The 52,428-nt window shown below is 36.5% G+C and overlaps 1 protein-coding gene across 3 annotated transcripts; it reads left to right on the forward strand.

Moving 5' to 3' along the window:
• Positions 1 to 2,809: 2,809 nt before the first annotated feature.
• Positions 2,810 to 36,238, forward strand: LOC102595437 (general negative regulator of transcription subunit 3). 3 transcript variants are annotated; one of them, XM_006347968.2, is made up of 17 exons: positions 2,810 to 3,100; positions 3,176 to 3,307; positions 5,616 to 5,753; positions 7,492 to 7,542; positions 10,579 to 10,668; positions 10,753 to 10,899; positions 11,144 to 11,254; positions 14,086 to 14,154; positions 20,685 to 20,853; positions 20,950 to 21,428; positions 21,987 to 22,157; positions 23,796 to 23,904; positions 27,963 to 28,108; positions 34,329 to 34,607; positions 34,684 to 34,818; positions 34,905 to 35,083; positions 35,946 to 36,238. In XM_006347968.2, exons 1-17 carry the CDS (start codon positions 3,008 to 3,010, stop codon positions 36,010 to 36,012), a joined length of 2,565 nt encoding a protein of 854 aa, XP_006348030.1. In that variant the 5' UTR covers positions 2,810 to 3,007; the 3' UTR covers positions 36,013 to 36,238. The 3 variants fall into 3 exon arrangements, with proteins under 3 accessions (XP_006348030.1, XP_006348029.1, XP_015164528.1); XM_006347967.1 differs by having other exon boundaries at positions 34,323 to 34,607; positions 35,946 to 36,209; XM_015309042.1 differs by lacking the exon at positions 14,086 to 14,154 and having other exon boundaries at positions 34,323 to 34,607; positions 35,946 to 36,209.
• The last annotated feature ends 16,190 nt before the right edge of the window (positions 36,239 to 52,428 follow it).

Below are 52,428 nucleotides of genomic sequence, written 5' to 3' on the forward strand. Positions count from 1 at the left end.
TCAGTTCCAGCCCTGAAATCGAAAGATTTCTCCGTGGAATTCGTCACCAGGTATGTAGGATTTCATTAGTGGGTTCCTTTCGCCCATTAGGTCCCTAGAATTCAGTCAGATTCTTGATTCCATGATTATGAATAGACCTAGGGTTTCTAGAATTACAGCAGATCATCATGAATTTGTTATTAACATGTTCCAAATCAGATTATCATGTTATTTCTCAGTTTCTCGCATGAATTTCAGAACCCTAGCTATGTATTTCTTTAGTTCTTGAATTACACATGCTAGGTCAGATATTTCAGTATTCAGTTATACATGCCTCAGTTTATGAATGCATCATTATCAGATTAATTGTTGCATTCTCAGTTTGCATATTTAGTTTGAGCTATCCAGTATTCACATAAATTTAGTCATAACCAGTTAACTACTTAATTCATTGGGAGTAGCATAATACCGAGTTGGACTAGGGTTTCAGCGTACCCATATAGTCCCAGAACTACGAGCCACGTAGGTGTAAGTCCCCTCTGTGGGCAACATCAGTTTAGTGATCACGCCAGCATGCCTCTATACCTCTGGCAGGGTATATTGGGTCCTCTCGATGGGGCGTATACATCGGACTCCACATTTAGCTCATGTGGTTTTATGTCGGTTATTAGTAGCTCCCACAGTTCAGTCAGACTCTATTGCATTGACCATATTTCAGTACAGTCAGTATTCAGTCTCAGCATGTTATAAATTTGGTCATTGCATCAGTTAGCTCAGTATTCAGTATTTTCAGTATCTATATCATGTTCAGATTATTTCATTGCTTTATTGCTTTGTTCAGTTATATGTTATTTCAGCTTTACTCTATCCTGCATGCTCAGTACCTTTCAAAAACTGACGCATACGTGCGCTACATCTTCTCGCGATGTAGGTTCAGGTTCTCAGCATCCAGATCACGCTTAGATCGATTCCCGATCTTCAGTTCAACAACATCAGTGGTGAGTCCTCATTCTTCGAGGACTAGTGACATGTTTATCTTTATCGCTTTTAGTCTTCAGTTTCAGTTTTGCTAGATCTAGTTGGGTCATGTCCCAACATTTCTAGTCAGTTTAGAGGCTTATTTCAGACATAGTTAGATTCAGCTTAGTATTGAGTTAATATCTTCTTTGTATTAAACTCCTCAGTTTTCATTTATCTCAGTTATAGTATATGGGTATTCCCCATCCTTTCATGTTATTTATGATTTAGCTTCCGCATCATTTTATTATCTTTAGTATGCTCATGATCATGCCAGCAGGGTTAGCTTGGGATCACTTGTGGTCCTAGGTCCCGTGTCCGCGTCTTGGGGGTAGCTCGGGGGGTGACACCGGCAATGGTTGTCGATTATAGAGCTCGTATGAGTAAGTTTGTTTTGGGTATTTCCAAAATGGTGGTCAAGAAGTGTAGAACCACTATGTTGATAAAGGAGATGGACATCTCAAGGTTGATGACTCATGCTCAACAAATCAAGGAGGAAATATTTAAGGAGAGGGCTAGAGAGACCAAGAGGGTAAGAATAGATAGTTGTGATTTCTCTCACACTTGAGGTCCGATGGAAGTGGTCATTCTCAGTTTCGACAGAAGTTCTTTGATCCAAATTCATCTAGTGCTCCTGTTCAGAGGTTCAACAGGGATAGGGTGTCTAACCCTAAGCCTCAAGGAGGTGTTTCTAATGTATCTACATTCTCCACTTGTCAAAAGTGTGGCAAGAGTCATCCGGGAGATGCTTAGCTGGTACCGATGGACATCTCAAGGTTGGTGAGTCATGCTCAACAAATCGAGAAGGAAAAATTTAAGGAGAGGGCTAGAGAGACCAAGAGGGTAAGAATAAATAGTTGTGATTTCTCTGACTCGAGGTCCGATGGAAGTGGTTATTCTTAGTTTCGACAGAAGTTCTCTGATCCAACTTCATCTAGTGCTCCGGTTCAGAGGTTCAACAAGGATATGGTGTCTAACCCTAAGCCTCAATGAGGTGGTTCTAGTGGATCTATATTCTCCACTTGTAAAAAATATAGCAAGAGTCATCCGGGAGATGCTTAGCCAGTACCGATGGTTGTTATGTTTGTGGTAAGACTGGCAAATTGAGGGACTGCCCTTCGCTTGCTAGAAATGGTAGATATGGTCGTCAGGCTCAACCTAGTGCTTCTTCTGGTCGCCCGACTCAACAAGCTGCTTCTTCTGGTTCTGGTGTTATTCAGCGTCAGGACAAGTTTTATGCTCTTCAGACTCGTCAGGATCATGAAGGTTTTCCAGATGTGGTCATTGGTATGTTATGCATCTTTCAATTTGATGTTTATGCATTGCTTGATCCAGGTGCTTGATATACATTGTCTTTTGTGACTCCTTATGTGGCTATAAAGTTTGATGTCAGTCTCGAAATCCTTTAGAACCTTTCTCAGTCTCTACACCTATCGGTGATTTGATTGTTGCTAAACGTGTCTATAGAATGTGCCCGGTCTCAATTTCTCATAAAGTCATCCCAGTTATTCCGCCTTTCCCAAAGTCTCTATATTAACGGTCTGTCACAATTTAAAATATTTTACCCTATAATTACATTTTGTTTAATATAGTGAAGAATTGAAAATGTTTTTCATAATTTTTATCAATTTAAGTATTAACTTTAATGTCCTGGCTTATAAAATTAATTAAAAAATACAGTAGCAAGGATAAATTAATTAAAACAATAAATAAATTAAAAGTTTTGTTAAAAAAAATCAAAATAAAAAAGGTAAAAATAATATCACAAACCACACTAGGCTAAATACGGAGGTATCTGAAATTATACTTGCTTATTTAAAATGAGAAATATATAAGTGAAAAAAGGAATTTTATTTCTGCAATGAGCATGAATCCCCAAATCTAAAGCCCTAAAAACCAAAAACGAGATATAACTAATCGAATTACTTTACTCATCTCTAGTGTTTGATTAAACGAAAACCCTACTGGGTTTTATCTGATCAATCATCGGTGTCTTCTTCACTGAGTTGCAATGGGAGCGAGTCGAAAGCTACAGGGTGAAATAGATCGAGTTCTGAAGAAAGTTCAGGAAGGCGTTGATGTCTTCGATAGCATATGGAACAAGGTTCCTTTTTCCGTTCAGTAGCCTACATTTGAAGGATTTTTCTTTTATTGACTATTCGTTTCCCTGTTTCTTCAGGTTTATGATACGGATAATGCCAACCAGAAGGAAAAATTTGAAGCGGATTTGAAAAAGGAGATAAAAAAGCTTCAGAGGTATAGAGACCAAATCAAAACATGGATTCAATCGAGCGAAATCAAAGATAAAAAGGTAAAAGTTTACTTGTTTTAAATTATGCTGTTTTGGTGACAATTCAATTTTTTTCTTGTAGTACACTATACTAGAATGTTCTGTATTCATTTCTTATTGCATGACACCGGGTTGTAAGACTTACTATCATATTAATAGAATCGCCAGTCAGTGATTCACGTTCTCTCAATTTTCACATAGCATGCCATTATAACGTGTGCAGTTCCAGATCAACAAAGTGTTTCGTCTAGAAATGTTTAGATTACTTTTACTCATTAAAAAACCAATTCTCTGCATGTATGGTGTCAAGCATTTAGCCCGTCATTGATAAGAGTACTTAGTAACAACACATCCAATTACTTCTCAAAAAAAAAACAACACATCCAATTCACTGAAGTAAGGTGAGAACCATGAGCTCTTCAGGTTCAAATCCAGAACGGAGCAAAAATATTAGGTGATTCTTTTGAATCTGTCCAAGTTTTGGTGGAGAGAATTACGGCTACCTGTGCTAGTGGAGGTACCTCATTGAATTAGTGGAGGTGCGCATAAACTGGACCGCGCTCCATGGTTATAGAAAAATGATAACTTAGTCACAACCAATCGAGATCTGCAAGTGTCTACAAATTTCTTAATTTAAGTTGATTGACATCAAAATAATAGAATGACCCGTAGTGCGGGTTACCTCTCCTATGTGGTTTGCGAGCTATTGCATAGGAGCGGGGGTTTTATCTTGTGCGCACCCAAAGGGTAGCGGCTGCGGGTCTCCCTTGTCATAAAAAAAATTAAATAATAGAATGATCCGGACTTATTTATTGTTCTAAGGAAAAGAAATACATGAACTATAATGAAAGAAAAAAATGTATAGAAGTCTCCAGATAAGATTACAAAAGTCTAGGAGAACCAAGTTAAAGCTAAAACGTTCAGCAAGTATAAGCTACTTGAGAAACCTAGACTGTTGTGATCATTCAGTTTTGCTGTTCTTGATCTTAGTAAAAGAATAAGGTCTGACTGCATGTGAGAAGATACTGTCCACAGGCTGGCCTGTATGAAAAGCTTGGTCATAGCCTACTACTGTATATCGTGTCAGCTGTTCTAGAAATAGTGCCGATTATGATCCTATTTGTCAGCCTCTGAAGTTTGAGTGATCCTCTTTATAGTTTCCAAGTTTAGGTGATCTTTAAACTTGTTTTTACTTGAAAATTTCAAGGACTGCATCACAGGGTCAACCTTTAGTTTCTACCTTGGCATGGGATCTTCTGGCCCACTACTCTTTCCTACCAACTGGAATTGCTTCCCATTTAATTGAGACCCCTGTTAGACATTAGGTGTTTATTTCTGTTTTATTACCATATTTGAGCGATACATGAGATTTTTATGTTGGTAGAGATGGTTTTAGAGAGAGCACGTCGCATGTAATTGTTGATTGTTCTACAGGCGTTTGTTTAATCAAATTCATGGGCAAATTAAATCTACCTAATATATGCTGCCTCTTTAGAAGGATAGGGGAAGTGGTGCAGTTGTCTGGGTGGGAAGGAAGTGGCAAGAGGTATGTAGTACAGTAGTAGGGAGAATTGATGGAGAAAGGGGAAGGACAAGAAGAGAAAATGCTACCACTGAAGGGAACTAGATTGACTTAGGAGAAAGCAAGAAAGTAAAAATGTTTCATCCTTGTTGCAGACAAAAGCATGGTATTTAAGTGGAGAAGGTAGAGGGGCAGCCCCATTATCTGCCTAGTTCCGAATCATGGGCCACAGACCCTCGTAGATTCCCCTCTCTTTTTTTTTTTTACCAAAAGTGAAAATGTTCTGTATAGACAATTGAAATGGAATCATTACTAATTTTCTGGGACATGTTGGCATAATTAGTATGTGAATGACTCTTAGAGAGGTTTTAGCTGTGTGTTTATTTTTCAAGTTGTACTGCCTCTCCATATTAGATGCCTTAAATGATTGAGTATGGATCTTAAGATTAGAGTTGAACTGTTGAAGTTATATATGAAGAAGATGGATTCATATTTTGAACAAAGTTTTATTTGATGATATGAACTTCTACTGATACACTATCGTATAGACTATAGTATATAGCTATGCCTTTTTTTTTGTAGGTTAGTAATGACTTATTGGCATTAGTTTGAATAAAGTAATGGCTTTCCGCCAGACAATAGAAAGTGGTTGAATTTTCTTAGTTCTGACTTTTGAGTTGGTGGCTACCCTTTTTGCATCAATGCATTCATTTGCCTTTTGTGTGATCATAGATTTTTCTTTTTGTTTTTCGTCAACAGAACCATGGAAATTTATTTGACCTCTTCTGATTTTACTTATTGACATAGGTAAGTGCGTCATATGAGCAAGCATTGATGGATGCTCGTAAGCTTATTGAGCGTGAAATGGAACGATTCAAAATCTGTGAGAAAGAAACTAAGACCAAAGCATTTTCAAAAGAAGGCTTGGGCCAACAGCCTAAGACGGTAAGCATTGCTCTGCAATTTTGAGGTCACCAGTTTCTAGATCTGGATATTTTATTTTGGTTTGTGTTTTTTTGTTTCCTTGCTAGAAGTTAATAGTTACCATCTGAAAGAAATTCTTAGGAAGTGGCTAACTATTTCGAGTATTGTCCACATTCCTAGATATGCACATTTTAAAGCCTAATACTAATTTTTTCTTAGAGAAAGATCTTTAGAAATGGTATTTTCTCAGTGAAAGGATTAATCATTAAAGAGGAAATTTGAGGACTAAGGCCTCATTTGTTGGAACATAATGAAAGTCCGAATGTTAATCATTCAGGCCTCAGTTGATAAGTTTTTTTAAATTTTTTTTACAACCACTAATCAGTCTGAAGATCCAAATAATTAAGATCTATTACAAAGTTTAATATCATTAAGATGTTTATTCAAGAATTTCTACAAAGATGACAATTCAACTCTATTCACTATCAGAACTAACTGTCACCGCTGACCTCCATTTTCAACTACCACTTCCCACCACCCACGACTGCCATCCTTAGTCACAACCATCACTGCCCCCAATTACCATAGTCGTCCTTCACTACCATTAGCCACTGTTTAAAATCATCACAAGTAACCACCATTACAACCACCAATCACTACCAAGAGTCATCACCATCAACAACCACTATGCGTCGCCAACCACCGTCATCATTCACCACCACCATTAGCTATCACTATCATTCACTTTAATTATTAGTTGCCACCACCAACTACCATTGTTGATAATCACTAATGTCAGCCACCATCACCACTAGCTACCACCCACAACCATCGCCATCACCTAACACAATCCCCAATTAACACCCACAGCAATTCACAAGGAAAGGAATGGTAGATGTTTTGAAAATAGATCCAATTCCATTCACAAGGTCAAATGGAATTGTATAGTATCCTTACTTTTTTGGTGTAAACAGTTGTGTATAGTAGATACAGACCAGATTGTAGATTTGATAGGAAGCTTGTAACTGACACTTTTTGGTGGTGACCAGCATGCCCTTAATGCTGAAGAATACAATCTTACCAGTTTCAAAAAAAAAATTAACACCCACAGCCATAACCACCTCCAACTGCCATATAATTTTTTTTAAAAATATTTTATTGATATAGTATTAAATTAATTTAGTAATTTGTTTGAATTATATATTTAGATATTGAGAAAACAAACAATCTTAATTATTTAGTGTTCAAATCTTAATTTTCAGATCTGTATTCTGATTCAAACATCTAAAGTATTCTGATTCAAACGTCTAAATCTTACTGTACATCTTGATATTTAGATGTGTATTCAGATTCAAAGAACAAATGAGGCCTAATACTTCCACCTAACATAAACAGTACTATTGTCAAAAAAAATAAATACTTCCACCTAACATTACTGCTTTTTCTGGACTAGGCTTGTACTATTCTCACAATAGTTCATCAATTTTTCTATTATTCTCAAGAACAGTTAATCAATTTTTCCATCTAACATCAATGATGTCTTTTATCATCCATTAATGAGAGCTTAGTGAAACGGAGGTCAAACTGATGCTTCTTCTTGCAATTTTAGTTCTACCATATGCTTTGTTCCAATATATTTTAGTCCATGTATGGGTCCAGTGTCAGGCTGTCAGCTTCTCATTTGATGGCATTGGACCATTTTGGTTGTAAATGTATTGTTCTGACTTTTTGTTTCAATTTGTTGTTCCAAATTTATCAGGATCCAAAGGAGAAGGCTAAGTCAGAGACAAGAGATTGGTTGAATAATGTGGTATGAGTAATCATTTTTTTTCCAAAGATTCTATTGGTCAAAATTTTTCCTTACATGTATCATTGTGAGATATTTACACCTAATTGGGTCTCTTTCCATGTGTTTATCTTCCAAGGGTAGACGTAGAGCAACTTCTCTTTTCATCTGTTTGTCTTCCAAGGGTAAAGACTCATAATTTAATAAGTAAGATTTTTTATTAAAAAATAGCCCCAGGGTGCAATGGGTGAGTAGTAGTGAGTACAACCCCAACAATATGCATCTTCGTATAGTAGCTACATGTCAAAAGAATTGAGGAAATTAACCATCCTATCTACTTCCGTGCGTTTTTATTTGATGCCAAAAGGCTAACTGGCTAGGAGAGTTAACCATCTATGCTGTGAGGTACAAATAATATCTCTTTTGCCTTCCAAGTATCTCTGATTTCTTTCTTCCACACAGTCAACCATATAGGCGCTAGTAAAGTGTTCCACAACATTTTGTCACCTTTTTGAAGCCCTCCTCTATTCCAACATTGTGATAGGCCTTTTGGAGATTCTGGCATGCACTATTTGACTTCAAGCAAAATAAAAAATGTACCAGATCTGGGTTGAATTTCACATCTTCATAATCTTCACACATTACACTTCTGTTGCAAAAAGTCGTACCTCTTCTTTATAAACTGTGATGGATCAAGCAAGCTTTTCTTGCCCACTAGCCATATAAACACTTTTACTTTATAAGGTGCTTTGTTTCTCCATACAATTTTCATGGCCATATTTGTTCATGTTGTCTACTTTGAGACAAAACTTGATACTCATACTTCACTGGGATAAGACCATCCTTACGTACCCTTCGTACTATCCTATTTGGTTCTAATTGGTATCTTTGGAAGCTATCTGTCATCTTTAGGAAACTCCTCATTTCCTCCATTCCGGATCATTACATCTTCTTGTAAGGGGAATGTTCCATCCTTGAGTTGACGAATAATCTTTCACTGAGGCATCATGATTATTTACTGTGCTGAAAATGGTATGGAACTGATCTTTAAGGGGTGTATGCACTAAGCATCTTTATTTTAAAAAAATAAAGTTTTAGTATCACCTATTTTGGTGTAAATGTGTTCTCCTAACATAATCCATAAGTTTCTGGTTTATTTCCAATTGTCAACTCTGTACAGCTGCCTTGGGTTGCTACTTCAAAACATTGAATGCCTTCTATCTGTACTTCCCTCAATCACTTACCTCGTAGTGCCTTTTCCTTGCAAAATCTTCATAACTACTTCATAAGGAAACTGGTGCTGTGTGCCCTTAGATTTCAGACTCCCAATCCATCTTCCTTCTTACTGGTAATCGCCATTTCCCACTTAACCTGTTTGAACAACCATATCATTGTTCCTTGTTACAAAAGATCCCTCCTTAGTTTATCAGTTCTCTTCTCTGTAAAGAATTATATTGATGTGAAGCAAGCCAGCATTAAGGTAATGCTGGGGCAAAAGTACATCTCTAGGAGAACTTTACAATGTGTAAAGAACTAAGAAAGTCAATAATAGCTTCCGGCTCTAAAACATATGCGGTAGTATTGTTGCACCAGAGGCTAGGCAAACTATACACTTGATCTTTAGATTAGTAACTTGTCCTTGTAGTTTTCAAAAACTCTTCACATTTCTTTCTCTCCATACGACCCACCATTACCACCCTAGGAATGATTTTGCAGACATATTTGGAAGATTTTGTAAGGTCCAATCTATGCCAGGATAGCAAAAATTCCACTCTATCTTTAGGCATGCACCATTGGATACCCAGAACATTAAAACAGAAATGCCAAATCTGTTGAGAGAAGCTGCAATGGAGAAATAAATGGTTGACATCTTCTGCCTCCTCTTCACATAGAGCACATCTGTTGCAAAGAGTAATGCCTCTCTTTTTAAGATTATCCAGAGAGACATTTTCTATGTGCCAGGAAAATATTTAACTTTGTAAGGAGCTTTATTCTTCCAAATTGATTTCCATGGCCAAAAGATAAGAGCGGGAGTACTGGTTGTCAGGATTGTAGAATAATTTTTCACATAAAAGATTCCACTATTTTTGTGTTTCCGAGATAGGGAATCTTGAAGAGAGTTCAATGACGATAGAGAGTTAAGAAGACCCAACAGGTTCAAGATATCTCCAATTTCACAATCACCGAGATTTCTCCTAAAGGGAATGAACCATCCTTGGTTAGACCACTTTGTTTGGTATAGTTAACTGATACATAATTTAGGCATGACATATTGTTTAGAACCTGCCTTCCTCCCAAAAGCAAGTAATTTCCAATAGGCCCGTCTCTTTTCACACATATCTGTTACCCCTTCCCAAATACTGTATTCATGGTGATAGACACCTAAGGTGAATATTTAGTTGGCGATTGGCCTACTTCCATCCTGGCGAATCTGAAAACTATTGAATGTTGTACGCCTCGTTTGCAGAAAAATCTAAGTCCATAATTTATGTTTAGACTTGATATTGCCTCAAAGAGCAATAAGATTGTTTTTAGTTGTAACCATTGCATCTCTTTGATGCCTTTCTAATACAATTAAATTACTTCACCAAAAAAATAAAGTAAAATAAAAAAAATGTAGTATTTGTCCAACACCGCAACCATAATGAGAGTGGCATAAAGCAAGAGATAGATCATCACTGCTCCTTGTCCTTTAACTTCTACATTGAAGCCCTTTACCCAATCCAGTTGCGAAGTCTGAACCATCCTATTAAGACATTCCATGACTAAGAATTCTCAATTCATGTGATCATATGTTGCTTAGAGATAATCTTGAAAATGTTTCCTACCAGACTAATAGGTCTAGAATTCTTTATATTCGTTGCTCCTTCCTTCATTGGCATAGCAGTAATAACGAGGCATTATGACTTTTCTCGAACTCTTATTTCTTGGAATTTCTCAATGGTCTCCATCAACTAACATTTAACTATCCTCCAGCACTTTTCTCGAACTCCTAGTTTCTTGGAATTCTGATAGTTTTGTCTTGGTGCTCTAATAACTTTCGAAATTGTTTTGGGGTAGGTTGGGGAGCTTGAAAGTCAAATTGACAATTTCGAGGCTGAATTGGAAGGACTCTCAGTTAAAAAAGGGAAGCAGAGGCCCCCAAGATTGGTAAGAGGATGTAAAATTAAGTGTGTATTGTGCATTTGGCTTATCGTGATTGATTAAAGGTCACTTCTTTTATGTTTTCTCTAGGTACATTTGGAAACATCCATTACTCGGCACAAGGCTCATATAATGAAGTTAGAGTTAATTTTAAGATTACTGGATAATGATGAATTGAGTCCTGAGCAAGTTAACGATGTCAAGGATTTCCTCGACGATTACGTGGAAAGAAATCAGGTATACTATTCTGTACAATTTATTCCTCATGTGTCTGGTGTAGGTTATTGTGAAGAAATTAAATATAATTATCACTCTAACCTCTTAATTTAAATGGAATTCTGAAGCTGCTAGGTTGCTATCTCTTTCTCTTCACTTGTTTCTGTTTATTCACTTCTGATGTGTTCTTAGGATTGTTCTTGAAGTAATGATATCTTTTTGGCATGTAATATTACCATTTGCTTGGACTGCTGTATTTTTGCAGGAGGATTTTGATGAATTCAGTGATGTTGATGAGCTCTACAGCACTTTGCCACTAGATAAGGTGGAGTCTCTTGAAGATCTGGTTACCGTCGTTCCACCTGCTCTTGTCAAGGTAATATACATCCAAATCATCATTTCTTCTAATTTCTTTTTCTACTTAAATTATTCATTTATTGTTCATCTTTTATGTTTTGACTGATATATTTGTCTCTTTCGCTATACCAAAATAAATTTGTGGTCATTTTCTTAATTCTAATGTATGGGTGTAGGAACCTTTTGATCTTTAATGCATACCATTCCTGAACACAATTCTTCTTAATAGTTAGGCCAAAACCCTAAAACTAAAGGAAACCACAAAAGAGATGTTACCTGTTATGGTGAAAAAAGCAAAACAAATGTAAGAAGCACTCAAATTAGCCTGATAGAGAGAAGTGAGAAACAGAGAACTCTGTATCATTGCTAGCATTTTAGCCCCTTAATCAGTCCAAAGTCAGGCGATTTACCATTGTTGTGCTTGGTTATCAAAGATGTTGATCAGCTGTGCATATACTGTTCGTGTGAGTTTTCTTGATTTGCTGGATTTTTGTTTTGAAGATTGGGTGTTTACTTCTAGGGTGAGCATGAGATTTCCAATCTGCTAAATTCTGGGAAACATGGAATGTGAATTGATAGGTATAAGAAGCGGATATGATGTGATCCTACTCATGAATTGCTTTGAATCTGTTAACCTGAAGATTTTTGCTGTCTTTTTAATTGGCAGTTCCCAATTGAATTAGGCATTGGTTGGTCCTAAGGGTGGCAAAATCAAGCCGTTTATTAGCTCAACCCATTTCAACCCATTAAAAATTGGGTTGATTTGTAACCCAAATTGACTCATTTTAAAAATTTGATATGTTATATATGGCCATAATAAATATTTTTTTTATTAGGTACTAAAATATTTAAAAGAACAAATAAAATAATTAAAACTTAGTAAAAATTGGGTTGAGTTGGGTCTTGACCCATTTTGACCGAAACAAATTTGCGTTGGGTTTGGTCTTGACCCGTTTATTGCCTTGACCCATTATGATCCGTCCAAATTTTAACCAACTTGCCCAATTGCCACCGTTTGTCACTATGAGGCCCAATGCCTTTTCCGTGCATGTAAATTTACTATTTGTGTGGACGTATATTAGGAATTTCTACTGGCTCAAGTGAAGATTTTGCATATAGGGTTTTTGTTTGTGATATGTAGATCTACATGGGTTGAGGGTTTTGTGGTTGATAGCAAGCTGAGGATTTCAACGGAACAATAATGCTTTTTATTTCTCACGTGATCAATTCGTCAAGCTTAACTAGACTTCAACATCTTCTATCATATTTATAGATTTGGAATAAAATTGTCCACTTTTTATAAATATAAATATTACAATACACCAAAATTTTGTATCTGATACGAGTGGATCAGAAGTTCGGATTCTCCATCGGGTGAATTTTGAGATTTGAGGATATGGATTCGAGTGTGGATACCAGTGCTAAGATACTATTAATTATTTAAAAATGTTGAAAAGCAACTTTTTTTTCCTATTAAAAGGTGATTTAAAAATCCATTTCTATTAATTGAGTTAAATGAAAAATGTCTACGTAATTGCAAATTGCTAATATAATAGTTTGAATTATTTCTCAAAAAAAAATTTGAATTGAGAAAAATAATTGTTTTCTGTTTAAAAAATTGGTTATCATTCTCTATTTATGCTTCTTGAGCTTTGTAAGTGACTCGAAAGCAAAAAGTATTTGTCGTAGAAATAATTGTGTTTTTACTAACTAGAGCACAAAAAGTATCAAGTATTTGTGGTAAAATTTAAATTCGGTGTAAACACTTAAATATTTTATTTATAAGGTATCTTGTACAAAAGCAAAGTGTTCTAGTACTTTATGTGCTATATATGATATAAACCAAATTCAAACCAAATACACAATTATTCTATATTTCTTGGGAATGGGTTTAGTCAAAAGCACCCAAGATAGGTTGACTAAATCCAGTGCAGATCCCACACCATACCTAAATTGTGTTGGATGACATGAGTTCAGAAAAGATTTTGAAGGATCTGGCAACATAGATCAAAACTCTTAAGAGCCCGTTTGGATTGGCTTAAAAAAGTAGCTTTTAAGTCAAAAAATAATAAAGTCAAACTGAAATGACTTTTAAGTCAAAAAATAAAATGTAGGGGGAGACCTAACTTTTGGTTTCTGACTTATTTTAAGTCATTTTTTAGCTTGCCAAACACTTCACAACTTATTTTAAGTCATTTTTTACTTATTTTAAGTTATTTTTTATATTTGCCAAACACTTCCAGTAGTCAAAAAACTGACTTAAAAGTAGGTTTGACCAACTTTTAAGCCAATCCAAACACCCTCTAAGACTAAGTTGGAGCTCTAAATCCCTAAAGCTTGCCTTTTCTATTATTAAAAAGGGAAGTGACTAGGTTCTTCAGACACTTTACCTTTAATAAAAAAAAATGAGGGAAGTGACGAGGTAGGCCTAAATTACATGGATGGAAGTTGTCTCCTTAAATCTCTTGAAATAAATAGGAACTTAACTAAGAACATTACACAATATAAGCAAAGGTTCTATATAAGCTATTCCGACTACCTGGGATTTTGGCTTAGTTGTTGTTATTAGGTCTGAGTATAGATAAGTGTGAGGTTTGGATAACCTTCAAGACAAATATTTTACCACTACTGGAATGAGTTGAGACCGAATAGAGTTAAATAGATATAGGTGATTCACCTTGGCAGCCACGAGTTATTTGGCTAGAGACGTAATTGTGGTTTATGCAAGTAGCAGTTCCTTTTACTAGTATCTTTTGGTATTCAAGTAGAGGAAAGAAACTCTTTGCCCATCTATGTAGGGATGGGCCATACAGCCTTTGCAGAAGCTGTAACTTCTTTTTGGTTTTCCAGGGTGTCACTGTTCCCAGTGCGGTTTTGAGTGTGAAAACTTCCCTGGCCTCTCCACCTGCTCAAGCATCGGTATGGTTCACTTCTCTTTCCATAGTCTGTTGCACATCTTTTCTTCCAATGCTACTAAGGCTGGCCGGTGTTTATTTGGAATGATAGAAATATAGTTCTGACTTGTTGCTATTTTCTTAAAGCTTGATACAATAATTTTTTTCGTGTAGAGTAGTGTACTTGGTACTCATTGTTTTGTCTTTGTATGCATTTTTGAATTGATATTGCTCTTCTGCATTTGTTCCAATTTTGTCATTCACTGCTTGGAAGTGTTGTTTCGTTAGATGCTTAGGGCAATGGATATCCTTTGGAAAATTTTCCAATATAATTGGTGGATTATGAGCACAATTCTTCTATTAATCTTTGAATCGTAAGTGGAGAACAGATTTTTCAAAAATAATTCGTATTCTATCTGTCTCTGTTCGTTTAATTAAAATATGATGAGTCATTTATTTATCATGAAAAAGGGTTCGAAAAAAAATGATGCATCTGTTGAAGAGCTTATTTCAGACTAATACAACGTGAAAGAAAAGCTGCTTAACCACTTCCCATTGTTAAGAGATATGGCGTCCTTTTTTCATTAAAGTTTCTTGCATCATCTAGGCTTTCTCCACCGAGTAGCTACTGGAAAAGTAGTTACTGACAACATTAGATGTATCAATTTGTACAACTTGTTGCTTGTTTCTGTCACCACAAATCTTAGTTAATGCGGTGTTTTGGACAGCGAAAGGCGACAAGGGCCTGCCTCGCCTTTTTGAAATGCGATACCAATTAATACGAGAAAGTTAAAATATTTAATTGCATATGTAAATAATCAGATTCTCAATAGCAATAACATATTAGCAAAATATTTCAATTCAAAAACTGAAAATAGATGGTACATACTGTTAATGCATTGAACTTTTCAGGAGCTCAACAATTGATGTACCTTCTCTTATAGAGTTTTCTTTCCTGGTCAAAGAACTTATATAGAGTTTTTAAAAGTTTGATCTCTTTCATCTAAAGGGAGGATCATTTTGAGAAAGCAATAATTTTATTGATTAGAATTCCATGTACAAGTAGTATAAAACTAAGTTGCCTGGATTCTTCACTTTTGGTGCTGCATCCATGTCGACACAACATAGGTGTGGGATCCGTACCGGATATGGTCAAACAACTTTGGATAATTGGACCAAAATTGATCGACTAATTCGAGAAAAATACAATGATTCCTAAAATCAAAACAAAGGCTAGGGTGAAATCATAATTTAGCCTTGTTTTTTTATCGTCAAAACATATTTGTACTAAACAGTATGCAACTAGAAGGTGCTTTAAAGTAGTGTTATCAAAGACGCGCTTAAAGTGCACTTAAGCCTTGGAAGGGAGGCGCAACACATGTTGAGCTCTTCACGTCGTTCTATGTGTGCTTCAATATCGTCATCAAGGTTCTAAGGCATACTTTTCCTTGCCAATGAACCTTTTCTGAAGAGACAACAATAAACAATTGATATTTCACTTTATCCTAATTATATTTCAATTTCTTTGTTCATATATTTGACAACATTCATGATTATAAACTATTAGTGTTCAACTATAAACATATATATTTGTACTTTTTTTTCTCCCTTTGGCCTTTTTCCATTAAAGCTCACACTTTATTTGAGCTTTGCGCTTAAAACCTCAATAGACCTTAGAACTTTTTTGCGCTTTTTGCTTTTGATAATACTACTTTAAAGATATTTACATGTCTATATCATTGCTGAATGTGCAATGAACTCAAAAAGTCTATCATGACTTCTCTGTATCATTTGCCATAGCCATGTTACACCAAAAAATATTAGGAGATGCATTTGTACTGAATAATAAATACATACTCAGCGTCTTGCTCTCAAAGATTCGTGCATTCTTTTCCTCTCAAATAGCCCATCATAATTTAGGCATATTTTATAACTCTATGTTTAGCTGAATCCATACTTTGATTTGTAAACCCGAATTTTGTAATTCAAATCACGAAGGATCCAACCTGTAGCTCAGCAGGACCCGCACATGTATTGTACACCCGCACCCGAGTTCAAGCAACTTAGGTAAATTAACTAAAAATAGGAAGTTAACTTCAAATGTATGAAATATTTTCCACCCCTTCAAAAGCTTTTCTATTCCTTACCAAAAAAGGTCCCGTTGCTCTCCTTCCAAAGAACCCATACGTGAGAAAATATATCTACATTCCATGTCCTGTGTTTCCTCTCCTCCTTCTAGTGGCCCAGCTGTTTAGCATCTATATTCCTGACATTCACATTGTTCACATTGTGCACCTGTATGCCTAATCAGCTCCAAACTTTACACAACTGGGTAGCAGCTTGACAATGCAGTGTGAAATGGTGAATGTCTTCTCTCGAGTGTCTCCACATGATATTCATCTCCTTCATCTGGGTTGTTCTTTAGTTTCAGTTTCTTTTATCGCTTATTATAAAACTCCATGATTTCTAAATTATGTGATTTAAATATTATTACTTTTGTACCATGAGAAGGGTTGCAAATATTTTCAAAGAAGTGGCTCCTTTGTCGTTCGTTTTATATTTTTATTTGAGAAGGTTAACTGGTATTATAAACAAAAGGAGTACAACAATAGTGTGCTCCTATGTAGTTACATCAAAAGTATGAAGGGACAGCCGAAACAAGAACTATCACCTATGTCCCTTATAAACTATCTAAAAATAGGGTAATATCCCCTATATCCTTGGGTACATTGTGGATACACCTAAAGTAAAAGCTTGCTAAAAAGTTCATCCTTCTATAATAATGTGATGAACAAGAGATGTTTTGATGGAGAGTCAACTGCTTTAGGCATTTTGAAGACTAGGTGCACCGAAAATTTGTTTAGTTGGACCAACTTGTATCCTGCTGTTAATGCAGAACAACTTCAGGATTTTACTAACTCATTAGCTCTGGCTTAGATAGTTTGTATAGTTAGCTAGAGATTTTTTTGTAAGCTCAAATGCCATATCTTGTAAATTTTGCATCTTCCTGATGTTGTTATTAATACCACTTATCTTATCAAAAAAATAAAATATTGTGATGATATTCTTCCAACCATTCACATTTGAAGAAAAACTGAAGCCTAAAGACAAATATTCTCGCGTAGGTACAGAAGATATATGCTCTTATCTTGTTTTATACTATTGTAGTTAATGATATGCATCCTACTACCTTATGAAAGAGAATGATATGCATCCTACATCTTACTATTTATGGTTGAAGTGACTCTTAAGTCTAACAACAAATATTTTTCCCTTTTGTACTTTTGAGAATAGACAAACGTTTCAAGGAAATATAATGCCTGTCTTTTTATATCATGAAGATGTGTGTCCTCCAATTCATTGCTGAAGACACTAAAACCCAATGTAAAAAGTTCATGTTTTTTGGAAAATTGATATATTTATAACTGTGATGTTCGGGTTAGCTAACGCGCACCTCGACTAATTCCACGGGATACCTGACACCTCCCACTGACAACGAGTACCAGTTAACTGTCCACCAAGGCTAGTATAGATGGAAAAATTTATATGGTTTTAAGTATGGGAATGTATTAAGAGACAATTTCCCAGGGAGGAACATCAACTTCTCAAATGTTTTGTGAGAAGGTGTAGCATGTGTATGTTGCTTCTTATGATGCCGATTCCTTGAATGGACCCTTTTTTTTGTTGAAACTGGTTTTAACGATTCCTCACCGACCATTCAAAACCCCCAATACACAAATATTTTAGCTCTAGGATCTCTAGCCCTCTTTCCCTTTCTCACAATAGCTCTTTGATGCAACTGTTAAATTGTCTTCAAAATTATTCACCTTTCTCATGTTAACACACAATACACTTTATTTTCTTGGTTTGGCAGTAAAGTTCGAGACCCGTTCTTTCCAAATTTATAGGGTTCCTTTTGCTTACCTGCATTATCAATATAGAGAACTAATTGATTATTTGCTTTCCTAGTGTTTGTAACATCTTCTACCTAGGTTACTCGGACAAGGGGTGGATGTCTGAAAAGGGTGTGAATTTAGAGGTCGAATTCTTGATGATCTAAATTTAAGATTCGGGGTATGGATTTAGGTAGGGATATGAGTGCGGGGATTCGACTAAAAGTAATTCAAGCATCTAAAAATTGAGCTTATATTTAAATTATGAGACATTATGTGGAAACTAACAAGGTATTACAACAACAACAACAACAACATACCCAGGGGAGGGTAGTAGGATGTACATAGACCTTAACCCTATCTTTGAAAACTAACAAGGTATTCTGAGGAGAATCCCAAAAGGAGATATAAGGAAAAGGACTGAGATAAATATTTCTGTTAGAACATGGATAGGTTTATACAATCCTATTAGAATAGGAATTGGTTTATACAATCTTATTAGAATATGAATAGGTTTATATAATCCTATTTAGAATAGAAATAGGAATACTAAATAGTATCCTACTTAGTAAAGGATTGTACTCTAGTGTCTATAAATAGGGTCTCAATGTAATAATGTAGACACAACAACAATTCAATAATATTCTTTTCCTATATTTCTCACATGGTCTTTTCCTATATTTCTCATATGGTATCAGAGCCTCTACGATCTTGGTAGAAAATCAAAGAGTTTCCGCTGCCGGCGGGGGGCTATTACCCATATATGTCACTCGTCTGACCAACAATTATGCTATCAAAATTTGTAGCACCGTGTCATCTTTTTGGTGACTATTTTTCATGTTTAATTTGTGTAGCACCGTGCCATCTTTCTGGTGACTACTTTTTCATAATTAATTTGTGTAGCACCGTGCCATCATTTCAGTGACTACTTAGGATTGTGCCATCATTCCGGTGACTACTTTCTCATATCTGATTTGTGTAGCACTGTGCCATCATTCCCGTGACTACTTTTTAATATCTTATATGTGTAGCACCGTGCCATCCTTTCGGTGACTACCTTTTTTTTGCAAATCTTATTTGCGTAGCACCGTGCATCTCTCCGGACTACTTTTCATATTTAATTTGTGTAGTACCGTGGATTTTTCCGAACTACTTCTCATATCTGAGTTGCATAGCACCGTGTCTTTTTGGTGACTCCTCAGATTTGATTTGCATAGTTCCATTCGTCTTTCCGGTGACTCCTCAAATCTAATTTACGTACGGTTGTGCCATCATTCCGACCCTACCCATATTATTTCTCTTTTTCAATAGGGTTGTGCCATCAATCTGACTTTTCCTGTATAATTTCTATTTTCTAGTTGGGTCGTGCCATCATTCCAACCCTACCCGTATAATTTTATTTCTTAGATTGTGACCACTTTCAGCCATCAAATCTAATACTCCGGCGTATGAGCATGTTCTGGCCAATATTTCCGTGACTTTCTTGTTTAATATCGACTCATCTATTGATTCCAACATGATCCATATACTTTATACTAGATTTTGAGCGCTTTATTGCTCAGGGGGAGTTTAGTAGCCTTTCATGTCAATTATGTGAGTCACTCTATGGTCATGTCGATTATGTGAGTCACTCTATGGTCTGAAACAGTCTTTGCAAGTTTGGTTTGGGAAGTTCAACACTGTAATTTTATCACTCGTTTGGTTTAGGAAGTTTAACACTGTAATTTTATCACTCTATGTTTTATCGGCAATATGCATCAAATCCAGTATTTAATGAGAAGAAAATCACATTGAGATTGACTGTCAATTTTGTGAAGTCGACTGATCAACTTGCAGATATATCACCAAGCCCCTCATCAGTCCTCGCATTAATTACATTTGTAACAAGCTAGATACATGAATTGTATGCACTAGCTTGAGGGGGAGTGTTAGAACATGAATATGTTTATACAATCCTATTAGAATAGGAATAGGTTTATACAATCCTATTTAGAATAGGAATAGAAATACAAATAGAAATAGGAATACTAAATAGTATCCTGCTTAGTAAAGGATTGTATTCTAGTGTCTATAAATAGGGTCTCAATGTAATAATGTAGACACAACAACAATTCAATAATATTCTTTTCCTATATTTCTCACAATTTCTATATGCTAGGTATTCCATTTTCTTCCATTTCACCTTTAGCTTTTATCCTGATTTTCTCAGTCAATTTCGGTCTAAGTACCCAAAATCAGTTGACCAGATCCGATTCTGATCCCATACTCACACCCACGTCGTGTTGATGGGGGTGCGGCACCGAAAGTGAAGAGCGTGAGCAACTCAGTCTTCTACTTCTCAAAGTTTTGCGGGGAGGTGTAGCATGTGTAAATTGATTCTTATGATGCCAATTCCTCAAACTGACCATCTAAACCACCAACACAAATATTATCCTCTAGGATCTCTTTCCCTCTTTCCCTTGCTCACCATAGCTCTTTGACGCAACTGTTGAATTCCTTGAAAACACTATTATTCACCTTTTCCAACATTTCTGTTGTCAACTCAATACAGTTTATTTTCTTGTTTAATTAGTAGGCAGCAAGTTTAAGACCCATTCTTGCCAAGTTTGCAGGGTTCCTTTGCTTACCAATGTAGAGAACTAATTGATGGTTTGCTTTCCAGGTGGCTGTAACATCTTTAGCACAGCAAGCTGCTAGTGTTCAGGATCAGTCTGATGAAGTAGCATCACAGGACAGTAGCTCCGAAACAGTTGTTAGGACCCCACCTCCTAAAAGTAGTGCAGTTGCTACTTCTTCTCCGACAACGCCTGCTGGGAGTCATGCAACCCAGGGTACTAACCATGCTTCTACTCAAAAGATTCTGATACATCAACTAGTTTGTTTATTTGTGTGCTGAACTTCTGGATGTGGTTTCTTGGAACATGCAGGTGCTGCTGCTGCTGCTGCTTTATCTCCAACTAGTATGTCAAATGCAATAAAAGAAGACGATTTGACAAGTTTCCCAGCTCGAAAGCCTTCCCCTGCCCTTAGTGAAACTGCTTTAAGGGGTGTTAGTAGAGGTGCTCTATCTAACCAACCCGTGGCTAGTATTGCACTTGGTTCTACTGGTTCAGTTACTGGCAATGGAGGTCTAGGAGCTATTCCTTCTGCTTCTGAAGTTACAAAGAGAAATATCTTAGTTTCAGAGGAGAGGCTTGGAAGTAGCGGCATGGGACAGCCTTTGGTATCGCCTCTGTCTAACAGAATGATGATGTCACAAGCAGCTAAGGCTACAGATGGAATTGGTGTTGCTGATGGGGCAACTCTCGGTGATGCTACGGTCATGACTGGTAGAGTTTTCTCTCCTTCTGTTGGTCCTGGTATGCAATGGAGGCCTGGTAGTTCCTTTCAGAATCAAAATGAAGCGGTATGTTTTCCATGCTATCATTTATGCGAGCTCTGTGATCACCACTTAAATGTGTACCTGTATGTACTATCACATGCTGCAAGTTTAAAATAAAAGTAATTAGCCTCTCAAATATGTTTTTAAATGCTCACATATCCTTAAAAACTGTTCGACCTTGCTATCTTCTTTACTAGTTGAAACATGCTTTCATTCTATATCTTTATTCTTATGCAATTGGAGTGTTATATACTTATATTTTAAAAACTATGAGCACCTCATCCATATTGAAATATAATTCTTTTTGCCTAAATTGATGCGGGGTGGTGGCAGCCTGTCACGAAGACAATCTGTCTCAATATATGGACTGCTTTAAGAATTCAGAAGGATATGTCATGGCATGATCTCAAACGTGTTTAAAGTTTTTATTTCCTTTTTGTTTTGATAACATACTTTGGGGTGTGTGTGCTATTACTGTGATTTAATCTTTTCCCAAGGTTTCTACCTTTTTTCCTAGACTATTATGTATTCAACTGCTTCAACAGGTATCGTTTCATTTCAATTTGTTTCTTGGGATTTCAGGGACAATTCCGTGGAAGAACTGAAATTGCACCTGACCAGAGGGAGAAGTTTTTGCAAAAATTTCAGCAAGTACAGCAGCAAGGTCAGAGTAATCTTCTTGGCGTACCTCCATTTAGTGGTGGAAACCTTAAGCAGTTCTCGTCCCAGCAACAGAATCCACTTTTGCCACAGGTGTTGTTTAATGGTTGTGCATGATATTTGTTTCTTTTGAGTTAGTTGGATTACCTTGTTTCCCTTCATTACATAATCTTTTGTTACTTCAATGCCATATTTTCCTTAAAACTTTTAGCACACCCTTTTTCACTGTGCACCTCTGTTGTCGTCGATTCCCTTGTCTTTTTTGTGAACTTTTCCTTTGTTAAAGGGTCGTTAGTTTTAATTAAGATAATGACGTCTGAATCTGAATGCATATTAGTAAGATGTGTGTTTGGATTTGTATGCGGAATGAGTGGGACTGTTTGTTTTCTCAATAACTACATGTTTGTAATTTATTTTTGTCAAAACAATAATAATTATAAAATTCAAATAAATATTTTATATATTATATCTAAAATTATTAATTTATTATGCCGCAAGGTGATAGTTGTATGTCAGTCTGTCACTGGGTATGTTGTTGTAAGGTGACAGTTGTCTGGTCAAGTGGTGGCGGTTGACAATGGTATTGGTGGTTGCGGTGGAGCTGGTTGGTATGGTAGTGATCAGTTGTGGTAGGCGGTGGCTGTGGTTGGCAGTGATGGTGGAAGTGGTTGGTACTGGCAGCTGGTTGGCAGTGTCTGTGGCTGCCTGAGGGTGGTTGTGGATAGATTTGTGGTGAATACTCATCTCTGTAAAAAATCTTTAAATGACCTCTTCATAATATTAAGACTACGTTCAGAATTTGAATGATTCCGATACATTCAGACCCCTAAAGTGGTTAAATCTAAATAAAACAAATGCACTTATTGGTTTAAGGTCTTAATCGTTTTGATTCAGACCTCCATTATGTGAAAACAATTGGGGCGTAAGTATTGCTTTTAGATTCAGTGGACTTGTTAATATATGACAAAAAATCTTTAATGTTGAAAACAGAAGTACTGTTACTGTCATACCCCTTGTATACATGAAAAAGGTATCTTCTAGATTTCATTCCATAGGTTCTACATCAGTTGAGAATATCAATGTTATTGCATTGTTTAACACTGTAAGAATTTTCTAGTCTGGTACAGTGTTATCAAAGGCGAAAAGCGCAAAAAAGCTCTAAGGTCTGTGGGGGCTTTAAGCGCAAAGCGCAAATAAAGTGTGGGCTTTAATGAAAAAAGACGCAAAGGGAGAAAAAAATACAAAAATATATGTTTAGTCCAAGACTAATAATTATAAACATGAATGACACATTTATGACCAAAGAAATTGAATTTTTTTAATGATAAAGTGAAATATCAATTGTTTAGTGTCACTTCTTCATAAGAGGCTCATTGGCAAGGAAAAGTTTGCCTTAGAACCTTGATGACAACACTGAAGCGCACATAAAGCGAGGCAAAGCGCTTAACATGTTTTGAGCCTCACTTCAGGGCTTAAGCGCGCCTTTGATAACACTGGTCTGGTACCGTAAGAGGATGATAAAATCCATTTAACCAGAAAGAGGAAATATAGTGAGTTTTTTTTTTTTTTTTTGAGAATTAAAGGGAATATAGTGAGTTGGGTACGAACTCGAGAGTCTGCTTCTGTTTTTGGGCTTATCACACTTTATTTCATGTTGCATCGGTTTCCTTCATACTTGTATGCTGGATGCTTGGTTTTTTTATGTGCTCTTACCTGATTCTATTGTTTCAGTTCAACTCTCAAAGCTCCTCTGTCGCTCCTCAACTTGGACTGGGAGTTGGGGCCCAAGCAGTTGGTATTAACAACATTGCCTCATCTGCATCTTTGCAGCAACAACCAGGTTTGAGTGCACAACTTTTGGCGTCAATTTCTGTCATATGATTGCCTTCTGTATTGAGCCCGTTTGGTCTGGGCTAAGTTGTAACAAAATTTAATTTGCGAGGCTTGTCCGGTTTGTTGGTTTCATTCGTTTCCTGCTTCTTTATAAAAAACAAGAGGCTTTCCTTTTTTTTATGTGTAAATTTAAATTGATCTATTCTTTAATTGGTTTTAGATAAGTAATCTTTTATCTTGTATTTGTTTTAGTTGTCTCAAAGATGATGAAAGTCATGCAGGAAGTCCATCTTTGTACCTACTGTTTCTTTTCTCTGCCTTCCATTTTGAATTATTTATTTTGTTCTTTTCTTCTTCCAGTTTGATATTTGCTGTTATCTTTTCCTACCTTCTTTATAATAAGAAACACACTAGTATTAGTTTATCAAGTAACCATATTTCTTTGTTTAAACCTCTTAATTATGTTCCTTGGAGAAAGGGAAGTGAGCCGATGATAGTAATGTGGAGAATACATGTGAAGATTGCTTTTAATCTGATTTTCCTGAAGGTTCTTATTTATAGAGATTTGACACGTCTTTGGATAGTAACCATATTTCTTTGTTTAAACCTCTTAATTATGTTCCTTGGAGAAAGGGAAAGTGAGCCGATGATAGTAATGTGGAGAATACATGTGAAGATTGCTTTTAGTCTGATTTTCCTGAAGGTTCTTATTTATAGAGTTTGACACGTCTTTGGATTTTCATTATATTGTTAGTTGCCAAGAGTTGATATATGAATATAAATAGTTGTGTCGTTACTTACTATCAATACTAGAAAATCTGTCAAAGTTGATGCATGCGCATATTCGTATGTTAAAAAGCCAATGTTCACGTTGAATAAATTGCTGAAATTTAATTTAAAGTGAATGAAATGTCTTTTTGGGGGATACTGATATAAACTTAAGAGATATCAGCAGGTTGTTAACTTCCCTTATTTGAGAGTGTGAGGTTGTTATCTTTCCATATATGGTTTAGGGAATTTCTCACCTCATGAGCTAGCTAACCTTTGGGGTTGAGTTAGGCCCATGACCCATTTTTTGATCATGGTATAGTATCAGTGTGAGACTTAACTCAATTTTTAGTTTATCCAACACTGGGATACCATGATATGTTGTTCACGATCCAAATTTTCAGTCCTCAGCTTTGGCGCGGTGTTAAGTGTCCCACATTGGTTGAGGGATGATAATGAAATAATTTTTTGATCGTAAATAAAATGAAACCTACCCTTCTGGAGTGAGATGAGCGGATTCTGAGAGAAGAGGTTTTGTTGGTATGGAACCTACCCTTCTGGAGTGGAGGTTTGCCATCCTAGACCAGAGTGTTTTAGTGCCCCTCTTGATGGTGAATGTTGGAAATCCTCTCCCCGAATCACCTTTAATGGACATTCCAAAGGATTTGCTTGGCTGACTTACATGTCTAGAAAAATAAAGTAAAAAAAGTATGGATAATGAAGTCCACAAGGAGTGATAACCAAACCTTGATTATGGGAATTGATGGTTAGGTCGATTACTTTAGTAGAGCAACACCTAAAAAAGTTTACTACCCTTGACCATTTCTTTCAATATTGTCAATTCTCAAAATACTAAATACCCTCGTTTATACTCTTGTCCAACAACTTTCTTCCTTTCTTTAGCCACTTCCGCATCTGTCATATTCGGGAAAGCTTACTCTGTGGCAGAACAATTAGCAATGCCAACAGTATGGTGAGGACTGGCTTTGGGTCGTTCTTTTCTTATATGGTCTTGGACTGTCTTCCCTTCATGTGCTAGCTTTGTGGTTGAGTTATGCCCGAAGTCTATTGAGGTTGACTTAGGGCCAAAGTCTATTTTCATAAGATAAGCAATAACAGTTAAAAGTTTTGGGATATGGAGTGTAGTGGGAACATCAATTTAGCCCAACCACAGGTAGTAATAGGAGATTGAGGACAGTTTTTGGGTTTAATCTTTATTATAATGACATATTTCATGAGAAATTATTTAGGGCGTCACAACTTTGTTTCAAGTATGGATAAATTATTTGTTTTGGGTATATCAGTGTGTCCTCAACTCAAGTATATGTACATGAGAGGTGACAGAATGATACATATCTGTATGAGATGCCGACTTCAACAATCATGCAGACCTTAACAATAGTACTTGGAAGCAAAGGTTTCTCCCAACCTCCAATATTTATTTGTTGGTTTTAACAATAAAACTTATGTGAGATGCCGACTTAAACAATCATGCAGACCTTAACAATAGTACTTGGAAGCAAAGGTTTCTCCCCAACCTCTAATATTTGTAGGCCTTAACAATAAAACTTATGTGAGCCTTTGATTTCACGAAATCATGTGTCCTTTTCTTCCCTTTTTATTTCCTTTTGTATATTTAGGTACGTGGTGGTACCTGAGTTACCTGTGACTGAAATTATAAGAATTCCTGAGACTGTAACTGTGTAATGGAATTATGAAAATTCTGTAAAATTCATTTGGCAGCTAGGGATTAGAGATTGCTCTTGCTAGAGTTTCCCTCTTGATACATCTCCATTTGGGGTGGAGCTATCCCCTCTCGTCCTCTTTCTAGCCACACTGACATTATCCATTCATCTCATTTGCTGTATTAATTGAAGAACTAGGCATTTTGTTGACAAATAATAGATCTGGCACCTGAGTAGAGTTTGGAACTAGTAAGAGGAATCAAGATGCTTTGAACTCACTTTCTCTTGAGTAAATCCCATAACAGCCGTATTAGGCATACTCCACCTTTCGTATATATCAAGTATTAGGATTCACTAGATAAACACTAGTTAATTCAAATTCCACCTGCTATTTGGATCGAGTCATGAAGTTCTCAAGATAAACACCAGTTGATATCATCAAAGCAACTTGCACGATGTGTAGTGGATTAGATAACATTGTTACCTCCACCTTACCTATTGGGTGACAATGCCACCAGCTCTTGCACTGAGATGATTGATTTGCTTATTTTCTTTTCCTTTTTTCTCTGGTTCTTAAATGCCAGTCCAATGTTTTTTTGTTGTTTCTGGGTGGGAGGGGAAGGGGTGGTTGGTGAGCTGGGGAAGTTAGGTAGGAGAAAGGAGATGGAAAAGCTGGTCTCTAGGGCGATATTTATTGTCACTGAGGAGATGGGAATGCTAGGGCTTGCATTTGCTAGTTTCTTGTGTTCGTCTCTAGGAAGATATTTGGTGTCTCTTTGAAGATGGGGATGCTAGGGTTTGCATTTGCTAGTTACTTGAGATGGTACTTTTAATAAGATAATATTAGTTGCTTGTGATGGTTTAATGAACTAAGATCATAATTTTTTTCGTAGGCTCTTCTCTTCTTTTGCCTTTAACTACTCCCTCCATTTCAATTTGTTTGATATACTTCCTTTTTTAGTCCGTTTAGAAAAGAATGTCTCTTTCCCTTTTTGTTTGACATACTTCTGTTTTCGTCCATTTAAAAAAGAATGACTCTTTCCTTTTTTAGCAGCTTTTTAATTCCGACTTTCCACATTACATGTTTATGACCACAAAATTAAAGGACATTTTGGTACGTTTGACATATATTTAATCTAAGACCGCAAGATGCAAAAGTCTTCTTTATTTTCTTAAACTACGTGCCAAGTCAAATTAGGCCAAACAAATTGAAGTGGAGGGAGTATTAGATTTGTTGTCCAATTCTTTTGCTTTGCCAATTAGGAGAATAAAATCATTGTTAATTTTGGATGAAGTAGGAGAGGCGGACTGTATTTTCTTCACCATCAATTGACTGATTGACAGTTGCAGAGCCCTAGGAATGGGACTGTGTGGAGGGAGGAGATGATCGAAGTGGTCTATTTTCTTGAAAATTGTAGTTGGAGTGAGGTTACTAATAAAAGGAAATAGCTCAACTTGTAATGGTGATATTCTGTACCTAATGGACAACTGAAAAGAATCAAAGAAAAAGTTTTATCTTCTGTGGCATTTGAAGCAAAAGATAGTTCTATAATGTTCTTTGATACATGATTCATGAACGCTTAAAATGCTTTTATAAATACAATGGTCGCAGATGTAGGCCACTCAAAAGCTGAAGAGTTGCAGCAACAACAGATTTTGCCTGAGGATTCTTCTGCCGATTCTTCTGTAAATGCTGGGCTCGGGAAAAATCTTTTGAATGAGGATGATATGAAGGCTTCATATGGATTAGATACCCCAGTGAGTTAAATATCCTTCACTGATCTGGCTTCCAATATTAAATTGATTTAACTTTATCCCATGTGATTGTTGATAGAGTGGAAGATGGATATTTAATTTTAGTTGATGGACATGTTAATTCCCAACTTACTGTATTTTTAATATCGTTTCAAATAATTTGTTATTAGTGATTCAGAATAACATATCTTAGAGGCCTATTACTCACTTGAGAGAATGTGGTTGTCTAATATATTAATTGTAAAAGGGTCAAATATACGCCTATACTATCAGAACTAATTCAAATATACCCTCACTATTTCGGTTCAAATATACCCTTCTCGTCATACTTCTGGTTAAAATATACCCCTCCCATTATACTTTGACACAAATTTGTCCTTAACTTTAATGGACACATGTTAAGCTCAGAATCAAATGATCCGCCCTATTTTTTGAAGAAACCCACCCGTTTAACCCGACCCGCCCTATTTTCTTTTCTTTTCATCTTCTTCCTCTTTTCAATACCCAAAGCTTCAAATTTTGTTCTTTCCTGATGGATTTCAGTTTTTTCTTCAATTTTTTAAAAAAATTTGGCAGCATTTACATTCAAGCACTAATAAATGAACAAAACATCAGAAATATAACTGAAACCGTAGCTATCAGCTGCTTGCAGCTTGCCATAAGAAAACAATTTGCAAACCCAAAAATATAAAATGAGCCACATCCAAAGAAGCTACATATAAATTAAATTAATTGGCCTACAAGAAAGGTACATGTACATATAATTCACACGTTCAGAACAAAGGGGGTGGGGGGTGCCACAACAGAAGACCTCATAGAACCTATTAAAGAATGATATTCATCTAAGGGGACTGTATTTATATTTATTGATGATAAGTTCAACAAGTTGAAGAGGAAAATCAAAATACCCATGAAAGAACAAGTTTTTTTTTTGAGATAAGGGTAACTTTGTATTCACAAAAAATTCATCATCCAAGGGATGATGAATTGGAAACTTACATCCGACAGGGTGGTGGGCACACCCTCAAAAAGCCATACAGAATTACAAGTTTCCTTTAAAATCGACCATCTCTATGCTTTCCCCTACCAACTCTTGCTTACACCAAAAAAATAAAAGACTTGAGCATTTCATTTCTATCTTCTGAAAACTATCATTTTGTCCTTCAAAACACCTAGCATTCCTTTCTTTCCATAGAGTCCACCATATACAGGCTGGAATAGTCTTCCACCAATCTTCACTTTTCCCTCTGTTGCCAATTCTTGTCCAGCTATTAAGGAGCTCCATGGTTGTCTTTGGCATCACCCAGCTAACCCCTAGTATACACAAAAACATATTCCACAATTTTGAAGCTGCTTTACAGTGAATGAACAAATGAAAATTTACTTCTGCTTCTGCTCACACATAAAGCATCTTGAGCAAAACTGCATCCCCCTTTTTTGTAATGCCTCATGTGTAAGGCAAGCTTTTCTTATGACCAACCAGACAAAACATGCTACTTTTAATGGGCTTCTTGTCTTCCACACTAGCTTCCAAGGCCATTTTTTAGTCACTGACTGATTGACATTTATCCTCCAGTAGCAGGATCAGGATTTGACTGTGAACATTCCTTTGCTATGTAACTTCCAAATTGGTTTATCCTTTCTTTGAGATATGGCTGGAGGGGTGTTTAGCACCTCTAGTAGCCTGGCCACATCCTCAATTTCCCAGTCATTCAAAGCCCTCTTGAACACTAAGTTCCACCCTTGTTGGCTCCATAGTTGAGCAATAGTAGCAGATCTTTGTAAGCTCAAGGTGTAGAGGTTTGGGTATAAGTTCCTCAGGCTATCATCCCCTTTCCAGATTTTCATTCCAGAAATCTGTTTTCAGACCATTGCCCACACTAATATAAATATTGTTATTGAACTGGGCCACAACCTTCTGATTTGTCTTCCACACACAGCATCCAAACGACCCCATCACCTCCTCAGTAGTCCATTGGCTAAACAAGCCATATTTCCCTGCGATGAATCTTCTCCATAGGGCTCCATCTTCAGTACAAAATCTCCATAGCCATTTTTGTAGCAAGCAATTATTCTGGATGCTAAGATTTCTCATGCCAAGGCCACCTTGTTTTCTGCTCAAAGTGAGTGTCTCCCATTTCACCAGGTTGTAGCCTTTCTTTTCTTTTTTCCCTTGCCAAATGAAGGATCTTCTCATTCTGTTGATTTTCTTCACAATGCTCTTGGGTATTGGAAATAGACTCATCATGTAGGTAGGTAACCCATCTAAAACTGACTTGATGAGAGTCAACCTACCCCGCAGTGATAGGTACTGACTTTTCCATCTTGAATGTCTTTTTTCACATCTCTCCATCACCTCATTCCATACCTCCAACTCCTTGTTTTTGGCCCCCAGAGGCAAACCCAGGTACTTCGTGGGCAGAGAGGCTATTTGACATCCCAGATTCTCAGCTAGACTTTGTAGATTGTCTACCTGATTAATTGGGAAGAGGAAACTTTTCGACCAGTTAACATCTACCCCCTAGTAATTGGTACTGACTTTTCCATCTTGATAGCCTGTTCTCACATCTCTCCATCACCTCATTCCATACCTCCAACTCCTTGTTTTTGGCCCCCAGAGGCAAACCCAGGTACTTCGTGGGCAGAGAGGCTATTTGACATCCCAGATTCTCAGCTAGACTTTGTAGATTGTCTACCTGATTAATTGGGAAGAGGAAACTTTTTGACCAGTTAACATGAAGCCCTGAAATGCCCTCAAATATTGTAAGGATTGCTCTCAAGTGTCTGATTTGTGCCACTTCTGCTTCACAAAAAACCAGGGCATCATCTGCATAGAAAAGATGTATGATTTCCAGATCATCACCTCTCCTTATTTGAGCACTGAACCCTTTTATCCAGCCATTTACCTTTGCTGTTCTGAACATGTGGTTCAGACCCTCCATAGTTAGTAGGAACAAAAAAGGTGACATAGGGTCTCCCTGTCTAAGTTGAAGCTTTGGGTAATGAAAAGAGAAAAAGAAGATGAAAAGTAAAGAGACTAGGACGTATCGGGTTTAATGATTAGTTTTTTTTTTTTTTTTAAATTGGGTATTTAAAATTGGGGGTGGGTCATTTGATTCTGATCTTCATCTTGACACTTGTCCCTCCCTTAAAGTTAAATTTGTGCCAAAGTATAATGGGAGGGGTAGATTTGAACCTAAAGTAGAACACAAGAGGTATATTTGAATTGAAAGTATAAATAAGGGGTATATTTAGACTATATCTGATAGTATAGGGATATATTTGACCCTTTTCTGTATATTAATTGTCTACTACTCAAGTTTGACTGAGCAGCTCGAGTAAAATTTGAAGTTCTGGAAGTGGTATGTTTTGGAATCAATAGGCAAAAGTAGTTTAGTGCTGAATGAGTTAGTAGAACTTTTTTTTTGAGACAAGTAGTAGTTGTATTCAGTAAAATCCAGAGCTGGGAGGATGCTAGTGTGCAAGCAAAAAACAGAGATAGATGGAGAACTGTCTGTGCTTGTATCTGGTGAATGCTAGATGTTTTGATAGCATAGAGAATAGTATGCAAAAGATTAAGCTACACTGCCTTTTGTTACTATGTTTTTGGTGTAACTAAACATATTCAAATGACACTATCTCCATAATTGATGTTCTAGATTCAATTTGGGTAGGAGTTAGTAGGATTTTGAAGTAACTTTGTAAATATAGTTTTCAGTACAACCTATGTACTGTTTGTGGGAAGTATATGAAGTTACCAATTCCAAAAAAAGAAGAAGCTTAGCCACCCCAGAAAAAGGTGCTAAGTTGGAAACTTTACAAGCATCGAAAGAGTGCTTAATCCCCCCTGCCCAGAACCCTATACACATATTTTGTTTAAACCAAAAAAGGACAAGCTAAGATAATTCATTCTAAGTTTCTAGATAGAACTGCTGGGGCTTTAAAATGTCTACCATTTCTTTATTTCCACACTGTCCACCAAATGCAAGTAGGAATGATCTTCCACCAGTCCTCCCCACCTCTATTTCCAATACTCCACCAATTGTTCAGCAGTGCCAAAATAGAACTAGGTTACCCAAGTTATTCCCAAAATACGAAAGAGCATGTGCCACAGATTGATAGCTGTCCTGCAGTGTAGGATTAAGTCTTCATTGTTTTCACCCTCTTGTTCACACAAAAGACACCTTGAACAAATCTGAAGACCTCTTCTTTGAAGCTTATCTAGAGTTAGGCAAGCTTTCCTAATTGCCAACCAGACAAAGAATGACACCTTCATAGGGATTTACTTTCCAGACTTGTTTCCAAGGCCATTTCTCCTTTACAGGACCTCTTTGCTTCAACTGCCAATACACTGACTTTACTGAGAAGGCCCCTTTACTGTTTAGTTTCCATCTGAGTCTGTCTGTAGATTCAGTGCATCCACCGAAAGTTCCCAATATTTGACGTAGTGTGATGAAACTCTCTACTTCCCAGTCATTAAGAGCTGTTCTAAAGATTATATTCCACCCTAGTTGACTCCACATTTGGTTGATCATTACATGCTGTTGGAGACTTCTAGGATAAAAAATTGGAAACATAGACTTCAGATTACTCCACCCAATCCAGTGATCAGCTCAAAATCAGTTTTTCTTCCATGTCCCACAATAATCTACACATTTTCCAGTAATTTTGCCATTGGTTTATGATGGTTCTCCACACACTACTACCATAGGGATTAGGGACTATTAACATCATTTGTGGTCCACAGGTTCAACATTCCATATTTCTGGGATATGAATTTCCTCCACAGTGCACTGTCCTCATTATTGAACCTCCAATGCCATTTTTGTAGCAGACTTCTATTATGCAGACTCAGGTTCTTTATGCCCAAACCACCATGTTTCTTGGTCAAGGTTATCGCCTCCCATTTAACTAGATTATTGCTTTTCTTCTCTTTGTTGCCTTGCCAAAGAAAGTCTCTTCTCAATCTGTCATTTTTCTTGACCCCTTTGAGTAATGGAAAGATAGACATTATGTAAGTAGGAAGAACATCTAAAACTGAATTAATGAGAGTTAATCCCCCAACCTAGAGAAAGATACTGGGATTTCCACCTTGACAATTTTTTGTCACACCTTTCTATAACCTCATTCCAGATTTCGATAGAACAGTTTTTTGCCCCCAAAGGCATCCCCAAATAAATTGTAGGAAGAGCTCCCACCTGACAGCCAATGGTACCTGCCAGAGATAGAAAATTTGGAACATCATTGATCAAATAAAGAAGGCTCTTTGGCCAGTTAACATGTAAACCTGTCAAAACTTCAAAAATAGTTAGGATGGCTCTGAGATGTCTGATATGTACCACATCAGCTTCACAAAATACTGGAGTCATCGGCCATACAAAATATGAGATATTTCCATTCCTTCAATGGCACTTGGTTGAGATCCAAAGCCTTTGATCCAACCATTCAACTGTGCGACCTTAATCATATGATTAATTCCTTCCATGACTATCAAGAATGAAAAGGTGGCAAAGGATCACCTTGTCTAAGCCCCCTTTGAGATTGAAAAATACCTTTAGGCCCACCATTAATCAGTACTGAGAATTTAACATTAGAAATGCAAAATCTTATCCAGTTTACCCATTTGTTACCAGAACCCATGTCTTTTAAGGATTTTCAGCAAGAACTCCCAATTGACATCTAGTAGAACTGGTTTGGCTCCATGGGTCCATCGTCTTTTAATTGGATGGTTGTGAAAGGATAATTCATGGTGAAAAGGTCATTGTTAGAAGCCAAAAGTATAATTTAGGTGGTTGAGTGTTCCCTAACAGATAGATAAGCTTCTTTCCTCGGGGTGGATGAGGGAATGAAAGGAGGAATATGATTGAGGATTTAGAATAGGGAGTTCAAGTGATTGATAGGAAGTTGAGGATTCTGATCTCTCTCTCTCGTTCTCTCCTTTTTCTCCTCAATGTGTTTGACTTGAGATTAGACAAGCAATGGGGGCATGGTAAAGGATATGGTTAATGACATGAGATTGATAAGCAATTAGGATTGCTAGGATGAAGTATGTCTCGGATTTGATGCTAATTAGGTTGTTTTAAAGAGCACCGACTCAACTGATCTTTATTTAAATTACATTGATGCACCCATTTCCGTCTTGTTAATTTTTTTTACTTTTTTCGTCTTTCTGTAGGCCAAATTAGTAGTCTGTTAGTCACTTGTAAAAGATTCTTAGATGCAGGGAGGAGTCACTGGCTCTGTTGCTGAAGCATCCCCTAGGCCAAGGGATACAGATCTATCTCCTGGGCAACCTTTGCAATCCAGTCAGTCATCTGGAAGTCTTGGGGTTATTGGTCGAAGGAGTGTTGCTGACCTTGGAGCAATTGGTGATAGCCTGAGTGCGTCCTCTGCAAATTCTTCAGGAATGCATGACCAATTATATAACTTGCAGATGCTTGAATCTGCCTTTCACAAACTTCCTCTGGCCAAAGATTCCGAACGAGCAAAGAGCTATACACCGGTAAACTTCAATACTTCATCCACTGTGCTACTTGGTAAATAAATTAATATGAACTTATCTTTTGCCGTTGCTTCAGAGGCACCCTGCAGTTACCCCTTCAAGCTATCCCCAAGTACAGGCTCCCATTGTCAATAATCCTGGCTTCTGGGAAAGACTTGGAGCTGATAACTATGGCACTGACACTCTGTTCTTTGCATTTTACTACCAACAGGTGCAACTGTAATTGGCGTTGGTTTTTGATGGCCTTTTTCAATCTTAGAGATCATATTTATCTTGTTCTTTGATTACCCTTTGCAGAATACTTATCAGCAGTACCTGGCTGCTAAGGAGTTGAAGAAACAGTCTTGGAGGTATCACAGAAAGTATAACACATGGTTTCAGCGGCATGAGGAGCCAACTGTTGCCACTGATGACTTTGAACAGGGAACATATGTCTACTTTGATTTCCACATTGCCAATGATGAACAACATGGATGGTACGCCACTATATAATACTTTGTTTGATTTGATTACTGTATTCCAAAATGCTTCTGTTTTGATATTCAATTGACGGACTTTCATGGGAATTAAAAATAACAAGCCTATGTTACTGTCTATATTTGGTTTGTTTGTTTTAATAGAGGTAAGATGTGTTAAATTTTCCATTTGATTTACTAAGAAAAATAACAAGGCTATGCTACGGCTTAAGGCTCCCCTTGTTGCTAATGGGTATTCTAAGATATTTGGGCGTGATTACTGTGATACCTTATCTCCCTTGGCTAAAATAACATTTGTCCATCTTTCTCTATCCATGACTACTGTTGACCATTGACCTCTTTATGAATTGGACATTACAAATGTTTTTCTCCATGGTGACCTTGAGACTATGTTGCTCGGACTCTTCCAAAATGTCAACGGGTGCTTGTCGGATTCTCCAAAAGTAGTGTATTTTTGGAGAATCCGACACGGATGCGGCATCGAAAGTGAAGAGTTTGTGCAACTTAGCCTTGAGAAGGATGTTTATAGAGAGCAATCACTTGGTTTTGTTGCTCGAGATGAATCTAGTAGCCCGGTATGTCGATTGCATCGGTCACTCTATGGTTTTAAACAGACTCCTCAAGCTTGGTTTGGGAAGTTCAACACAGTAATTTAGGAGTTTGGCATGACTCGCAAGGAAGCTCCCCCTCCGCGCTCCCTTGCACCTTGGTGAAGGAAAAAAAATGACCTAAAGATTAGGAGAATACTTATGGGACCGGGCGATTTGGTTTACTTGATATTTCCTCTATTTATGTAAAATGCATACGTGAATGTGGTTTCAACTGATTTCATGACTGAGTTCATCGTTGTACTTGTGCTCAGGTGCCAGAGGATCAAGCAGGAGTTCACATTTGAGTACAATTTTCTTGAAGATGAGCTCATTGTATAGAATTTGTTTATACCTATAACATTTATTTTTCTATCTGCCCTATTTTCTTTTGGCTGTCTAAATTACATGGTTTGTACTGTAGTTTTCATCTTTCCAAGGCGTTTTTTCGTTTGATGCTTTAGACGCCTTCATTTAAAAGAACCAGCAGAGATATCAGGATTCAAATTTCAGTTAGTATCAGATTACACACCTCTCTTCATGCTGTTATAAATTCGTTAGAAAAATAGAAACATTCTGTCAACAGAGGCACTGCTAATCTCTTGTTAGCATATTTTGGTTCAGAAATGCACCCCCTCCTCTCCCTTTCAATTCATGTGGTGGCGTTTGATTAAGAAAGAAAACTTTAGGAACTTGTCGTTTTTACCATGCAGTGAGATTTCCGTAGCCATAAAAGCATGTCATTAGTGGGTAAAATAGAAAGTTGAAAGTTAGATTGTTGCAAATATTGGAAGTTGCTTATGAACATAGTGCCACATAAAGTGGAAAATTAGTGCCATTGTCAGTCTCAACGTTTCCAATACACATTTAGTCTCTGCTGCACAATATAAGAAGCTTTTGTATGCGGCCAGGGTCAGTAAAACACTCTTCGCCATAAATTATATTGTAAATATAGGTCAAATATTATTTATGTTAGATAAATATTTGGTTTTGCACACCTTGACATTATAGAGAGTTACCTCAACGATCAAAAGACGTTAAAGCTTCCAAAGCACGGGAATTCGGTTCCCATGGAAATCATTAACTCTAAGGTTGAGCTTAGGGATGACAGTAGAACGAGTCAGGATGGTGCAGGTCTTGACCTACTAAGTTTTGACTCGTCTTGCTTTACCCTATTTAGTATTATTTAAAGAATTTTCCCTTCTCCACCTGCCCCGCCAAGTTCTTTCATGCTCTGTTCCGTTTAAAAAAGAATGATTTGATAAGCAATTAAATACAGCGAAGAAAATGTTGTTACAATTACACTAATTTAGACAACACAAATGAGTTATTTCCCATGCCTAATTGTAATGTACAACACATTGATAAGCACTAAAAAGATAAGCCCCATCTTTCTTAACAGACCAATGACAAACATTCTATCACATCCTAAGGCCAATATGTCAAATTATTGAATAATTTTACTTTTATTTATTAATTTTATCATTAAAATATCTTCTCCTCCCTTACATTTTTTTTTATTTTCCTTAATAGAATAATTTTTTCATACATCATTATTCTTATTAAAGGCTCATTGAGTTATAGTAGCAAGGACTCTAAAATTTAAGTTAAGAGAACGATACTATTGCTATTTAACTTTTCCATAAAAATATTATTTTATAGACATAACAAAATTAGGTGCAAACTAAAAAGTATCTTTTTATTATTTGTAAATTTTTGGTATTGGTGATAATTACACATCGGTCTCTCTATATTTTATATTTTTGTAATCTATTATGTCTTGTAAATATTTTTCTAACTACAGTATCTTGTAACTTCAATAGAGAAATATTTTTCTTAAATATTGGATAATTTTAGTTTTATATTAATCTGATAATGAATGATAAATTTCATTTCATGTATATTTTGTAAAATAAGACATATCTAATATCATTTCTAACTAAGAAAATTATTAAAATATTTAAATATTTGAAACCTTCTCACGCATGGTTGGAATAACATATTCAAATTATGCTTTGCTAGAATAATTTCTTGTCAACTTATACCCTAGTTTGGTTTATACAATTGTTAGTTCTATAATAATTATTTTTATGATTTAGTTAAATACGAGTGTGTAGTTTGATTTAATTTCGATTGCATTCATTCATCAATATTTTAGTTTTTCTTTTGAAGGTTGAACAACCTTTACGAAAATTGTGGCTACACCATTGAACATTTCCAATTAAAGAAATATATCCAATTTTGAGATATGCTTATCATGCTTATTCCTGTCCTTGATGTTCTGATAGCTAACAAATCGTGTAAAAGTTGTAACAAAAATATGGATTGGTGTATGAAGAGTCGACTATACTTTGTTATTTAATTGACTTTATGTTTTGATATTATCGTGCATAAAAACCAACTTTATGTATGTCTTGAAGCATTTACATGTCATTGACATTGCTAGCTAATTAAGCCTATTAATTGACTGCCTTGATCATGTATAGATATGGTAAAATTAGCCCATAAAATATAATCTGTCAATTCGTTCATGTTTCTGCTGATTATTTATTTGTTCATCATCAAATATTTTTAAAAAATATGTTTTTTATTTAATATGTTATATATGGTCATATTACAAAAGAAAAATAGATGGCACGCTGGTAGGTGGCACCAACATTCTCCGAAAATATTGGTAGGCAGCACTAACATTCTTTAGACCAAAATGCATCACGTTATAACTTGAATCTGCATCATTTAAAGATGTAGTACCAAATGACGTTAGTACATGGAATGTATGTAAAATAGATGAATGAAACAACTGTTAAAATTGAATAGAAAGAGTAAGTATGAAGGTAGATTGTAAAATAGTCAACTAAAAAGTAAAGCATGCATATGTACTTTAACAACCAAGCTTTAAAACTGAATATGTATGTAGTAGTAGCAAATACTGAAAATAATGTAACTTTTCTCGGGGAATTTCTCTAAATGTTAACCATCACGTGAGCTCGTGATAACCATCACGCGAGCTCATGCTGATTCAACGTCTTGACCACATTGTCACAACCATTTTATACCTTGTTAGGGTAAAAGACAAACTTAACTAGTGGATCTTTGAGCCCTTACTAGGAGCTTTATGAGGAGTCGCCCTAATCAACGACATGATCCCATCCTATGCTGGCAGTACAATTATGAAGTTTAGATTACCTAACTCTATCCAACTCGATGCTTAATACTGCTCCCAAAATAATGCAATAATTATCAATAACTGGTATAATGTCCCATTTAGGATAAAAATCTCACTTTGCAAGAAAGCTAATAATCTCTTTATAATTGTTACGCCCGAGCCTACACCCTGGGTGGGACTGACACTTGAGAACCATTGTTGGCCCCAAGCGAACCCTTGGCCTGGCTTAACTCTCAGCGGAAGACTTAAATGACAAAAAAATAGTCTAAAAAGATAAACTCATACAATAAACTTAGAATGTCTTAAAAGAAACATTCAACTAGCCAAAATGGCAACTCAAGTCTCAACATAAATGCTGAAATGGAAAAGACTCATGAACTAGCAATCATTAACTGTCTATGAAGCCTCTAATAACTGAGATGGACGTCGAGACAAGACCCACGACATCCTAATGAACTAAAATGATAAAGTAATAAAAAAGGGGATCCTCCGGAAGCAATGAGGCTCACCAACAACTCTGAAGTTCAACTGAATCAACGAAGCGCTGGATGCTAATCCTGGTTACCTGTATCTGCATCATAAAAGATGCAGAACAAATAGCATCAGTACATTGAATGTACGAGCATGCGAGGGGAATTCTAAAACAAGACATAAGCTTGAAAGGAACTGAAGGACCATACCTGGTCTCAACTCAACTCAGCTAATTTTAATATAAAACAGTAATATAAATGCAATATAAAGAAAAGCTTTTAAAACATGTTGATAACAACTCTCTGTACTGAAAAAAAATACAATAGTAACTTCATTTGTATGCAAAGATGCAATTTAAACTCTGTTTGTATATGAAAATACAAATAACTCTGTATATATAAGAATACAAAAATATCTCTGTGGGAGTTTCTCTAACCGACAACCATCACTATAAGCTATGTGATGATACATTGTTTTGCCTCATGCTGCCAGGTCCGTCCTATACCTTACCGGGGCTATAGAACCTAACTACTAAGTGGATCACTAGTCTATGCTAAAAACACTAAGGAATCATCTAAAAAGTATGACCCTTGTCTACCCATGCTGGCCACATGGTTTATGGAGACTTTGAATTATCTGACCTAAACTTGTCCCCAAATAGGTGCTCAATACTACTCCCAAAATGTAACTAGCTCATATGTTTAAAAACATAACTCTTTCTATGGTTTGAGCTAATTACTCAAAAACTATCTCAAAGGCTCTTTTGGAAATCGGTGTTTCCTCTCTTGCTTAAATGTGAAAATATTTACTCTTTGGGAATACTTAATTCCCATATACTCTTTTGAAGAAAATGAACTTCATATGTTCCTCTTACTCAACTCAAAACTCAAGTCTTAAAACAAGTTTAAAACATTTGCAAAAGACTCTTGAAAGGACTCTAAGAACTCTCTAGACTTGGCTCTAAACTTTCCTTGAATTTGAATTTATGGATTCAAGGTTATGATTCATATTTCTGGCTGATTTATAGATGTTTAGAAGTCATTTAGAATAGTTAGAATCGATAGGGAGTGTTAGTACACTTTAGAAGGACTTAAACGGGCTAAACGACGAAAAATGGGTAAGGGCAGACGTCCTGGGCGCACTGCTGGTGCGGGGAGTCAGCCCCAAAGTTCAGAGACTGCTAAATGGCACACTACTGGCTCGCCGCCCCAGCCACTCTGGCGCTTCTGGGGCGCGCCGCGCCAACTTTTCCCCATGCATTCCTGATGAATTTTTCAACTCATTTTCTTATCTTAATTTAATTAAATTCGATTTTTTTTCTCAATTTCTCTTTAGATTCAGATACCCAAAACATGTACACAAGAATCTAACTCAAAACAACTCTACTAATCGACACAATTATCTCAAGAAACTCATTAATCTCATCCCAATTCAAGAACGAAAGCAATTCAAGAACACTCAAACTTTCAACTTTTTAGGATGAATTCACGCTGAAATAAACATGTTTGGCGCATGGGAAGGAACCCAACGCTATGTGAACTCACATACTTCTTAGGGATCAACCCTTGGCGAAATCCACAACGAAACCTTCAAGAACTTGACGAATCTTGACCTTTTCTTCTCCTTTTCTCCTCTTGAGTTCTTTCTCTAAAACTCTAGCGTGAATTTGAGTGCGTAAACTGAACCAATTCAGTTTAGACCCCTACTTAATTACTAAAAATGAAATAACTTAATTGGGTAAGGAAAAGACCAAAATACCCCTCTTAAATTCGGGTAACTTTCCATATCTAGACAACCCGACTTCAAATGGTCATATCTCCCTCATACAAGCTCAAAAATTAACAAACTCGGTAGCGTTGGAAAGATAATTCCAAGACCTTTCATTTGATATTTCATTTGCCACCTAACTCATCATGTACTGAAAGTTATGGTAATTTGAAGTTTACCCAAAACTCATACTTAACATAACTTGGCCAAATTTCAGATTTTTATTCTTTCCAAAAATGGTTCTTTCTAATTCTAGCTCTTTCAAATAGCAGGGTGTTACAGTAATTGCACTGAACTTGTTTTAAAAGACAATAATTTTATGAAAAACTTATAGTACTTTCTTGAAACTAAGATACACTTTCTTTAGAGATAATTATACTTTTCTTTATGCAAATAATGCACTTGAAAAAAATTCAGACTTTCTTGAAACTCTTTATGAAATAATGCTTTAAGACTTGGAATTCACTTTACTCATGAAAACAATACAGATGAGATAGTATGTCAAGGTTTTCAAATAAATCTTAGCTATAAAGGGTTTTCAACGATCATTAATAATATAAAGTAATGAAATTGCTAAAATGAAATCAAGGATAACAAATAGGAATATAGGGAGAAGTTCGAACATATAGAACTTTGGGGGAAAACCCTAGTTTTGATCTTGCTAGTTGAAATTGTAGATGTAGGAAGAACTTAATATCTCACTATGATAGTCTTACTTACCTGGGAGAATAAGAGTTCTTGAAGAAGATTGATTGACAAATTTGAAACCCTAGGTTCATTTTTTTATTCTTGGCTTGGGGAGAAAGATACGAGAGTATTCAGATGTAATACTACAATTGAATCGCCAATCAGGTACTAAAACATTGAGGTTTAGGCTTACAAAAAATGGGAAAATACTGAAATAAATCCAATTAAAAATCTATTGGAACATTCCACAAGAGAAATCTACGGACGGTGGTCTGATCTACGGCCCATGGATTTCGTTTGTGGAATTCTGACTTAAAATCTAAGCCTTAGAAGTTCATCCCATAACCCCTAATTATGGCTCATGTCTGGTTTACAGACAATAGTTTGAATCCGTAAAAATCAGGCAAGTAAAACAAGATTCAACACTTCATTTATGGGCTCAATCTTTGGTCCATAGATTGATCCATGACCATCAGATTGGGTCCGTAGAAATCAGGTTAAAAAAATCAGCTTCTGAAGCTTGATTTCACGAGCTCCATTTACGGCCCATACTTCAATTTACGACCCATAAATTTTACTCGTAAAAATTAGAATCTGAAAACTCTGTTGTGAGTGTCTTTTGTAAAATTGTCATAACTTTTTACTCTAGACTCATATTGATGCAATCTTGGTGGCGTTCAGGCTCATAGACCTTTAATTTGATAGGTCATGGACCACCTAACTCTTTATATATTGAGAGATATGGTCGTTTGAAGTTTATCTTTACATGAACTAATGCAAAAACTTAGGCGGTAGGAACACTATGAACTTGACTTAGTACTAGAGGTCTTTTATGATCCTAAACCACTTCTGATGCACTTCCCACACTTTGGAATGGACCTTAAAACACATGTACATATACGAAATCACTCGGTTCAAGCTTATACACTTACGAAGAATGGGTTGAATCCTTAGAGTAGAATTTATGAGATGTTGTTATAGACAAAGCGAAGACATCTTTGTACTCGACCAATAGCTTGAAGTATTTCCTTTCTTCCTGAGGTGTAAAACATGTTCTAATAAAGGTTGGGTGTGGATATTATAGAGTGTCGAGATTTAGTTCCTTCTGTTCATCTACAATAAGTTGTATGCCATCTTCTAGTTGAAGGAGAACCACTTAAACATCATCATCCTTATCATCAAGGCATGGACTATCTCTCATTGTTATGAGATAGGATGTTTGCACAAAGTCTGAATTTTCCTTAGACCTCCTTTGAAAGCTGTGATGGTTTCTTTTTGCTCCTCCTTTATTTCTCCATGAAACTAGTTGGTTAAAATAATAGTACTTCTTTTCACCTTCAACAAACCATTTGTCATGATTGATATTACAATTTACAACCTTCCTCTTCATAATTGATGGGAAAGTACTACAAATCTATGTTATCAATCCTTTCACAAAAATATTGTATTTCATGCTCCAATAACTTCTTCTCTGATAATGATTTCATTTTGGTTCCTAAGCGATCAAAGATCGAGGTTTTTGAGTTTTCAGGAATACATATTGAATGATGAGATTACCCATTGAATTTTCTTGTGGTAGATCCATAATAATTTTTTTTTGTTATTATTCCAGAAGAAATGAAACAAAAGATATGGTAAAGCTAGAAAAATTATTGTATGAGGTCTACCCAATGCTAGATGCATAGGCACATAATAGATCGATATGAACATCATGAAGACACCTCATTCTATCTGTTTGGAAGATTTACTTTCGTCTTTGCATTACAATCTTTCAAATATTGAGACATGAGGTGTCAATCTTCCTACACACTCAAACACTGGAGTTTATTGTTATGTTTCCTTATCATCAACTTTTTTTTGTCTTTTGTAATGAGGTGTGGTATGATGAAGTCATTATATTCCAAGAGTCTCTATCAAGACGAATCCTAATCCAAACATAGGAATGACAACATAATTCCCTTGCTTCCTCATTCTCATCTAGGATTCTGTAAGCTCATGTATGTTTTCACCTGTGATTTCATGTTTGAGATCTCCCAGCCTTGCTAGATTTGAGAAGTTGTAACCTGATTTTTCAAATAGTGTGAAGACGTATTGATCAAAGTGCCCTTTTATCTCAATATTGCCTTTAGAAGACTCAAAAGTGATATATAAGATTTGTGCAACTAGGACAATCATTTTATCCTTTAAATCTTGGAATGTTGAGTGTTTCATTTCTTGCCTTAGAGGGTGAACTTATTGAGTACATTCCTCTAGCAAGAATTGTCCCTTTTTCCAATGCTCACATGCAATGTAGCAAAAATCTGATTACTCATTATTAATATTTGTCTGTATGTCTTCTTTAGATGGTGTAAGCTTAATGGAGACCTCTTCTATTTTCTTCTTAGACATCTTCATAGTGGTCCATTGAACTTCACTCTCTTCTTCTGAATCAACATCAATTGAGTCAGCTTGTATGGGTTTCTCCATATTTTATCTTCCCAAATCTAAATATAATTTTGCATCTGCAAAGTACGACTCCATCTCGGTGAAATGATTGATGGTTGCATCATTCTTGACTACTTCATCGCCTTTCATATACTTCATGCATTAATAAAAAATGGATGGCACCACTCCATTTTCATGAGCTCGAAGACGTCCAAGCAACAAGTTGTATGATGCTTTGGTATATGTAACACGAATCAGAGTGTTTTAGTTAGTTGTTTTAGGCCTGCAGTGTCTATTTCTAAGTTTTATGTATTTCTATTTTCAATAACTTTAGGGGTACTTAATTACCATGGTTAGAACCATGACTTAAAAATAGGACCATGATCTATTTAAGTTTCTTTAATTATATGTTTATGTATTTTTGGTTGTTTTTTTTTTACAGAATTAAGAACTCTTTGCATAAGCTTTTCTCTCAGTCATCTTCACTTTTAGTTCCTTGTATTCTCCTGCTTTCCTTTCTGTAGCAAACTAGACATTGTCTTCATTGTGTTATCAACCATCAGTCTTATTAAAACTTACAGTTGGTATCAGAGCTTTCATCTTAAGGGATCTGTGATCGAGTTGGAGAAGCCATGGATGCTGAAGCAAGTTTCTCACCAATTGCTACGCCAGTCTTTGATGGAGATAATTATCATATTTTGGCAGTACGAATGGAGACGTACTTGGATGCTTTGTACCTCTGGGAAGTTATGGAAGAGGATTACGATATTTCAGCCCTACCAAATAATCCTACCATTGCTCAGATTAAAGCACACACAAAAAAAAAAGACAAAGAAATCGAAAGCCAAGGCATGTTTATTTGCTACTGTATCGTCAACGGTTTTCATGCGAATAATGTCTCTGAAAACTGCTAAAGAAGTATGGGATTATCTCAAGGAATAATATTTTGGATATAAGAGAATAAAAGGTATGAAAGTTCTAAGCTTAATTAGGGAGTTTGAATTGCAAAAAATGAAGGAATCTGAAACAGTGAAGGAATATTCACACAAACTTCTAAATATTGCAAATAAGGTGAGGTTACTCGGCTCTATATTTTTAGACTCAAGAATTGTTGAGAAGATTCTTGTAACAGTTCCTGAAAGGTATGAAGCAAAAATTACGACCTTATAAAATACTAAGGATTTGTCAAAGATTAGTTTGACAGAGTTGCTCAATTCCCTGAAAGCTCAAGAGCAAAGAAGACTCACGAGATATGAGGTTACAATAGAAGGGGCTCTTGTCAGTAAGCATCAGGTTAACAAAATTCAGAAGAAGAAAAAAAAATCAAGCAATGTGTGAAGGAGAAACATCTGCCAACAACAAAAGTAAGGGAGGAAGCGTGAAGAAAAGTTATCCCCCTTGTCACCACTATGGAAGAAAAGGCCACCCACCATTCAAGTGCTGGAGGAGACCTGATGCTTAATGCAAGAAATGCAATAAGCTTGGACACGAAGCAGTGATTTGCAAGAGTAAGTCCCCGCCGCAAGAAGGAAATGCTCAAGTTACTGATCAAGAATAAAAGGATCATCTTTTTGTTGCAACATGATTTACAAGTAATAGCTCAACAAATTCTTGGTTAATTGACAATGGTTTCACTAATCACATTAATCATGACGAGAGTTTATTCAAGTAGTTGAAGCCCACTGAAATTTCCATGGTTCGGATAGGAAATGGAGATCACCTTCCTGTCAAAGGAATTGGAACTATAGATATCAAAACGAGCACTGGCACCGAGAAAATTTCAGAGGTGGATTTGCTAAGCGTAGGACATCTTATGGAAAAAGGATTTACAGTTTTCTTCGAAGATCATCACTGTCAAATCAGTGACACTACTGGAAATGAAATTTTAAGGGTGAAGATGAGAGGAAGGAGTTTTTCCTTTGATACAACAGAGAAAGAGCAACTGGCTTATTCCATGAAGGCAAGTGTAATAGAAACCTGGCACAAGAGACTTGGCCATTGTCATCTACAAGCACTATTGTTGCTGAAGAAGGAAGCTACGACAAGAGGACTACCAACTCTAGTTGATCACTTACCAAGTTGTCAAGCTTGTCAATTTGGTAAGCAGAATAGGAAGTCATTTCCTAAAGCAATATGGCAGACTTCTCAAAGGTTGCAACTAATTAACACAGATGTTGCAGGACCTCAAAGAACACCATCCCTTAATGGTAGGCTATACTATGTTATATTCATTGACGATTATACAAGATTCAATCAGAAGTGGCTGGAATTTTCTTGAAGTTCAAAAAGATGGTAGAAAATCAAAGTGGTTGCAAAATACAATCATTGCGGTCTGACAATGGAAAAGAGTATAATTCTAAAGAATTTAACATGTTTGTGAGGAAGTGGGTATTACTCATCAGCTTACTGCTCCATATAATCTGCAACAAAATAGAGTTAGTGAAAGGAGAAACAGATATATAATGGAGATATCGCGGTGCATGTTGCATGAAAAAGAGTTGCCGAAAAAGTTTTTGGGCTGAGGCAGCTAATACGACAATATTTCTCCAAAATTGGCTTCCTACTCAAGCATTGCTGAGTAAAACCCCATTCGAGGCTTGGTATGGATTCAAACCATCACTAAGATTCATTAAAGTATTTGGTTGTGTTTGTTTCCTTCATGTGCCACAGGTTAAAAGAGACAAACTTGACAAGAAGGCACTTCCGGGAATATTTGTGGGTTATAGCTCATCCTACAAAGCCTACAAAGTATATAATCCACAAACAGGGAAGATGATTGTCAGTAGAGATGTGCACTTTGCTGAGGAAGAGAAATGGGACTGGAAGGACAATCAACTTTCAGTCAAAGCTTCAGAGGAGCAGGCATCTGATCACTGGAAAAATGAGTTGCTAGATGATCTTCCAATTAGAGGTACAAGACTACTCTCTGACATCTACCAACAAAGTAATGTGGAAGTTTGTGAACCTACAGGGAACGATGAAGCACTTAAAGATAAAAAAAAATGGAGAAACGCCATGGAGCAGGAGATGCTAATGATCTAGAAAAATAAAACATGGGAGTTAGTTGATCGACCGAAAGATAGGAAGGTCATTGGAGTAATGGGTGTTTAGAACCAAGCTTAATTCTGATGGTTCTATCAATAAATACAAGGCTAGGCTTGTTGTCAATGGATATGCTCAAAAATTTGGTGTTGATTACTCATACACCTTTGCTTAAGTGGCCCGATTGGATACCATTAGATTGTTGCTAGCAAAAGCAGCATACAAGGGTTGGAAAATGTTCCAGCTAGATGTGAAATCCGCCTTTTTAAATGGTGTACTATTGGAAGAAATCTATGTAGAGCAGACCGAGGGTTTCTTTGAGCAAGGAAAAGAAGAAAAAGTGTGTCTGCTTAAATAGTCTCTCTATGGCTTAAAACAAGCTCCAAGAGCTTGGTATAGCAGGATTGATGATCACTTGTTGAGTTTGAGGTTTGTACGAAGTGTATCTGAAGTTACTCCTTATGTCAAACATAAAGGAATTGATCTTCTCATTGTTTCCCTTTATGTTGATGATCTCTTGGTGACAGGAAACAATGTGTGGTTGGTTGAAGAGTTTAAGAAGGAAATAATGCAAGTCTTGAAATGACAGACTTGGGGCTAATGACATACTTTATGGGAATGGAAATCAAGCACGGTTGTGATGAAATTTTTATCTGCCAAAAGAAGTATGCATGAGAGATACTTAAGAAATTCCATATGGAAAATTGAAAGGCAACAACCACACCAATGAATCCAAAGGAGAAGTTAAGCAAAGAGGATGGAACCGATCAAATTGATGAAGGAAATTTCAGAAGCTTGATTGGATGTTTGGTGTATCTCATTGCTACAAGGCCGGATATTCTATTTGATGTAAGTCTTTTATCTTGATTTATTTATTGTGCTTCTAAAATGCATTTGCGAGCAGCAAAAATAATTATAAGATACATTAAAGGTACTGTTGAATATGGTGTCAAATTCAAGAAGTGTGAGAATTTCAAGTTGTATAGATTCTCAGACAGTGATTGGGATGGATCCGTTGACGACATAAAAAGTACATCAGGATATTGTTTCAGTCTGGGATCAGGGATTTTCTCTTGGTGTTAAAAAAAGCAGGAAAATGTGGCTCAATCGAGGCTGAATTCATCGCTGCAACTGTAGCAATAAATCAAACCTTATGGCTGAGAAAAATATTTTCTGATTTGCATATGGAGAAAAAATTTAATACTAAGGTTCATGTTGATAATCAAGCTGCAATAGCCATTTCGCATAATCCGGTGTTCTATGGGAAGACTAAACACTTCAACATCAAGCTTTTTTTCTCGAGGGATGTGCAGAAAAAAGGAGAAGTGATTCTTGTTTATTGCAAATCTGAAGATCAGCTAGCATATGTATTTACGAAATCCCTTCATGTCAGCAAGTTCGAGTTCCTAAGGCAACAACTTGGAATTTGCAGCTCCTAATGCAAGGAGGAGTATTAGTTAGTTTCTTTAGGATGACAATGTCTATTTCTTAGTTTCCTGTATTTCTCTTATTCAGTTATTTTAGGGGTAGTTACCATGGTTAGCACCATGACTTAAAAGTAGGACCATGATCTATTTTAATTTCTTTAATTGTATGTTTATGTATTTTCAGTTGTTTTTTTTATAGAATTCAGAACTCTCTGCAAAAGCTTTTCTCTAAGTCATCTTCACTTTTAGTTCTGTATTTTCCTACTTTCCTTTCTGTAGCAAACTAGACATTGTTGTCATTGTGTTATCTGCCATCAATCGTATTAAAACCTACAGATTGTTTGATTTCATGTCTCCAATGAAAAATCCTACACGAATCTGTAACACCTCGCTAAGTGAAAGAGCTAGAATTATAAAGAGTCATTTTTTGGAAAGAATGAAAAATCTGGAAATTTGTTTAAGTTATGTTAAGCTTGAGTTTTGGGTCAACTTCAAACGACCATAACTCCTATCTCAGGATGATTTAGGTGTTCTACCAGATACCGTAGGAAATATCTTTGAATTATCTTTCCAATGTTGTCGAGTTTGCTCGATTTCGAGTTTGTATGAGGGAGATATCACCATTCAAAGTTGGGCTATCTAGATAAGAAAAGACAACCGGATTTTAAGAGGCTATTATGGTCTTTTCTCACCCAATTATTTAATTTCATTTTTGGTAATTAAGTTGGGGTCTAAACTGATTTGGTTCAGTTTACGCTTCATTAAAAAGATTAGGGTTTTGAGAGAAGAGAAAATAAGAAGAGAAAAGAGGAGAAGAGGCAAAGAATCGTCAAGTTCTTGAAGCTAGGATTGTGGATTTCGTCAAGGGGTGATTCCTACGAGATATGTGAGATCACATAGCGTTGGGTTAGTTCACCCACATGCCAATCATGATTCAATTCAGCGTAATTGTGTTCTTCAAAGAAAACATTATGAGTTCTTGATGAATTTTATTTAAGTTTTGTTTGAATCTTGATTGTGAGTTTTAGAGGAGTTCTTGGGGGTGATTTGGTGAGATTTAAGGTATTTTTGAGTTGATTCTTGCATATTTTGGTTATGTATTCGAATCAAACCGTTTGGGTAAGGAACCATTCGAATCTAGGGAGTTTAGAGTTGAAAAACGACCAAGAAAATTTGTCAAAAATCTAGGAATAGGTTTGGGGAGCGCGCCACTCAGAGCGTCCCAAGACAGAGTCTGAAGATAGGGCCCTGAGGCGCCGTGCCAGCCAGTGTGCCCAACCCAGACTCTGAGGTTTTGCCTCTGGCGCCCGGCGCCACTTAGAGCGCTAGGGACGTCAGGTTCTCTACCCTTTCCCACTTCTTTCTGTTTGAGTTCCCTAGCAACGTAGCTAAGTTTTCTAATCAATTTCTACACTCTAAGGTACGTCTAAACATCATGAAATCATCCATAAACACGAATTCATGAACCTTTAAATACATAATTCAATTCAAGGAAAGTTAAGAGTTAAGTCAAGAGAAGTCCAAAGAGTTTTCCAAATGTCTTTTACACGTTTTAACTTTGTTTTAAGGCTTGAGTTTCGAGTTGAGTAAAGAGTAAAGTTTGCAGTTCATTTCTTGAAAAGAGTATATCGGGAATATGTATTCCCAAAGAGTTAATGTTTTCACATTTTAAACAAGAGAGGAAACACCGATTTTCAAGAGAGCCTTTGAGCTAGTTTTTGAGTAATTATCTCAAACCACATAAAGAGATTTTGTTTTAAACATATGAGATGAGTATTTTGGGAGTAGTATTGAGCACTGATGTGGGACAAGTTCATAACAACTCAATGTCTCCATAAACCATGTAGTCAATGTGGGTAGAAAAGGATCATACTTTTTAGATGATTGCTTAGTGCTTTTAGCATAGACTACTGTATCTACTTAGTTGAGGCGTTCTATATCCCGGCAAGTTATAAGACAATTCTGGAAGCGTGGGCGAAGCGATGTATCATCACATTAGCTTATAGTGATGGTTGTCGGTTAGAGAAACTCCCACAGAATTATATTACTTTATTATATGAGTAAATTGAGTTGTTAATACTGTTTAAATGCTTTATATAAACTGCACCTATAATGTTGTTTTATTTTGCATTTGAGTTGAGTATCCATGAGTTGAGTAAAGCTAAGGTAATTGTTCTTTTCAAATTCATTTCATGCTTATGTCGTGTTTATTTTTCCTCTCGCATTCTTGTACATTCAATGTAATGACACTATTTGGCCTGCATCATTTTATGATGCTGACACAGGTAACCAGGATAAGCACGCAGTGCCTTGTTGATCCAGTTGAGCACTCAAAGTCAGTTGCTAAGCCTCCTTGCTTTTCGGAGGATTCCCTTTTTATTGCTTTGATTAGTTAGTTCATTTGGATGTCGTGGGTCTTGTCCCAACTTCCATCTCAGTTGTTAGTGGCTTCATAGCCAGCTAGTTAGTTCATTTGTCAGTTTATTGTTATTGGCTTATGTTCAGATTTGAGTTGCCACTTTGGCTAAGTTAAATGTTTATTTCTAAAACATTCTGAGTTTAGTTTGAGACAGTTGAGTTATCTTGCATTTGAATTCTCTTCTTAATGCTTAAAATTTTCCGCTGAGAGTCTAGCCAGGCCAAGAGTTTGCTTGGGGCCGGCAATTGTTCTCGAGTGCCAGTCCCACCCAGGGTGTAGGCTCGGGGTGTGAAAAACTTGGTATCAGAGCACAGAGTTCAAAAGTCCTAGGGAGTCTATGATTCTATGTCTATGGAGTCTTAGCTATCACTGTGAAGCAAGCCACATCTATAATTTAGAGGCTACAATATTTAGGAACTATCTCACTTCTGTCATATTCATTTCGTGCGATAGCGTTTATCTCTATAAAAGTTCCCTTCTAATTCGTGCTTGCGCGTGTCTTTCAGATCATGCCTCCGCGAAGAGTTGTCTGAGGTCGTCGTGCTAGGAGGAACGTTGAGGAGCAAGGGGAACCTAATGCACCAGAAGTGCAACCCCAAGGAGAGGTCATTAATGCTGAATTTCGGAAAGCAATCCGAATGCTAAGTCAAGTTGTGACCAACCAAGTTGGGAAAAAAAGAGGGGATCGATAGGAAGAGGATGATACTTCGAGGATTTGTGAGTTCTTGAGGATGAATCCTCCGAGTTTCACTGGTTCAAGCACTACTGAGGATCCGGAGAATTTTGTTGAGGAACTGCAGAAAGTGTTTGAGGTTATGCACATTGCCAATGCTGAGCGAGTGGAACTAGTTGCATATCAAATGAAGAGTGTTGCTAGGACTTGGTTTGACCAGTGGAAAAAGAGTAGGCTGAGGATGCACCGGTTTTGAGTTGGGCTGTGTTCGAGAGTGCTTTCTTGGGGCGTTTCTTTCCTCGTGAACTGAGAGAAGGTGAGTTCCTCACACTTAAGCAGGAGTCCTTGAGTGTTCATGAGTACAGTTTGAAGTTCACCCAACTTTCCCGATATGCTCCAGAGATGGTTGCGGACATGAGGAAAAAGATGAGTCTATTTGTTGTTGGATTGTCTCGTCTGTCAAGCAAAGAGGGCAAGTCATCCATGCTAATAGGGGACATGGATATAGCAAGGTTGATGGTTTATATGCAGCAGGTTGAGGAAGAGAAGTTGAGGGATAGGGAAGAGTTCAAAAACAAGAAGGCTAAGACAGGGAATTAGTCCAGGCAACAAAGGAGTAATGTGAACCATTCTTCCTTTCAAGATAAGCAAAACGGACCTGCTCCATCATCTGCTAGTGCAC

This window comes from Solanum tuberosum, unplaced genomic scaffold, assembly GCF_000226075.1.
Source record: "Solanum tuberosum cultivar DM 1-3 516 R44 unplaced genomic scaffold, SolTub_3.0 scf00097, whole genome shotgun sequence".
NCBI lineage: Eukaryota > Viridiplantae > Streptophyta > Magnoliopsida > Solanales > Solanaceae > Solanum > Solanum tuberosum.

Excerpts from the sequence above, each read along its gene's own strand:
- LOC102595437 (XM_006347967.1), top strand. The coding sequence starts at position 3,008 with ATGGGAGCGAGTCGAAAGCTACAGGGTGAAATAGATCGAGTTCTGAAG. Across the intron at positions 10,900-11,143 it reads ATTACGTGGAAAGAAATCAG|GAGGATTTTGATGAATTCAG; the intron begins GTATACTATTCT and ends GTATTTTTGCAG. Across the intron at positions 34,608-34,683 it reads GAGCAAAGAGCTATACACCG|AGGCACCCTGCAGTTACCCC; the intron begins GTAAACTTCAAT and ends CCGTTGCTTCAG.